At 45.5% G+C, this 72,089-nt stretch overlaps 1 long non-coding RNA gene across 1 annotated transcript; it reads right to left on the bottom strand.

Moving 5' to 3' along the window:
* Window positions 1–41,005: 41,005 nt before the first annotated feature.
* Window positions 41,006–60,620, bottom strand: LOC130272814 (uncharacterized). Its single transcript, XR_008843754.1, has 3 exons — window positions 60,532–60,620; window positions 57,170–57,227; window positions 41,006–41,154 (listed from the first exon to the last, which is right to left on the bottom strand). It is a non-coding gene; the product is annotated as an uncharacterized LOC130272814 (long non-coding RNA).
* Window positions 60,621–72,089: the final 11,469 nt, after the last annotated feature.

The raw sequence follows: 72,089 nt of genomic DNA, 5'->3' as shown, positions 1-72,089 counted from the left end.
GCGTCAGTTATGTCAGCTTTTGACAGCCAAATGTCCCTCCCTAGCTGCAGGATGACCTGTATTGCTTGGTCAATGGATGAACATTTCATCGAGAATTCATCTGAAGGAATTAGGGCATTAATGCTGGGTATGATGGAAGAGTAAGGAGCTGAGAGATCATAGATTAATTTCTTTTTATTAGAGAATTTACCAGTAGCCAGCCCCAGCGGGTGACTCTCCAGGCAGAAAAGGGGGACACATCAAATGGACCAATCATGAAACCTTTGGTCAGCTCAGACTTGATCAATCCGGAGACGACCTCGGGCCCTGCAAGGGCTGACATCAGGTTGGGGCACTCGTATGTGCATTGAGGAAGGCCGACCAAGCCCGTGTGGAAGCCGTCACAGAACCCTGCTACCAAACAACTGACCCATTTGGGATCAGAGTGACTGGCGAGGACCCTGGCGAGGACCTGGACCCAGACCATGCCTAGTCATGCCCGAGCGCCCTTCTGGGAGCAGATTGAGCTGGGGTTAGCCCTGTAGCATATGAAGCATATATGAAGCAATCTGCAACTACTGAACTGGCAGGTAGAGAGATTAAAGTTGTTGCAGATCTGGGTTTCCCCCAGATACCTCACAGGTCTGCCCAGCCTGTCCAGGACGGGGGTGCTTCTCTGAGCCGGCGATGTGTAAGGACCGGAGCCCCTGCTGGAGCCAAGTTCTCCTAGGCCACTGCTTCGGGGACACCAGTTGGACGGGTGGGTGGTGACCCCACACAAAGTGCAGGAGGGAGCTTTCATGCCTGTGAAATGTTCGCAATACAACTCTGTGTCTACGGCCCCCCAGTTGGTCACATAATTGAATTGTGCATAGGCTGCTGCTGCTTTAGCCGATAATGCCTTGTGGTATTCATAGAACGTCGTTCCCCCATATTTGTGAGCCATCTGTATTACTCTGTGGAGGTACAGGTCTAACTCCTCCCTGCGGCCAGGGTTGACGGAGCAGACGACGTCCCTGAAGAGTCCGAAAGCCAGTGTGAATTCGGTGACGTTCAATGACCTGCTGAGCCTAGCGTCCTTGCTTTTGAAGGTGACTGCCAGCTCACCACAGGCGACAGTCTTGGTATCTTTGATGTCAGTTGTGGCAATGAGCAGGGAAGCAAGGTTAATATCCTTGCCCTCAAGAATGTCTTTTTTGATGGGCGCTGGTATGAAGTGCGAGGGTGTGATGTTGGGTGGAGGTTGTGGCGTACCTGGAGGCGTAGCCTGAGAGGTAGAAGCCATGGGTGGTGCTACAACTGGGGCTGCTTCACCGCTTTTGGAAAGCTCCATGAGGTCCAGTCTGGCCTGGAAGCCTGACACTGAAGCTAGGACGTCCGCCATCATTGTGTGGAGCTGTGATAGGGAGGCGCTTGACGCCTGGGCCTGAGACGCTTCCTGACTACTCCTGGGGGCTTGATCCGCATTAAGCAGGCTAAACAACTCGCCCTTCCTGGCCGAGGCTGGAAAGGGGATGCCCCTTCTCCTCAGCTCCTCCATCAGCCTGGGGATGGTCCAAGCCCGGAATGACGGCACATTACCCCGGTTGGAAGCCCTGGCAGGGGTTTCCGGGACGGAGAGGGCATCCTCGATATTCGAGGGGTGAGACATGCCTCTAGCCGAACCTAACCGGGCCAGTGAAGGGTGCCGGTGGGGGAAAGGAACAGATGACTAATGTGGCTTTAGCAAACTGAACCACCGTGCCTAGCTACTAAGTTAACACTAACCTGCTGGATATCCTGAGCTGTTATGACCCACGGGAGCCTTGACGGGCACGGCCCGACTTTTAAGCTGTGGATATTATATGAGACAATTAGCGTAATACATGAGTGCGATAAACTAGAGGGTGTGGGTGACGAAAGAATGTAGTAATAGCTGAGACTATGTGTACGCCATTGGGCTGAAGAAGAGTCAGAACGGCATACGCAGAGGACCCCGCTGAAGACGTGTCAGATTAGGTGATCCTCTGCCTAAAGTTACGTCATGTTGCGCTGAATGAGTCAGGTACAACCTGTGCACCATGCCCCGACTGATGTGGAGTCAGACCGGAGGCTGGATGGTGAGCGTGAGAAGACGCACGTGGCACTGAAGCACGTCAGGAGCAGCGTTGTGGATGGCATCGGGATGTATACCCGTGGATGTGTGAATGTGAAATACGAAAGGCATGAGTAGTTTATGGGTTGTGTTTTTATTTATTTTTTTTGTACCTCGAGCTGAAAGCTGAGAGGAAATCACTTGAAAGGAAACTCTAAACACCAACAACCAACTAGACAACCTGAAACAAAAACATGGAATAACATTGAACTGCCGTATCGACTGACCCGACAGTTACGTTTGGAATTATTTGGAAGCATAGCGGGCAATGAGGTCTCCAGTAGTGACCTTGGAATAAGGCGGCAAATACAAGCGGTGCGGTATATATGTGCATTTTTACTCAATACCTAGAGCTGAAAGGCTGACAAGAAAAGCCACTTGTGGGGCTTCGGTAACCACGGAAACCAGCACAACCTGGAGAGGGGTGCATGCATTATAGGCCTGTTGCTGCGGAGACTGTGGAGACCAAACACCTCACGTGAGCAATAATGCCCCCCCCCCTTTGCCCACAGAACTTACTGAGGCCCTGTGCAGGTGGGCATCTGCCCAAGTGTGGCACATATGAGATGCCTGCCAGGATTTCAAGCATGGTCCCCCCTTTTTTATTTTTTTATACATAAAGAAACACACTTTTTTTTTTTCAACATATGGCTTTCAACATATGACCCATATTCTGCAAACAGGCTCCGGGGGAGACTCGGCCTAAGGCAGCGCTGGTGGCGTGTGCCCCGCCCGCCGGGGTCCCGGAGCCCCGCCCCTCCCATCACCTCGCCATGTCCAAGACATGCCGAGAGACTGGTGAGGGGGAAGAGTGCGAGGCCCGGCAGGAGGATGAACAAACCGTCGCCCGTACCCGGGCCGGCCTCCCCTCGGCAAGTGATGCGAGGCGGCGCCAGGGGATGACGTCACCCACCAGGACCGCAGAACCCCGCCCCCCACAGCCACGCCGCCGGGCGGAGGCAGCGATCGGCGTGAGGAAGCGGAGGCAGTGAGTCCGGCATGAAGACGCCCCACCCCGGAGCAGTGAAATAGGTAGGGGACGGAGCCCGACAGTTGTCCAGGGAAAACCGGACTCCCGAGGGCGGCGGCAAGGACAGCAGGAGTGCCCGGGACCCAGGGAGTGTAGGGGAAGGGCGGCCCTGCTTGGGGAGAGCAGTACCCTGCCCTACAAACGAACATAGGCGGGGAGCAATGGGGGTGGGATGAGAAACACATAGAGGCCTGGAACCGGCACTTACCTAGTACACCACGTAGAGGACGGGAGATAGGACGACGCAAACACCAACTTCTCGCTCCGGGAACGTATGACCTAACATGGCAGACTACAGAGAGCACTACCGCCAATGATACATATGCCCCTACCTGTGTGAGAGGGGTGGTTTTATACCCCACGCCACTCCCACAAATGCAGCCAATTAGGCTTTCAACATATATAGATAACTACAACCCCCAAACATGACCCAACCACTGGACACCACTGTAATGTAATTGTATTATACTCTATATATAGATAACTACAACCCCCAAACATGACCCAACCACTGGACACCACTATAATGTAATTGTATTATACTCTATATATATAGATAACTACAACCCCCAAACATGACCCACCCACTGGACACCACTATAATGTAATTGTATTATACTCTATATATATATATATATATATATATATATATATATATATATATATATATATATATATAAATAACTACAACCCCCAAACATGACCCAACCACAGGACACCACTATAATGTAATTGTATTATACTCTATATATATATATATATATATATATATATATATATATATATATAAATAACTACAACCCCCAAACATGACCCAACCACAGGACACCACTATAATGTAATTGTATTATACTCTATATATATATATATATATATATATATATATATATATATATATATAAATAACTACAACCCCCAAACATGACCCAACCACTGGACACCACTATAATGTAATTGTATTAAACTCTCTCTCTCTCTCTCTCTCTCTCTCTCTCTCTCTCTCTCTATATATATATATAAAACTAAACGTGTGTGTGTATATGTGTGTAAAAAAAGAAAGAAAGAACAAAAGGGAACCTCTAAAACTTAGCTTTTACTGTGCACATCTAAAATGTAAAAAAATATCAAAATAGAAATAGTAGAAAAATAGAAAAATATATTACATTAAATGGCCGCCATCAGTCTCAACCAAAAATAATGATATATATATGTGTTCCTATACTGCGGTCATCTCTACCAGAAGTGAGGTTAATTTACTGTAGCGCCACTATTGTGCCTCACTCTTTCATGCCCGAGATGACCCGTATCACATATATTCTAGAATCAGAGTACAAAAACTGCACACAATTCACCGCAAGCAGGCAGTCCAACCGTATGCAGTTATTAGTTACTCTCTAAAGCAGCTGTTTTCTCTTTGATCCATGTTCACACTGTATCAATATGCATAGACTACACTCGGGTGGGTCCACCCACAATATGTTACAATGTAATTAATTAATGGTGGTATTTTTTGCTGAATATGCGCCTGTTCACATTGCTGAATTCCAATATTGAAATGGTTTTCTCTCAAAAAATCCTGTTTACTGTTCATACAAATTAGAGTCCCTTGATGACCGGGGTGGATGAACTATTAGTTAGAAAAAGAAAACCAACAGAGTCCAGAGTTCACACTACGGCACATCCACGTCCAGACATACAGCCTTCTGTCAGCAAAGCAGATTATTTTCATTGACCAACAGACCAGGTCGTGGTTTTAAGCAGTCCACCAATTTCACCATATGTGGATGTGACAAAATATAGTCCTTAAATTAAATCATCCATATTGACCAGCGTTTGGAGACAGTTTCCTGTGTACATCAGCACTATATTCTATTCATCAATGCACAGAAAGAAGCCCCATCCAGTGCACTTGTAGCCAATTCACACTCTGCGGTATTAACACTTCACTTGTGTTCACACTCTGCGGTTTTGATAATTCACTTCTAATCAGCAGCTATGGCAGTTATCCATGTTAGAACTGCATTTCACTTCAAGCCAGAGATACCCCATCATATTATAGCTTGGATGTATTTTATATATAGTCGCAGTTAATATAACAGAAGTTCACGCTGTGCGGTATATTTCTCCATATTCTCTCATATTAGCTTGGATGTATCTATATGTCATCGCACTCAATATCCTAGAAGTTCACACTGTGCGGTATATTTCTCCATATTCTCTCATATTAGCTTGGATGTATCTATATGTCATCGCACTCAATATCCTAGAAGTTCACACTGTGCGGTATATTTCTCCATATTCTCTCATATTAGCTTGGATGTATCTATATGTCATCGCACTCAATATCCCAGAAGTTCACACTGTGCGGTATATTTCTCCATATTCTCTCATATTAGCTTGGATGTATCTATATGTCATCGCACTCAATATCCCAGAAGTTCACGCTGTGCGGTATATTTCTCCATATTCTCTCATATTAGCTTGGATGTATCTATATGTCATCGCACTCAATATCCTAGAAGTTCACGCTGTGCGGTATATTTCTCCATATTCTCTCATATTAGCTTGGATGTATCTATATGTCATCGCACTCAATATCCTAGAAGTTCACACTGTGCGGTATATTTCTCCATATTCTCTCATATTAGCTTGGATGTATCTATATGTCATCGCACTCAATATCCCAGAAGTTCACACTGTGCGGTATATTTCTCCATATTCTCTCATATTAGCTTGGATGTATCTATATGTCATCGCACTCAATATCCCAGAAGTTCACGCTGTGCGGTATATTTCTCCATATTCTCTCATATTAGCTTGGATGTATCTATATGTCATCGCACTCAATATCCTAGAAGTTCACACTGTGCGGTATATTTCTCCATATTCTCTCATATTAGCTTGGATGTATCTATATGTCATCGCACTCAATATCCTAGAAGTTCACACTGTGCGGTATATTTCTCCATATTCTCTCATATTAGCTTGGATGTATTTATATGTCATCGCACTCAATATCCCAGAAGTTCACACTGTGCGGTATATTTCTCCACTGCTTCTACATATAACAAATAGCCGCTCATCACATTATCCAAGTTAGTATAGTGGATGAAAGTAGCCGTATAGTGTGACATAATTTTGCCGCATCTATCGATGAGATATATAGTGTGATCAGGGCCAAATCTGCAGATTTATACTTTCAGTAATATATAGCTGTCATTTCACTGATGAAAGAAATATCTCCTGATGGTAATATACATGTGCTGGTATAGATGTGCTGTTGTGTACACTTACCGTATTTTTTGCGCCGTATAAGACGCACTTTTTCTTCCCCAAAACTGGGGGGAAAAAGTCGGTGCGTCTTATACGGCGAATACACCCCTATGGCGGCGGTCCCTGCAGCCATCAACGGCCGGGACCCGCGGCTAATACAGGACATCACCGATCGCGGTGATGCCCTGTATTAACCCTTCAGACGCGGCGATCAAAGCTGACCGCCGCGTCTGAAGGGAAAGTGACACTAACCCGGCTGTTTGGTCGGGCTGTTCGGGACCGCCGCGATTTCACCGCGGCGGTCTGGAACAGCCCGACTGAATAGCCGGGTTAGTGCTTACAGGACACCGGGGGGGACCTTACCTGCCTCCTCAGTGTCTTCTGCGTTCAGGGATCCCCTGTATGGCCGGCGCTCTCCTTCCTCGTCATCACGTCGTCGCGTACGTGCGTCGGCGTGCGTAACGACGTGATGGCGGCGACAAAGAGCGAGGATACCCGGCCGGCAGCAGAGACGTTCCGGAGCGACGGGGACACGGCGACAGCGATGGAGCGACATCCAGGGCAGCGGTGACGGGTCCGGAGCGGCGGGGACACGTGAGTATTACCTCCTCCTGCAGTGGTCTTCAATCTGCGGACCTCCAGATGTTGCAAAACTACAACTCCCAGCATGCCCGGACAGCCAACGGCTGTCCGGGCATGCTGGGAGTTGTAGTTTTGCAACATCTGGAGGTCCGCAGGTTGAAGACCACTATTGGGTTCAAAATCTTTATTTTTTTAGATTTTGTCCCTAAAAATTGGGTGCGTCTTATACGCCGGTGCGTCCTATAGGACGAAAAATACGGTATCTGTCTCCATAGATGCTTTGTGGATCAGATCCATAGTCCATTGCTGCTGATGGCTCCAAATTCCTTACGATATCCATATATTAAGGGTCCAACGCGTTTCAATAGCTCAGAATCTTCAGGGACCTTTTATAAGCTTGGTCTCCTTGTTGTGTTACAGTGCATACATAGCACCGTGCATGCGGCTCTGATGGCGGCCGTGCTAAACTAACAAACACTACTAACTAATATACCTGCATGCACCTGTTCGTATGATCCGAGGCTCCAATCAGCGGTATGCCACGTCACAGGGGAGTGACTTACTATGCACATCGCTGATACATTTGGCCGGGGGTCAGGAAGCAAGGTGCGCGATATGTCAGGAGGTAAAGTCAAACCTCATGCTGACTTATTGTGTCGGGCAAGGGGGATGTGCAACGCATCTATACATATAGACGCAAATAAATGTTATTTAAATTTTGCATACGATAGTAAGAACGTCTCAATAGATTAGAATACAGTGTTCACCAGCACATACATACAAATGCCGTTATGTTTGTAACTAGTAACCAATGTGGCTACACATTAATCTTTACTGTGACATTTTAGTTTTCTTATTAGAGCAGATAGACTAGGTAGCAAGATCTTATAATAAATCTACCTCCCACTTAATATCGCTGGGCTTTATGTTAATGAGTCTAGTCAATAAAGCTTACATAAGATATAAAGTCATTGAGGCCATAAGGTTTAACACATTCAATCCTGAATGTCCATTCTGCCTCACGCTGCAGCAGGAGCTTATCCCAGCATCCTCCTCTCTTCGGTGGTGTTATGACCTCAATGACCTATACCCTTAGGCTTTCGGTATTGCTTGAATGAGCCTCAGCGAAGTGTTTAGCTACTGGGGTGTCCCTTGAGTGTCTGATATCCCCTAGATCTTCCTGTAATCGTTTTTTCAGGGGCCTATAGGTCTTACCTACATAGTTAAGGGGGCACCCACATGTCAGGAGATATATCACACCCCTAGTTTCACAATTCGCAAAGTGTCTATTTCTAAACGTTTGCTCTGTGGTAATGCTTTTAAACATATTGCCTTTAAGAATATGAGGGCAGATGTTACATCTCCCACATGGAAAAGTTCCATGCGGTTTGTATGATCCTAGCCACCCATCTTTCGGAGCTTCTGGCTCAAAGTTACTATGGGTAAGTCTATCTTTCAAGTTTGTCCCCCTTCTGTAGGTAATTGAAGGTGTTCTCGGTATCAAGTCTCTCAATTGCTGATCTGCTCTTAGGATAGCCCAGTATGTATTTAACACGTTTTTCACTTGTGTTGCCTTCTCATCAAAAGTCCCAATAACTCTACTTATATGTTCTTCTGCATTCCTAATCTTGGGAGTCAAGAGTTGTGTCCTCTGGGAACCTAAGGCTCGTTTATATGCTCTTTTCAACACTTTATTAGGATAGCCTCTCGATCTTAATCTAATACGAAGCTCATCTGCCTTTTTTTGAAATTCCTCAATTGTAGAACAGTTTCTACGCATTCTTAGATATTGTCCTGTTGGAATACCCTGCTTCAGTGGGAGAGGATGACAGCTGTCCCACTGAAGCAGTGTATTCGTAGCTGTCTCCTTCCTATGCACCGTAGTGTGGATAGTGCCATCCACTAGGACCTGAATCCCTAAGTCCAAGAACTCCAAATGGGATTTATTGATAGTACTGGTGAATACAAGACCCAGGTCATTCTAATTAATTTGCTTGACAAATTTGTGAAAGTTATCCTCACTAGAATTCCAAATCATAAAGACGTCATCTATATAACGGAGCCATAATAAAATATGACCCGTCCAGAACGACATCTCCTCACAAAATAAGAATTGGTGTGTATGTATGTGTATATGTGTGTATGTATGTGTGTATGTATGTATGTGTGTATGTATGTGTATATATGTATGTATGTATATATATATATATATATATATATATATATATATATATATATGTATGTGTGTATGTATGTGTGTGTGTGTGTGTGTGTATATGTGTATATATGTATATATGTATGTATGTATGTGTGTATGTTCCAGCATCACGTCCAAACGGCTAAAGATATTAACATGAAACTTGGCCACATGTTACTTATATGTCAACAACAAACATAGGATAGGTGATTTAACCCTTACTCACCCCCATTTGCCAGAGGCGGGGTTTATGTTTAAAGTCCCATACAAGTCAATGGGAAATATATGTTACTGCATAACTTCCAAACGGCTGGAGATATTTCCATAACACTTGGTCACATGTTACTTATATGTCCACTTAAAATATAGGATAGTTAATTTAACCCTTAACTACCCCCATTTGTGAGGGTCGTGGTTTTTGTTTAAAGTCCCATGCAAATCAATGGGAAATGTATGTTCCCACATAACTTCCGTACGGCTGGAGATATTTCAATACCTGGTACACATATTACAGGTCGGGATAGGAGGATGGGATAGGAGGTCGGGATAGGAGGTCGGGATAGGAGGTCGCGATAGGAGGACGGGATAGGAGGATGGGATAGGAGGTCGAGATATGAGGTTGGGATAGATGGACTGGATAGGAGGACGGGATAGGAGATTGGGATGGGAGATTGGGATAGGAGGTCAGGATAGGAGGACGGGATAGGAGGTCGGGATAGGAGGTCGAGATATGAGGTTGAGATAGATGGACTGTATAGGAGGACGGGATAGGAGATTGGGATGGGAGATTGGGATAGGAGGTCAGGATAGGAGGTCGAGATAGGAGGTTGAGACAGGAGGATGGGATAGGAGGTCAAGATAGGAGATTGGGATAGATGGATTGGATAGGAGGATGGGATAGGAGGTAGGGATTGGAGGTTTGGAGAGGAGGTCTGGATAGGAGGTCTGGATAGGAGGTCAAGATAGGAGGTCGGGATAGGAGGTCGGGATAGGAGGTCGAGATAAGGATAGGAGGACGGGATAGGAGGTAGGAATAGGAGGTCGAGATAGGAGGACAGGATAGGAGGACGGGATAGGAGGTCAGAATAGGAGGTCGGCATAGGAGGTCGGGATAGGAGGTCGGGATAGGAGAACGGGATAGGAGGACGGGATAGGAGGACGGGATAGGAGGTCGGGATAGGAGGACGGGATAGGAGAACGGGATAGGAGAACGGGATAGGAGGTCAAGAGAGGAGGTCGAGATAGGAGATCAAAATAGGAGGACGGGAAAGGAGGATGGGATAGGAGATCAGAATAGGAGGTCGAGATAGGAGGATGGGATAGGAGGTCGGGATAGGAGGTCGAGATAGGAGGGCGAGATAGGAGGACGGGATAGGAGGACGGGATAGGAGGACGAGATAGGAGGACGGATAGGAGGACGGGATAGGAGGACGAGATAGGAGGACGGGATATGAGGTCAAGATATGAGGTCAGGATAGGAGGACAGGATAGTTGGTTGGGATATGACAACAATATATGAGGACGGGTTATGAAGTCAAAAGCTTCCTCCTTTGTTTATTTTCCTTCCCAACAAGGATTAGGAAGGAAAAACCGGGCAATTCCGGGTACTCAGCTAGTATATATATATATATATATATATATATATATATATATATATATATGACTACAACCCCCAAACATGACCCAACCACTGGACAACATGACTCTAACACAATTAGTTCACATTCAGTTCACAGCCCATATGGAGATCCCCCATATCTTTCTGCCCCCTCCATGTAGAACGTTACCATCTAAGTGATGCCATTCTTTAGTCATAGAAACTTTCTCGAGAACGTTCCAGCAGCTGGTGCCGGTGGAGAGGTGATAGACTCAGGGTGATGAACGCCACCGTTTATGCATGGATTTTGCCAACACAGCAGAGAGATTGGCAGCAGCTTCATTTCTCATCAGAAAACTGGAGCATTACAGAGAACCAGTAACATAAAAGCCGACAGGTGCAGCCGCTCCGATATACAACCTGCTATAAATCATGGCCGAGCATTTACTCTCAGGCCTCCCTATAAATCAAAACAGTACCCATATTCCAAACAACAATGGTGCATACTATACAGTACATGCCCCCAACAATGAAAAAAAAGGAAACCCCTAAAGCCATAAAACTCCAAAGCCACTAGCCTCCCCCCAAACCCAACCCCTATCAACACGAACCCCCCCCCCCACTCCTCCGCTGCTCATTGCTTTTAGCCCCAATATTATTAATAAACCGCTGAGGTTCCCTACTGTACATATGGGGCAAAGATTCCCCTATAGTAACAGCTTCAGATGTCTGTAACTGCAGATGCCAACCACAGTGCCTGCCATTGATGCCCCTTAGAATGTCTTCAGTCTAGGTAAAGAGGCACACAAGAGCCATCTATAGGGCCTCTAAGAAAGGTAAATGAAGAACCTAGGTGGAGGTAAGTGAACGAATGACCATCAAGGAGGCAGGTTGAAGAGTAACCATGAAGCATGTCATGGAGATGAACGATCATGTAAAGGCAGATAGATGATGAACCATAGAACTCAGCAATCATATCCAGGGTCAGCAGGGACTATAGAGCTTGGGTAAGTTGAAGAGGACATCACAAAGGTAGGTCAAGGAAGAACGATGGAGAAAGGAGGTAGAAATTTTATACTGGAGCATCGTCGGGTTGAGAAGGGATAATGGAGGAGGCAACCAGAGTAGTGACCATGGAGCATGACCACGTTGGGGAGGGACCAAGTAGAAGCCAAGTCAAGTAGAGTCCATGTGGGAAATTGGTCAAAGATGGATCTATGGAGGGGGCAGCTAGAGGAGTGACCATGGCAAAGGAAGGCACAGAAATAACTGTAAAGCATGTACATGTTGAGTAGAAACCATCAAACATGGCAAGATTGAGGACTAAACAGTGGAGGCAGGTAGATAAGTAAACGTAGAAGAGGCAAATAAATGAAGGACATAAAGGAAGCAAGTGAATGGGGAACCATTAGGTGGTTGGTGTATGTGTGATGATGGATACAGCCAGGTTAAAGAGGGTCCTTGGAGGAGGCAGGTAGATGAGGGACCATACAACATGGCCAGTTAAGAAAGGACCTTGAAGAAGGCAGTCCTTATAGAGACCATGGAAGAGCTAGGAGAGACTATGAGTCATGTACAAGTTTAGCAGGGACAACCTCCAATGGTTTGAGGAGAGATCTTTTTTTTTAACCGAGGAACGTGCTCTTGAATCACCCAAAGTGCAAGAAAAAGTGCAAACGTGTTACACTAAAAAAACGTGCACAGAGGATGCGGTCTATCGCAAGCTTTACTCCGATAGGAAAGAGGCCCCCCAACAAACCTTACCCTTTGTCTCCGGACCAAAAGGTACCTGCAAGGTTCCAGATTCGATGTCCCTTTTCGCCGAAGCTACTAAGGGACCACAAATGCTCCCGGCATCCCCCTTGGTGTTAGCCAAGGTATCTGCCCGCAGAGCTGATAATGATAGGTACCTTGCCAAAGCAGGAGTACCCGGGATGTTTGCAGGGAGGTGCGGAATCTAATGGCCACACACACCTCCCCTAGACCGCCAGGAGGGACACCCAGAAGGGCTACCGCATCCTGACAAATCAAGTGGACACACAACACGCAAAAAGTGACACAGTGAGACAAAAATAAATAAATAAGTGAAGCCAGTACACCCAGTGAGTTTCGGCACCTCGGGTCACCACTCCCCGAGGCACAAAAGTACCTCGGCTCTAGACCCTCTCAGCCTCATGGCGAGACCCAGAGGAAGCAGGTCACATTGGGGCAGCCATCGGGCTGATTCCTCAGAACCAGCCCCGGAATGCCGCGGTACACCTGTGACCTCCATTCAGCACCCATCCCCACCAACTCCACACCGGTGTGGACTGCCACCGGCATGAAACTGATAAGAACTTGATCTTAGCCAAAAGATCATGAAGGAGTCAGGTAGATAAGGGACTCTGGAGGAGATAGGTAAAATATCCTAGGTTAAGGAGGGACCTTTAAGGAGGCAGGTACATAAAAGACCATAAGGTATGGTATTTGGTGTGGACTCCGAAGCCTCCAAAGCCTCAAGACACAAAATGATGGCCCTTGTTAGTCCGTCTACAATGCAGACTGAATAATCTACCCCTCCCATCATCCTCTGGTCTCCAGTAGAAGATTGGTACAATCACTTGTTGCTTTGATTGATATTATCTCCTATATATGATCCTACTACACCTGGAGGACTGTAGAATGTCGCCTTGCTACCGGAAAGTCTCGCCCCCCCTCACCACCACCACCACTGACCTAGTTCTTGGTGTAGATGAATTGTAGAGCGTGAAGGATTATTTTTATCTTTATGGAACAATTAACTCACCTGAATTCAGGGGACGCCATCTGAGGAGCGCAGAGCTGAATCAGCGCGCCCGCTCTCTATTGTCAGCCATAACTTAATGGCTCAGTAAGTATTTATAAAGCATCTATAATACAGCACATCTTATTATACAGGCACCACGCGATCTCAGCTGCCAAACTAATTCCAGGGGAGTCACAAACTTCTCAAGTGGAAGAGAAAAGTCCATTTAGGTTGTTGGGATTTGATGGATTTTCCACAATACACAGAGAGACTCTAAATCTATGAAATTAAAATCCCATAAATCCCTGGGCCTCATACTAATGTTTTCGTGTCATCTCTGTTATATGACCGGGCGGTGTGATGTGACTGGACAACACCAAACAACACTCTTGTAGAAGGGATGAGGAACGCCTGGGGTTTATCCTATTCTTCTTCTCTATTTCTTTCTTTCGTTCTCTTCTGTTTTTGTTCTGTCTCTTTTTATTATCTGCTTCCTTTTGTTTTTCTTTCTCTTCATCCTCTTTCTTCTTCTTCTTCTCCTTCTTTTTCATCTTTTTTTAATTCTACTTCATCTCCTTTTTACTATACTTCTTCCTCCTTCTTTCTCTTCTCCTATTCGATCCTCCTTTTCTTCTTCTCTAAGCTTTATTGATCTTTGTTATTTTCCTCCCTACCTTTTCTTTGGATTTTTCTTGCTTTTTTTTTCACATGCGAATTTTTATGCAAATTTTAATGCACATTTTTCATGCACATTTTCGCATGAAAAAAAAGTGAATGAACATAGCGAATATGCGAATTTCGTGAATATAGGATGAATAATCATCAATATATTAATGAAATATCGTGAATTCGAATATGTCCCCTGCTGCTCATTACTACCATTACCCCCTTTAAGATAAGACGATTGTTGATTGATCGATTTTGCATTGTTCATGCAAATGTGTTATCTAGTATATGCCTGCCATATTATCAGCTGCCACTAGATGTCAGAGGAGTACCAGGGATGTGTAATATATAGAGCTGCTGGGCAGGAAGTGGAGCAGTGTGAGCCTGGTGCTCATGTAAGGCAGGAAGATCTGGGAAGTGTAGGGCCTCCAAGCTCCTGAGCCTGGATAATAGCTGCAGTTTGAGGTCATCCATATTGTAGAAAGCCTAAAATAGCTGAAAGAGGGACTGATCTGTTGTGCCACAAGTATGATAGGGCACCCTGATGTCTGCAGAGACTGACCGGCACAAGTTTTGCAGCTGCGGCAGGGTGCCTTGAAAAAGAGGGTCTGTCTGAAAGTGTGAAAGACTAAGAGTCTCCCCGACATATAGAGATAGAATTAAAGACACGTTCACTGTCAGGAGGACATTGTATGGTTCACAGAATCACATGGCGCCATCCATTAACTTGTTTTACATCCTTTTTCTGGAAACTTTTTAAAGCCAAGAATTTTGTTTGTGACCATCAGGCATTAGGGCCTTCTGAGTGGAGTTATATTATAAATAACCCATGAGAGTTCGGTTAGGTTCCCACTGCATCCGACATATACATCCGACATATGGCTACAATGGATGGCACTTTATTGTCATCCGTCATACATAAGTCCTCATTTTATAATATCATATAAAGTATGTGGTATACAATTAATTTACAGGATCCACCTGGATGGAATAGCATGGAGGTCTGTGTTATTCCATTCAGCAAACTGAGACAAGTACATACTGAACGGAGGCCAAAAATGACACACAAGGCTTAATCCAGTGTGAACTTACTGCACAAGGTCTCAAGTTCAACCAGGCTCCTAACCACCTAAACACACTGACATGGCACAGACATGGCAGCAGTTCCCATATACTTGTCCTCCTCCAGTGTCGGTATGGCAGCAATTCCCATATACATGTCCTCCTCCAGTACCGGTATGGCACAAGTTCCCATATACTTGTCCTCCTCCAGTATCGGTATGGCACAAGTTCCCATATACTTGTCCTCCTCCAGTATCGGTATGACACAAGTTTCCATATACTTGTCCTCCTCCAGTGTTGGTATAGCAGCAGTTTCCATATACATGTCCTCCTCCAGTATCGGTATGGCACAAGTTCCCATATACTTGTCCTCCTCCAGTATCGGTATGACACAAGTTCCCATATACTTGTCCTCCTCCAGTGTTGGTATAGCAGCAGTTTCCATATACATGTCCTCCTCCCGTTTCGGCATAGCCGCAGTTTCCGTACACCAATTCTCCTTTGGCACCAACATGGCGGTAGTTCATGGCATCACATGTTCATCTTTATTTCCAACTTTACAACAAAGAGATAGTAGAAACTTCTGTGCTGAGTCTCTATATGTAAATGAGGAGACGGTAATAAGTGTTCCGGACTAAAATATTAATTATCCCTGTGCTTTGTTCTTTCCTCTGATAAGAAGAGACTCGGAATCATTTCTTAAATGAATCTGAATGTTTCATTCATGAGGATTCCCATCCGCCATGTACAGGGCCGTGCAGCGTGAACATCGCTTTGTCATAGAAGCGGCCGGACATGGGGAGAAGTCACATCCAGACACGATCATACAATAATGGGGTCAGGTCTGCGGAGGGGTGCGGGTCACCATGGGTCTCGTCTTAGCTGTCAGTAATGAACAGGGTTTACTAAGGTTATTCAGTGTCCAACTAACTGCACTGTGTCTAGAAGTGACACTGTCAGTCAATTAGGGCTGGGCCCCCAGGAGCCGCCATAGATCTCATACTGACATATTGTGCAGACGAAACCCAGAAATAACTTCTGGCCTCAGATCTCTTCCTGGGGTGAGAAAACAATATAACAAAAAACATACTTACCTAGCCCAGGTCCCCCACAGCTCCCACTTGCATCTGCCCAGTCCCCTGATCTTCTCTCCTCTTTCTGCTTCTGAGAGGAGCACTGGGTGCAGGACCTCAGCCAATCACTGGTAGAGACAGGACACCATTGTTACGCCGAGCGCTCCGGGTCCCCGCTCCTCCCCGGAGCGCTCGCTACACTCTCGCTCCCGCAGCGCCCCGGTCAGATCCACTGACCGGGTGCGCTGCGATACCGCCTCCAGCCGGGATGCGATTCGCGATGCGGGTGGCGCCCGCTCGCGATGCGCACCCCGGCTCCCGTACCTGACTCGCTCTCCGTCGGTCCTGTCCCGGCGCGCGCGGCCCCGCTCCCTAGGGCGCGCGCGCGCCGGGTCTCTGCGATTTAAAGGGCCACTGCGCCGCTGATTGGCGCAGTGGTTCTAATCAGTGTGTTCACCTGTGCACTCCCTATGTATACCTCACTTCCCCTGCACTCCCTCGCCGGATCTTGTTGCCATTGTGCCAGTGAAAGCGTTTCCTTGTGTGTTCCTAGCCTGTGTTCCAGACCTCCTGCCGTTGCCCCTGACTACGATCCTTGCTGCCTGCCCCGACCTTCTGCTACGTCCGACCTTGCTTCTGTCTACTCCCTTGTACCGCGCCTATCTTCAGCAGTCAGAGAGGTTGAGCCGTTGCTAGTGGATACGACCTGGTCACTACCGCCGCAGCAAGACCATCCCGCTTTGCGGCGGGCTCTGGTGAATACCAGTAGTGACTTAGAACCGGTCCACTAGCACGGTCCACGCCAATCCCTCTCTGGCACAGAGGATCCACCTCCTGCCAGCCGGCATCGTGACAGTAGATCCGGCCATGGATCCCGCTGAAGTTCCTCTGCCAGTTGTCGCCGACCTCACCACGGTGGTCGCCCAGCAGTCACAACAGATAGCGCAACAAGGCCACCAGCTGTCTCAACTGACCGTGATGCTACAGCAGCTACTACCACAGCTTCAGCAATCATCTCCTCCGCCAGCTCCTGCACCTCCTCCGCAGCGAGTGGCCGCCTTAGGCCTACGACTATCCTTGCTGGATAAATTTGATGGGGACTCTAAGTTTTGCCGTGGCTTTCTTTCACAATGTTCCCTGCACTTGGAGATGATGTCGGACCAGTTTCCTACTGAAAGGTCTAAGGTGGCTTTCGTAGTCAGCCTTCTGTCTGGAAAAGCTCTGTCATGGGCCACACCGCTCTGGGACCGCAATGACCCCGTCACTGCCTCTGTACACTCCTTCTTCTCGGAAATTCGAAGTGTCTTTGAGGAACCTGCCCGAGCCTCTTCTGCTGAGACTGCCCTGCTGAACCTGGTCCAGGGTAATTCTTCCGTTGGCGAGTACGCCGTGCAATTCCGTACTCTTGCTTCAGAACTTTCCTGGAATAATGAGGCCCTCTGCGCGACCTTTAAAAAAGGCCTATCCAGCAACATTAAAGATGTTCTGGCCGCACGAGAAATTCCTGCTAACCTACATGAACTCATTCATCTAGCCACTCGCATTGACATGCGTTTTTCCGAAAGGCGTCAGGAGCTCCGCCAGGATATGGACTTTGTTCGCACGAGGCGTTTTTTCTCCCCGGCTCCTCTCTCCTCTGGTCCTCTGCAATCCGTTCCTGTGCCTCCCGCCGTGGAGGCTATGCAAGTTGACCGGTCTCGCCTGACACCTCAAGAGAGGACACGACGCCGCATGGAGAATCTCTGCCTGTACTGTGCCGGTACCGAACACTTCCTGAAGGATTGTCCTATCCGTCCTCCCCGCCTGGAAAGACGTACGCTGACTCCGCACAAAGGTGAAACAGTCCTTGATGTCAACTCTGCTTCTCCACGTCTTACTGTGCCTGTGCGGATATCTGCCTCTACCTTCTCCTTCTCCACTAAGGCCTTCTTGGACTCCGGATCTGCAGGAAACTTTATTTTGGCCTCTCTCATCAACAGGTTCAACATCCCAGTGACCAGTCTCGCCAGACCTCTCTACATCAATTGCGTTAACAATGAAAGATTGGACTGTGCCGTGCGTTACCGCACGGAACCCCTCCTAATGTGCATCGGACCTCATCACGAAAAAATTGAGTTTTTGGTCCTCTCCAATTGCACTTCCGAAATTCTCCTTGGACTACCCTGGCTTCAACACCATTCCCCAACCCTGGATTGGTCCACAGGGGAGATCAAGAGTTGGGGTCCCTCTTGTTTCAAGGACTGCCTTAAACCGGTTACCAGTACTCCTTGCCGTGACCCTGTGGTTCCCCCTGTAACCGGTCTCCCTAAGGCCTATATGGACTTTGCGGATGTTTTTTGCAAAAAACAAGCTGAGACTCTACCTCCTCACAGGCCTTATGACTGTCCTATTGACCTCCTCCCGGGCACTACTCCACCCCGGGGCAGAATTTATCCTCTCTCTGCCCCAGAGACTCTTGCTATGTCTGAGTACATCCAGGAAAATTTAAAAAAGGGCTTTATCCGCAAATCCTCCTCTCCTGCCGGAGCCGGATTTTTCTTTGTGTCCAAAAAAGATGGCTCCCTACGTCCTTGCATTGACTACCGCGGTCTTAATAAAATCACGGTAAAGAACCGCTACCCCCTACCTCTCATCTCTGAACTCTTTGATCGCCTCCAAGGTGCCCACATCTTTACCAAACTGGACTTAAGAGGTGCTTATAATCTCATCCGCATCAGAGAGGGGGATGAATGGAAAACGGCATTTAACACTAGAGATGGACACTTTGAGTATCTGGTCATGCCCTTTGGCCTGTGCAACGCCCCTGCCGTCTTCCAAGACTTTGTTAATGAAATTTTTCGTGATCTCTTATATTCCTGTGTTGTTGTGTATCTGGACGATATCCTGATTTTTTCTGCCAACCTAGAAGAACACCGCCAGCATGTCCGCATGGTTCTTCAGAGACTTCGTGACAATCAACTTTATGCCAAAATGGAGAAATGTCTGTTTGAATGTCAATCTCTTCCTTTCCTAGGATACTTGGTCTCTGGCCAGGGACTACAAATGGATCCAGACAAACTCTCTGCCGTCTTAGATTGGCCACGCCCTTCCGGACTCCGTGCTATCCAACGTTTTTTGGGGTTCGCCAATTATTACAGACAATTTATTCCACATTTTTCCACCATTGTGGCTCCTATCGTGGCTTTAACCAAAAAGAATGCCAATCCTAAGTCATGGCCTCCTCAAGCGGAAAACGCCTTTAAACAGCTCAAGTCTGCCTTTTCTTCAGCTCCCGTGCTCTCCAGACCTGACCCATCTAAACCCTTCCTATTGGAGGTTGATGCCTCCTCAGTAGGAGCTGGAGCGGTCCTTCTACAAAAAAATTCTCCCGGGCATGCTGTTACTTGTGGTTTTTTTTCTAAGACCTTCTCTCCGGCGGAGAGGAACTACTCCATCGGGGATCGAGAGCTACTAGCCATTAAATTAGCACTTGAGGAATGGAGGCATCTGCTGGAGGGATCAAGATTTCCAGTTATTATTTACACCGATCACAAGAACCTCTCCTATCTCCAGTCTGCCCAACGGCTGAATCCTCGCCAGGCCAGGTGGTCTCTGTTCTTTGCCCGATTTAGTTTTGAAATTCACTTTCGGCCTGCCGATAAGAACATTAGGGCCGATGCTCTCTCTCGTTCCTCGGATGCCTCGGAAGTAGAGCTCTCTCCGCAACACATCATTCCTCCTGACTGCCTGATCTCCACTTCTCCAGCCTCCATCAGGCAAACTCCTCCAGGGAAGACCTTCGTCTCTCCACGCCAACGCCTCGGAATCCTCAAATGGGGTCACTCCTCCCATCTCGCAGGTCATGCGGGCATCAAGAAATCCGTGCAACTCATCTCTCGTTTCTATTGGTGGCCGACTCTGGAGACGGATGTTGTGGATTTTGTGTGAGCCTGCACTGTCTGTGCCCGGGATAAGACTCCTCGCCAGAAGCCCGCTGGTCTTCTTCATCCTCTGCCTGTTCCCGAACAGCCTTGGTCTCTGATTGGTATGGACTTTATTACAGACTTACCCTCATCCCGTGGCAACACTGTTGTTTGGGTGGTCGTTGATCGATTCTCCAAGATGGCACATTTCATCCCTCTTCCTGGTCTTCCTTCTGCGCCTCAGTTGGCAAAACAATTTTTGTACACATTTTTCGTCTTCACGGGTTGCCCACGCAGATCGTCTCGGATAGAGGCGTCCAATTCGTGTCTAAATTCTGGAGGGCTCTCTGTAAACAACTCAAGATTAAATTAAACTTTTCTTCTGCTTATCATCCTCAATCCAATGGGCAAGTAGAAAGAATTAACCAGGTCCTGGGTGATTATTTACGGCATTTTGTTTCCTCCCGCCAGGATGACTGGGCAGATCTTCTACCATGGGCCGAATTCTCGTATAACTTCAGAGTTTCTGAATCTTCTTCCAAATCCCCATTTTTCGTGGTGTACGGCCGTCACCCTCTTCCCCCCCTCCCTACTCCCTTGCCCTCTGGTTTGCCCGCTGTGGATGAAATAACTCGTGATCTTTCCACCATATGGAAAGAGACCCAAAATTCTCTCTTACAGGCTTCATCACGCATGAAGAAGTTTGCTGATAAGAAAAGAAGAGCTCCCCCCATTTTTTCTCCCGGAGACAAGGTATGGCTCTCCGCTAAATATGTCCGCTTCCGTGTTCCCAGCTACAAATTGGGACCACGCTATCTTGGTCCTTTCAAAATTTTGTGCCAGATTAATCCTGTCTCTAATAAACTTCTTCTCCCTCCTTCTCTTCGTATTCCTAATGCCTTTCACGTTTCTCTTCTTAAACCACTCATCATCAACCGTTTCTCTCCTAAACTTATCTCTCCCACTCCTGTCTCCGGTTCTTCAGACATCTTTCCTGTAAAGGAGATACTGGCCTCCAAAAAGGTCAGAGGAAAAACCTTCTTTTTGGTTGACTGGGAGGGCTGTGGTCCTGAAGAGAGATCCTGGGAACCTGAGGACAATATCCTAGATAAAAATCTGGTCCTCAGGTTCTCAGGCTCCAAGAAGAGGGGGAGACCCAAGGGGGGGGGGGTACTGTTACGCCGAGCGCTCCGGGTCCCCGCTCCTCCCCGGAGCGCTCGCTACACTCTCGCTCCCGCAGCGCCCCGGTCAGATCCACTGACCGGGTGCGCTGCGATACCGCCTCCAGCCGGGATGCGATTCGCGATGCGGGTGGCGCCCGCTCGCGATGCGCACCCCGGCTCCCGTACCTGACTCGCTCTCCGTCGGTCCTGTCCCGGCGCGCGTGGCCCCGCTCCCTAGGGCGCGCGCGTGCCGGGTCTCTGCGATTTAAAGGGCCACTGCGCCGCTGATTGGCGCAGTGGTTCTAATCAGTGTGTTCACCTGTGCACTCCCTATGTATACCTCACTTCCCCTGCACTCCCTCGCCGGATCTTGTTGCCATTGTGCCAGTGAAAGCGTTCCCTTGTGTGTTCCTAGCCTGTGTTCCAGACCTCCTGCCGTTGCCCCTGACTACGATCCTTGCTGCCTGCCCCGACCTTCTGCTATGTCCGACCTTGCTTCTGTCTACTGCCTTGTACCGCGCCTATCTTCAGCAGTCAGAGAGGTTGAGCCGTTGCTAGTGGATACGACCTGGTCACTACCGCCGCAGCAAGACCATCCCGCTTTGCGGCGGGCTCTGGTGAATACCAGTAGTGACTTAGAACCGGTCCACTAGCACGGTCCACGCCAATCCCTCTCTGGCACAGAGGATCCACCTCCTGCCAGCCGGCATCGTGACAACCATCTGTGTAGACCCCAGTGCATCAGGGATCAGTGCAGACCCCAGACCAAAACTCAGATCAGTGCAGACCCTAGATCAGACCTCATATCAGTGCAGACCCCAGATCAGACCTCAGATCAGTGCAGACCCCCAGATCAGACCTCAGATCAGTGCAGACCCCAGATCAGACCTCAGACCAGTGCAGACCCCCCAGATCAGACCTCAGATCAGTGGAGACCACAGATCACACCCCAGATCACACCCTGAGTCAGACCTCAGATCAGTGCAGACCCCAAGTCAGACCCCAGATCAGTGCGGACCCCAGATCACACTCCAGATCAGTGCAGACCCAGATCAGACCTCAGATCAGTGCAGACCCCAGATTAGACCTCAGAACAGTGTGGACCCCAGATCAAACCTCAGATCAGTGCAGACCCCAGATCACACCCCAGCCAGATCAGTGCAGACCCCAGATCAGACCTCAGATCAGTGCAGACCCCAGATCAGGCCTCAGATCAGTGCAGACCCCCGATCAGACCTCAGATCAGTGTGGACCCCAGATCACACTCCAGATCAGTGCAGACCCAAATCAGACCTCAGATCAGTGCAGACCCCATATTAGACCTCAGATCAGACCTCAGATCAGTCCAGACCCCAGATCCCACCCCAGATCATTGCAGAACCCAGATCAGACCTCAGATCAGTGCAGACCTCAGATCAGACCTCAGATCAGTGCAGACCCCAGACCAGACCTCAGATCAGTGCAGACCCCAGATCAGACCTCAGATCAGTGCAGACCCCAGATCAGACCCCAGATCAGTGTGGACTCCAGATCAGTGCAGATCCCAGATAAGACCCCAGATCAGTGCAAACCCCAGATCAGACCTCATATCAGTGTGGATTAGGGATCGACCAATATTGATTTTTTAGGGCCGATAACAATAGGCTGTGAACATTGAGGCCGATAGCCGATAACTTATACCGATATTCCGGTATAAGTTATCGGCTATTTCTCCCTCCCCCCCCCCCCCCCCGGCCCCCGCAGAAGCCGCTGCAGATCAATGATTTAAAGCAGGCCCTTTAACCCCTTAACGACCAAGGACCTTAACCCTTGGCCGGCTCCCGCGATATAACATATCGGGTCAGTCGAGGCTAATAGCGCGCACTATTAACCCTTTAGACGAAAGTGAAAGCTGCCTGGCTGCTCAGTGGGACTGATCGGGACCACCGCAGTGAAAATGCGGTGTCCCGATCAGCTGGGATACGAGCGGAGGTCCTCTTACCTTCCTCCGGCGTGTCCCTTTGGCGATTGATTGCTCCAAGCCTGAGATGCAGGCTTGAGCAATCGACCGCTGATAACACTGATCACTGTACAGGGTATAAGATCAGTGTGTGCAGTGTTATAGCCCCCTATGGGATAAAAATGATCAGTATAAAAGATCAGTGTGTGCAGTGTTATAGGTCCCTATGGGATAACAATGATCAGTATAAGAGATCAGTGTGTGCAGTGTTATAGGTCCCTATGGGATAACAATGATCAGTATAAGAGATCAGTGTGTGCAGTGTTATAGGTCCCTATGGGATAACAATGATCAGTATAAGAGATCAGCGTGTGCAGTGTTATAGTCTCCTATGGGATAACAATGATCAGTATAAGAGATCAGTGTGTGCAGTGTTATAGGTCCCTATGGGATAACAATGATCAGTATAAGAGATCAGTGTGTGCAGTGTTATAGGTCCCTATGGGAGCTATAACACTGCAAAAAAAAGTGTAAAAAAAATTTAATAAATGTCATTTAACCCTTTCCCTAATAAAAGTTTGAATCACCCCCCTTTTCCCATAAAAAAACATGTAAATAAAAATAAATATAAACATATGTGATATCGCCACGTGCATAAATGTCTGAACTATAAAAATATATCATTAGGCGTGTCTAGACATGGTGGTGTGAGGACGTGTCTGCCAGTAGCTCCGGCCTGCCGCTCGCTTTTACCTGCTGCTGGTGCTGCATTTATGGGGAAATCTGACAAGAAGAGGAAGGTGAAGCCTCCCGCTGCCTCCCAGACCACACTGCTGGATTTGGAGTCCTATTTTACAAGGTCCCAGATGCCCTGCTCCAGGACCCCGAAGCCCGCGCTGGAGGCCGGCGCCATCTTGGAGCCGCAGCCACTTGAGCACTCCGCTTCTGCACAGCGCTCCGGACAGCCTGCGCAAGTGGTCCCTGCAGTCTCCCCGGCCTCCCTGCTCCCGGATCCTACCTACCCTCCGGACAGGGTCCTGTGCTCCTGGGGCTGCTTCTCCTGCAGAGCCGCTCGCTCCCCTGCAAGGACCGGACTGAGTCTCCTCCTCTACGAGCTCCGGCGCAGCGTGTCAAGTTCTGGCTGCTGACGCCCCGGCCTCATCTTCAGTGCCTGCTCCGGACCTCCCAGGCTCTTCAGGACCGGTGAGTGGCAATACCCGGATTTCGCCAGCCCCTCACTCCCCTAAGGGCCCTTCTCCACCGGACCTCTTAACTGGGGACTCTCTATTAACCCCTCAAGTGCTACTGCTGCCACCCCCTCTGGGCCCTACTCCCTCACCCAGGCAGCTCCCAGCTGGATCACAGCCCCCTGCTGACACTCTCCTGAGACTCCCTGGGATCAATTCGCCACCCTCTCCTGGCATGCTGTCAGCTCTTTGCCCACCAGCCTCTCCGCCAGTGCCCCCTGTCGTGGAAGTGCCACCCTCCCCTCAGTGGTCTGTGGGATCCTCTTGGGACACGGCTTTGGCTCAGGTGGCTGTGTCCCCTCCTATGCAAGCCCTGGGGGCCTCTTCCTGGGCTTCAACATCTCCGGGTCGCTGCCACCACTCTCTGTCACCCCTGCACCCAGCTCCTACTCCTACGTCTCCTGCTCCTGCTTGCAGCTTGGAAAATACCCCTTCAGTTTTCAGACCTAGCCTGCCTCCTCCTGGATCAGTATCTATGGAGACAGACTTTTATCATCCTCCTATGAGTTGTGAAGTGGGTCCCTGCCAGGCCCAGGTGGCCACTACACCATTTACCTTGGCCGATTTACAATCTCTTGTTTGCTCTCTGCCTACTAAGACCGACATCTCTAATCTCACTAGACAAGTGGTGGATGAATGTAAGCGAGAATTTGCTCAGTTACGTAATGAACTTTCTATGGTCTCTGCCAGAGTAGATGCAATGGAGGTGTCTCAGGAGTCCACTCAAACCTCACTTCAAGCCTTACAGTCGGTGGTGAGCAGTCACACAAATCAATTGTTCTGCCTCCAACAACATTTGGATGACGTTGAAAACCGCAGCCGCAGGAACAATATCAGAATTCGGGGGTTCCCGGAGGCTGTGTCCCCTAATGAGCTGTGGGAGGCTTTGACTGCCATCTTTAATGACCTCTTAGACCGTCCTCCTGATGTACATATAGAAATGGACAGAGCACATAGGGCTTTGCGCCCCCCTAGCACTGTTGACCAGAACCCAAGAGATGTCATTTGCAGGATTCACTTCTACACGCTCAAGGAGGACATTTTGCAATGTGCGAGACGCCGCAGACATATTACCTACAAGGACGCTTCTATTCAACTTTATCCGGATCCCCCCGTCATACCTTGGTGCAGCGTGCTGCGCTAAAGCCGCTCCTGCAGGTCCTCCGAGACCGTGACATCCCGTACCGCTGGGGGTTACCGTTCTCCCTCATGGTGCAGCAGAAAGGACGTGTGTTCACCCTACGCTCGCTTGATGACCTCCCGGGCTTTCTGAGGGATTGGACTTCCCAGAGGTTATGCTCCCGGAGTGGCCTATGCTACACACTCCCTCTTCCAGAAGGCCGCAGCGCCCATCCACTTCCTCCTCCTCACTGGCTCCTCATTCCAACCTACCTCCAAGGGGTCCCCGAGCCCGGGGAGCCCTTGTTGCTGTTGAGCCTAATCCTGCACAATGCTCCCCTCCTGGGCATGCTGAGAGAGGGGCTGACCTGATGCCGGCTTGATTTAAATTCAGTGCATAAATTGTTTCTAATTATGTAATGTACCCATCCTTGTATTGCCGCAATCTGATACTTTGGGGTGTCCTTTCTTTGCATATTTTCTGCCCTCATGTCTTCCTCCCTGGTCCCTGTCTTGTTTTCCCATCTTCCCCAATTTTTCCAGAGCTCCCCATTTGAGGTTACTTCAGTATATTTTTGGTTGCACCTGGTCCCTTGTTCCCCATCCACATTACATTTTTTTTACCCCTCATTATTGGCAGTGCCGGAGCCCCGGCCTTTCGCTGCCTGGCTAGTTCTACCCCCCCCCCCCCCAATAGGTGCAGGGTACCCTGGACCTTTGTGGTGCCGGGTATTTTTTCTTACACATAGTTGTTAGTTAACGCAGAAGTAGCTCCCACCTTCCCCCTTCCCTTCCCCTTTTCTATTGCTTTTTTTGTTGATTGTCCCTCCCTCCCCTCGCTTCTAGTTTTTCCTTCTTCTTCCTTTTGGTTTTTCCCTACTTCCCCCTTCTTGCTCTTTTCTCTTTTTCTTTTGCCTTCTTTCCCTCCAGCTTCTCCCCGTTTTCCCCTTCCCCCGTCTTCCTTCCTTTCTTTCTTCCTCTTCGTTTCTCTTTTCTATAGCCACTGGGTTCTTTTCTTTTTTCCTGTTTCTTTACTCCCCCTCTACCATTTCTTTTCTCTCAGTACTAATTTTGCTTTTTGTTTTCTCCTCTCCTTGGTCTTGGTTATGGCGGATCTAAAAGTTGTCCCCTTCAACGCGAAGGGGCTCAATACTCCGGAAAAGCGAGCTCAAGTATTACACCACTTCCACAAACTGAGAGCTCACCTGGTGTGCTTGCAAGAAGCCCACTTCAAGGTAGGCCATGCACCCTCTCTTAAACACCCTCACTACACCACTTGGTATTGTGCGGACAATCGGCACTCCAGGTCTTGTGGGGTGGCAATTGCCATTCACAAATCCTCACAGGGTTCTGGATTGCATAATTGATCCGGACGCCCCTTACATTGTACTTACCCTGTCAGTCGGTGGCCACGTGTTCACGATTCTAAACGTATATGCCCCTAACCATAACCAAATCTCTTTCTTGCTGCATTGGGTGGACACTGTCCTCCAGTTAGTCAAGGGCACTGTTCTCCTGTTTGGCGACATCAACCTCACTCTAGATCCCACGCTAGACAATTCAACGGGCCGTTCTAATGTGTCTTACTCAGCCATAAAGCGCCTTAAGCGGCCCTTTTTCTTATTGCAGCTTTGCGATGCCTGGCGGCTTCTTCATCCTGCGGATAGGGATTATAGCTTTTATTCGGCCCCTCACGGTTCTTATAGCAGGATAGATTATATCCTTTTACAACATAATGCCTTCCCGTGGTTGACATCCTCAACTATTGGGAATATTCTATGGTCTGACCACGCCCCTGTGATCTGCACTCTGCACTTGCCCTTTCTTTCAAAGGGGGAGTGGACCTGGCATTTAAACAAATCCCTTCTGTTGGACTCTGTATGTGTTGCAGATGTTGAACAATTGGACGGATGCTTTCCCTCAGGCTGGTCTCCCTTGTGTTCCTGAGGAGGCTATGGAGCTCCTGGAGGCTCTCTTCTCTTTGAGTCAAGTTCTTGGAGTCATTGACTCCATCCCTGGGGGCAAGAATCCGGACCCGGATGGCTTTACTGCCGCATTCTATAAGAGGTTTGCTGAGCGCCTTGCCCCCTTATTGCTGGCAGCTTTCAACGAGGTGTCCCCATTGTCTCTCTTTCCCCCACAGACTACTTTAGATCATATCGCGGTCCTCCCTAAGCCGGGCAAGGACCCCCAGGTCTGTCCTAGCTACAGGCCTATTTCTCTACTGAATGTAGATGTGAAAATCTTTGCTAAATTGATCGCCTCACGATTGGGTCCGGTCCTTCCGGACTTGATCCATCCTGATCAGGCGGGCTTTGTATGGGGCAGGGAGGCCCGTGACAATACGCTTAAAACCCTGGACATCATTCACTATGCTAAATCCCTTTGATGGTTCTCTCCTTGGACGCAGAGAAGGCCTTCTCTGCGTCAAACCTTGTCCTCTATAGGTCTTGGCCCCGTTCTCACTTCGAAGATTTTGTCTCTTTACCAAACCCCCTCAGCACGCTTAAAATTAATGGTTCCCTATCCCAATCCTTTAGCATACATAATGGGACGCGTCAGGGTTGCCCCTTATCCCCTTTACTATACGTATTGGTCATAGAGCATCTCCTGACTGCTATCCGTCGGAATCCTGATATCTCGGGTGTCAACATTGGAGGTCATGAGTACAAGTGTTCAGCATTCGCTGATGATCTCTTGGTATATATCACTAATCCCCATGTCTCACTTCAAGTGTTGATGTCGAAGCTGTCGGGATTCGGGGTATGGTCCAACTTTAAAATTAATGTGGCTAAATCGGAGGCACTTAATGTCTCCCTCCCTCAATCCTCAGTCGATCTCATTAAGTTGAATTTCCCTTTAAATGGCCTTCAGGAGGCCTATACTATTTGGGAACGAAGATCCCTTCAGTTTTGTCCCATCTTTTCCATTGCAACTTCACTCCTCTTCTAACACAATTTGACACTCTCCTGCAGTCATGGCGCCGCAAGAACTTTTCCTGGTTTGGCAGGATTAGTATCTTAAAAATTACCCTCCTACCAAAATTTTTGTACTTAGTCCAAACATTACTGATTAAACTTTCAGCTACGTTCTGGAGGGACTTGCAAAGCAAGTTTGGCTCTTTTGTCTGGGCTTCGGGTCGGTGGCGCAATCGAAGGGAGACACTTTATCGCCCTAAGGAGGCTGGGGGTGTGAGCCTGCTTGATTGCCGCCTCTATTATATGGCGGTGATGCATGCTCGCCTATTAGACATTTTGCACAATTCTGAGTCTAAGCTCTGGGTGTGTATCGCGCACACGGTTTCTCCACGCGCTTACACAGACCACTGACACAGTTTGATCAGCTCTGTCTTCAGCCTCCCCTACCACCTCACACCATAGACTTTCTCTATAGGATGCTACTATCCCGCTACTCCACTTCACTGCCTGCTTTTTGTGCTGCCTGGGAGTCGGAACTTAATACACAATTCACCCCTGAGCAACGGCGGAAATGCTTCTACCTGTCCCAAAAGTTGGTTATTGCTAATAGAACACGAGAAACTAACTACAAGATCCTCTCCCGGTGGTACCATACTCCGGAGCAGCTACACCAATGGTTCCCCTCTGTTTCTGAGAATTGCTGGCGATGTGACCTCTCAGTTGGCACCATGTTGCACATTTGGTGGGACTGTCCTTCTCTGCGTCCCTTTTGGACTACGGTCCACCAGGTGGTGGGTAGGATCACCGGTGTGGCTGTCCCGGACTGTCCTGAGGCCACTTTCTTATTTATGTTTGATATGTCCTCCTCTGGATATAAGAAATCTCTTTAGAAATATTTACTGCAGGCGGCGAAGTTGGTTATTCCTCGTAAGTGGAGATCTACTGTCTCCCCCACGATGGTGAATGGATAGCGGAGGTAAACTACTTCCAACGTATGGAGGAACTAATTGCCTTGACCCCTGCAGAGAATGATCGCTATACTAAAACTTGGTTTGACTGGCTGTCTTTCCAGTCTACTCCTGAATATCGTACTCTGCTTCCCCCCTCAGAACCCAGTGGCTCCTGTTCCTGGCCCCTCCACCTCTACCTAACTTCTTATCTCTTTTGTTCTCTCCCAACTGTCCCCTTTCCCTTGTCTTGTCTTGTCCCCTTGTGTTTGTACCCTTCTGCCCTTCTTGTGAACATCTTGTTACCTGGAATTTGTTATCAGTTTCCGTACTCATGTTGTGTACGTGTCTGGCTGGACACGGTTTGGTTAATGTAATTTGAATTTTCCACTATGGCATACTTCTCTTTCTCAGTTTGAGGTTTACTGAGATGCTTTATTGTTCCATGATCGGGAGTTTGGCGTTATGTAAAACCTGAACGTAGACTTGTTCTGCACCAATATACTTGTACAGTGATTGTACTTTGTTTGTTTATTTGTTTTTATTTGAAACTGAATAAAAGTTTAATTGGAAAAAAAATATCATTAATTAAACTGCACGGTCAATGACGTACGCGCAAAAAAATTCCAAAGTCCAAAATAACGTACTTTTGGTCACTTTTTATATCATGAAAAAATGAATAAAAAGCGATCAAAAAGTCCGATCAATACAAAAATGGTACCGCTAAAAACTTCAGATCACGGCGCAAAGAATGAGCTCTCATACTGCCCCATAAGCGGTAAAACAAAAAAGGTTATAGGGGTCAGAAGACGAAAATTTTAAACATATAAATTTTCCTGCATGTAGTTATGATTTTTTCCAGAAGTATGACAAAATCAAACCTATATTAGAAGGGTATCATTTCAATTGTATGGACCTACAGAATAAAGATAAGGTGTAATTTTTACCGAAAAATGTACTGTGTGGAAACGGAAGCCCCAAAAGTTACAAAATTGTGTTTTTTCTTCAATTTCGTTGCACAATGATTTGTTTTCCGTTTTGCCGTAGATTTTTGGGTAAAATGACTGATGTCACTGCAAATTAGAATGTGTAGCGCAAAAAATAAGCCATTGTATGGATTTTTAGGTCCAAAATTTAAAGGGTTATGATTTTTAAAAGGTAAGGAGGAAAAAACGAAAGTGCAAAAACGGAAAAACCCGTGGTCCTTAAGGGGTTGAATCAATGAACTGCAGCGGCTTTGGCGGGGCCAGAGACCGCTGCCGCCACCCGCTTCTCTCCCCCTGCCTGTCCTGGGGTCCTCCTAAGTCCAACCACCACCGCCACATTATCGGCATATCGGCAAGGTAATTGCCGATACTGATAATGTCAAAAATCGTGAATATCGGCCAATAATATCGGCCAAACCGATAATCGGTCGATCCCTAGTGTGGACCCCAGATCAGTGCAGATCCCAGATCAGACCTCAGAACAGTGCAGACCCCAGATCAGACCTCAGAACAGTGCAGACCCCAGATCAGACCTCAGAACAGTGCAGACCCCAGACCACAAAATAGGTCCAAAAAGTAGACTACTGTTTACTCCATCTACCAGTGGCGTACCTACCCCTAAAGCAACCAAAGCAGCTACTACAGAACCAGATCGACGTGGGGCCTGCCATTGGCCATTATCTATTGGGTTTGGCTGAACGGATAGTAATCACCCACTGCAGGACATTCTTCACTAATCTTAGCCAATGTCATTGGTAGCACCAAAATAATAGGACGACCCCGGGGTGAGGAGCAGTAGGTGACTTCTTGTTGTCTGTTCAGCCAAATCCATCAGCTGGGATCTCTACAGTCTAGCTACTGCAACTATCAAGATGAAATTCCGGATTTCTGGATTACTTGTTAATTAACAAATTTTCTATATATCCGTCAGAAGTGTTGTGCTAAATATATCATACGTGCTCAGTGCTGTGGAGATCTCCCCCGATCACTGGGAGGCGGCTGAGGTCCCCCCATATATCACCCAACATTCCCCATCAGTCCTCGTCATATGAATCAGTGGTCGATGTTAATAACATTTACATTCCTAATGATCCGCTAAATAATACCGCTACATCCGCACAGTCTGCCGGGGAGCGCTACATTACTTCTCTATAATCACAGATCAGTGATACAATGTAACAGGCGACCAGATTCTATATTTAGCTCCATTAGATTCACTGAAGTTTTGAGAGACGTTTCCTCGTTCAGCCCTGAAGGAAATGTTCAATTATGTGAAGATGAAGACGGCGACAAAAAACACAAGAAACACGAGCGAAGCCACCTGTCATAATGATATCCGGACGACTGCAAATATTCCCCACACCAGGAGACGTGAGAGCTTCATTGTATCTGCTCCTGGGGGGCCAGGTGTCCTGGTGAGCCTGGTGTCCTGGAAAGCCGGGTGTCCTGGTGAGCTGGGGGTATCGGGGAGCTGGGTATCCTGGGAGGCGGGTGTCCTGGGGACCTGGGGGTATCAGAGGGCTGGGTGTCCTGGGGAGCTGGAGATATCGGGGGGCTGGGTGTACCAGGGAGCTGGGTGTCCTAGGGAGCTGGGTGTCCTGGGGAGCTTAGTATCCTAAAGAGCTGGGTGTCCTGTGGAGCTGGGTGTCCTGGGGAGCTTAGTATCCTAAAGAGCTGGGTGTCCTGTGGAGCTGGGTGTCCTGGGGAGCAGGGTGTCCTGGAGAGCTGGGTGACCTGGGGAACTGGCTGTCCTGGAGAGCTGGGTGTCCTGGAGAGGTGGGTGTCCTGGGGAGCCGGGTGTCCTGGAGAACTGGGTGTACCAGGGAGCTGGGTGTCCTGCACAGCTGGGTGTCCTGGGGAGCCGGGTGTACTGGGAACCTCAACTTTCTGCCGTCCAGGGAAAGCAGCTGGATTTGTCAGGAAAGCTGTGGGCAGCCAGGAGGGTTATATGGCAGATAGTCATCCATCTAATAGAAGGACAGTTCCAGTCTGCCAGAACACAACCCCCTCTCATAAAGTCTACAGTAAAAGGACCTACCTGTAATGGCTGGTTCTGTCCACACCCATAGGGTTAATGCTGTTTAGACTTATTTTTATTTTAGCTATCTGGGCTGGTCAGCTGACCATGCTTGGATTGCACCTGTGTAGCTGGCTATTTAACCCTGCAGTGTGCTTCTGTGCCTGCCCAGTGAAAGAACTTGTCATTGAGTAACTAGCTTTATTTGTCTCTGTAATCTTGATATTGATCTCAGCTCGGCTTTGACCTTTCTTCTGCTTTTATGTATCAGTACCTCGCTATGTCCAGTTGCTGACTCAGCTAGTTTGACTCTAATTTGACTGTGTGTTTGTTTAGTTTTACTTTTGTTTTGTGTGCCTCCAGCTGTTCTCTGACTCTGTCTGTATTGTATTTTATTGTTTTGACTCTGTCTGTCTTTGCACGTATATAGGAAGGGACCATACTCAGGGTTGTGGACCGTTGTTTAGGATGGGTATGCAAGTTAGCACGGACAGAGGGTGTGGACTAGATTAGTGCTGCACTCTATCCCTGCCCAACGTGACACTACACAACTATGGTCATGTGATCACAGGTCCTTCTATAGTAACAGCTCCTGTACACATATAGTCATGTGACCACAGGTCCTTCTATAGTAATAGCTCCTGTACACATATAGTCATGTGACCACAGGTCCTTCTATATTAACAGCTCCTGTACACATATAGTCATGTGATCACAGGTCCTTCTATATCAACAGCTCCTGTCCACATATAGTCATGTGATCACAGGTCCTTCTATATTAACAGCTCTTGTACACATATAGTCATGTGAGCATAGGTCCTTCTATAGTAATAGCTCCTGTACACATATAGTCATGTGAGCATAGGTCCTTCTATAGTAATAACTCCTGTACACATATAGTCATGTGACCACAGGTCCTTCTATAGTAACAGCTTCTGCACAAATATAGTGTATATGAGGACAAATAGATCTAAAAATTCTATGATGTAGAAGAGCTGAGTTGTATTGAATATAGCAGAGCTGAGTTGTATTGAATATATATCAGAGCTGAGTTGTATTGAATATATAGGAGAGCTGAGTTGAAGTGAATATAGCAGAGCTGAGTTGTATTGAATATATAACAGAGCTGAGTTGTATTGAATATATAGCAGAGCTGAGTTGTATTGAAAATAGCAGAGCTGAGTTGTATTGAATGCATAGCAAAGCTGAGTTGCACTGAATATAGCAGATCTGAGTTGTACTGAATATAGCAGAGCTGAGTTGTATTGAATATATAGCATAGCTGAGTTGTATTGAATATAGCAGTGCTGAGTTGTGTTGAAGATATAGCAGAGCTGAGTTGTATTGAATATATAGCAGAGCTGAGTTGTATTGAATATATAGCAGAGCTGAGTTGTATTGAATATATAGCAGAGCTGAGTTGTATTGAATATAGCAGAGCTGAGTTGTATTGAATATATAGCAGAGCTGAGTTGTATTGAATATAGCAGAGCTGAGTTGTATTGAATATAGCAGAGCTGAGTTGTACTGAATATAGCAGAGCTGAGTTGTACTGAATATAGCTGAGCTGAGTAGTATTGAATATATAGCATAGCTGAGTTGTATTGAATATAGCAGTGCTGAGTTGTGTTGAAGATATAGCAGAGCTGAGTTGTATTGAATATATAGCAGAGCTGAGTTGTATTGAATATATAGCAGAGCTGAGTTGTATTGAATATATAGCAGAGCTGAGTTTTATTGAATATAGCAGAGCTGAGTTGTATTGAATATATAGCAGAGCTGAGTTGTATTGAATATAGCAGAGCTGAGTTGTATTGAATATAGCAGAGCTGAGTTGTACTGAATATAGCAGAGCTGAGTTGTACTGAATATAGCTGAGCTGAGTTGTACTGAATATAGCAGAGCTGAGTTGTACTGAATGTAGCAGAGCTGAGTTGAAGTGAATATAGCAGAGCTGAGTTGTATTAAATGTAGCTGAGCTGAATTTTATGTTGTGAAAGAACCTTGTGATGCCAAGAGACCAGACACCAAGAAGATTTAAGTGATGTAAGGAAACTAGAGCGGAGATCAATATTAGCGCTGAGATCTGGGTGATGGATGAGATTTTCGGCTTTCAGAGAATTAGGGCGAGTATTTGGGGCGTCCTTGAGCTCCGCACCTGTGCGCACATCTGTATGTGTAGAACATTAGCGCCACGTACATTGAAGCATCAATCACTGAGAACGTTGCGGCAGGTGTGGCGGTATTGTGGCAGTATTACTCCTCTGGATCTCCCAGGGGCCCCGTCCCCTCCTTCCAGCTCACAGTCATTGATTTTTTTATATCATGTATTAACTCTTCTGGATCCGGCCGCTCAGTATCGCTCGTCCATCATGATCGTTAATCACTAGAGCTAAGAAAAAAGTTCCAGGTTTCAAACTTTTCGGCAAATAAAAAAGTTCTGATTCCTTGAAAAAAAAGTGAAACTGACCAATCAGGGGTGTGATTCAATATCACATGACACAGCACATACTGGGGGCCCCCGATCAGCTCAGGAGGAACTAAAGCTCAGTGTGAACAGTCGGTCTAATGATTTGGTCCAGGCTACTAGTGAGGAAGCACAACAAGCACCAGCAGTCCCACATTCCCAGCCATATATATTTTCCTGCTCTATAATAGATAGAAAGGATTTATTTTTAAGACAGGAAAGTTCAGCCAATTTTACAACTATGTGTATATATTTTGGCAAAGTACTGTAGATAAAGAATGGATGTTCTGCCCAATACATCGCCAAATAGAAACAGCACAGCGATAAATAGGTCCATACTGTAAATTGTGTGGATACAGAAAGGTTGGTACACTGCCCAGTGTTATATAGTGGCCACATAAAGCCACACAGCGCCCACACTGCTCACTGTCATACTGTACCACAATGAGTGTACATAGTGCCGAACAGTGTCCAGAGAGTGTCATACAGTGCCCACCTAATACCATACAGTGCCACAATGAGTGCACATAGTGCCAAACAGTGTCCAGAGAGTGTCATATAGTGCCCACACTGGTTACTGTCATACTGTACCACAATGAGTGCACATAGTGCCAAACAGTGTCCAGAGAGTGTCATATAGTGCCCACACTGGTTACTGTCATACTGTACCACAATGAGTGCACATAGTGCCAAACAGTGTCCAGAGAGTGTCATATAGTGCCCACACTGGTTACTGTCATACTGTACCACAATGAGTGTACATAGTGCCGAACGGTGTCCAGAGAGTGTCATACAGTGCCCACACTGGTTACTGTCATACTGTGCCACAATGAGTGCACATAGTGCCAAACAGTGTCCAGAGAGTGTCATATAGTGCCCACACTGGGTACTGTCATACTGTACCACAATGAGTGTACATAGTGCCGAACAGTGTCCAGAGAGTGTCATATAGTGCCCACACTGGTTACTGTCATACTGTACCACAATGAGTGTACATAGTGCCGAACAGTGTCCAGAGAGTGTCATACAGTGCCCACACTGGTTACTGTCATACTGTGCCACAATGAGTGCACATAGTGCCAAACAGTGTCCAAAGAGTGTCATACATTGCCCACACCACTCACTGTCCTATTGTGCCACAATAAGTGCACATAGTGCCAAACAGTGTTCAGAGAGTGCCATATAGTGCCCACATAAAGCCACACAGCGCCTACACTGGTTACTGTCATATAGTGTTGCTCGCGAATATTCGCAATACGAATTTTATTCGCGAATATGCGATATTCGCAAATAAAATTTGTATTGCGAATATTCGCGAGCAACACTATATGACATATACGAATACTATATGACATATACGAATATTCGCGAATATAGCGCTATATATTCGTAATTACGAATATTCGTTTATTTTTTTATCACAGTACACATCACAGTGATCACCCCTCTCTGCTTCCAGCTTGTGTGGTGTAAAGAAGGCTCTAATACTACTGTGTGAGACTGGGGTGAGAATTTTCGCATATGCGAATTGTTGCTTATGCTAATTTAGTATTTGCTAATTTTCGCACATGTTATTTTCGCATACGCAAATTTTTGCATATTTTCGCATATGCGAAAATAAAACGAGAATTTTACGAATGTGCGAATATTGGCGAATATATGACGAATATTCGTCTATATATTCGCAAATATTCGCGAATTCGAATATGGCCTATGCCGCTCAACACTACTGTCATACTGTGCAGCAATGAGTGCACATAGTGCCAAACAGTGTCCAGAGAGTGTTATATAGAGATGATCTAATGCCATACAGTGCCCACACTGCTCACTGTCATACTGTGCCACAATGAGTGCACATAGTGCCAACCAGAGAGTTTCATATAGTGCCCACCTAATGCCATACAGTGCCCACACTGGTTACTGTCATACTGTGCCCCAATGACTTCACATAGTGCCAACCAGAGAGTTTCATATAGTGCCCACCTAATGCCATGCTGTGCCCACACTGCTCACTGTCATACTGTGCCACAATGAGTGCACATAGTGCCAACCAGAGAGTTTCATATAGTGCCCACCTAATGCCATACAGTGCCCACACTGGTTACTGTCATACTGTGCCACAATGAGTGCACATAGTGCCAACCAGAGAGTTTCATATAGTGCCCACCTAATGCCATACAGTGCCCACACTGCTCACTGTCATACTGTGCCACAATTAGTGCGCATAGTGCCAGTGTCCAAAGAGTGTCATATAGTGCCCACCTTATGCCATACTGTGCCCACACTGGTTACTGTTATACTGTGCCAAACAGTGTCCAGAGAGTGTTATATAGAGATGATCTAATGCCATACAGTGCCCACACTGCTCACTGTCATACTGTGCCACAATGAGTGCACATAGTGCCAACCAGAGAGTTTCATATAGTGCCCACCTAATGCCATACAGTGCCCACACTGGTTACTGTCATACTGTGCCCCAATGACTTCACATAGTGCCAACCAGAGAGTTTCATATAGTGCCCACCTAATGCCATGCTGTGCCCACACTGCTCACTGTCATACTGTGCCACAATGAGTGCACATAGTGCCAACCAGAGAGTTTCATATAGTGCCCACCTAATGCCATACAGTGCCCACACTGGTTACTGTCATACTGTGCCACAATGAGTGCACATAGTGCCAACCAGAGAGTTTCATATAGTGCCCACCTAATGCCATACAGTGCCCACACTGCTCACTGTCATACTGTGCCACAATGAGTGCACATAGTGCCAACCAGAGAGTTTCATATAGTGCCCACCTAATGCCATACTGTGCCACAATGAGTGCACATAGTGCCAAACAGTGTCCAGAGTTTCATATAGTGCCCACCTAATGCCATACTGTGCCCACACTGCTCACTGTCATACTGTACCACAACAAGTGCACATAGTGCCAACCAGAGAGTTTCATATAGTGCCCACCTAATGCCATACTGTGCCCACACTGCTCACTGTCATACTGTGCCACAATGAGTGCGCATAGTGCCAAACAGTGTCCAGAGAGTTTCATATAGTGCCCACCTTATGCCACACTGTGCCCACACTGCTCACTGTCATACTGTGCCACAATGAGTGCACATAGTGCCAAACAGTGTTCAGAGAGTGTCATACAGTGCCCACACCACTCTGTTATATTGTGCAGCAATGAGTGCACATAGTGCCAAACAGTGTCCAGAGAGTTTCATATAGTGCCCACCTAATGCCACACAGCGCCCACACTGCTCACTGTCATACTGTACCACAACGAGTGCACATAGTGCCAACCAGAGAGTTTCATATAGTGCCCACCTAATGTCATACAGTGCCCACACTGCTCACTGTCATACTGTGCCACAATTAGTGCGCATAGTGCCAGTGTCCAAAGAGTGTCATATAGTGCCCACCTTATGCCATACTGTGCCCACACTGGTTACTGTTATACTGTGCCAAACAGTGTCCAGAGAGTGTTATATAGAGCTCATCTAATGCCATGTAGTGCCCACACTGCTCACTGTCATACTGTGCCAAACAGTGTCCAGAGAGTTTCATATAGTGCCCATCTAATGCCATACAGTGCCCACACTGCTCACTGTCATACTGTGCCACAATTAGTGCGCATAGTGCCAAACAGTGTCCAAAGAGTGTCATATAGTGCCCACCTTATGCCATACTGTGCCCACACTGGTTACTGTTATACTGTGCCAAACAGTGTCCAGAGAGTGTTATATAGAGCTCATCTAATGCCATGTAGTGCCCACACTGCTCACTGTCACACTGTGCCCCAATGAGTTCACACAGTGTCAAACAGCCCCCAGAGAGTGTCATCTAGTGGCCACCTAATGCCATCCAGTGCCCATATACTGGTATGCTCTACCTACAGTTTATAAAGCCAAACAGTGCTCACAGTGCTTACTGCTACACTGTGCCCCAACAGAATGAACATGTAGTTCCTTTCAGTGCCCAGAGGGGGCCTATAGTCTGCCAATGCATAACAGCTACCATGCCAGTCCTCCGTAGTACATTAAGGGGGTATTCCGTCCTTTTCCAGGGAACCAGGCTACAAAAAGGGACACAAACCTATAATTTCAGAGAGTTTCCTGATTACTCAGGGGTGGCCCCGGGGAGGAGCTTAAATGTCTCAATTTAGGCAGGTGAGTTATGCTGCCCTCTGGTGGCTGCAATCAGTAAAGCTAATAGTGTCTCATTGACATTACCAGTTCTATAGTACAAATGGTTCACCAAGGGAAGGGATATGAAGAACAGAGATTGTCCTGTTGCATGTACAGCATCTGTGGTATTGTTGTTGGCCTTAAAGGGGTACTCCGCCCCTGGACATCTTATCCCCTATCCCAGTGGCCGGACCCCCATGATCTTCGGGGGGCACCCCAGTATTCCGAACATTTTTGTTCAAAACTCTGGGTTTGGGCGGCCGTGGTCATAACACCCCCTCCATTCATGTCTATGGGAGGCGGTGTGGTGGCTGAGGTCGCTTGTCACGCCCCCTCCCATAGACATGAATGGAGGGGGCGTGGCCTGATAAGTGATCATGGCCACCAAAACCTAGGATTCTCAACAAAAATGGAGATGGCGGGGGAAAAGGTGGGTCCCAGCGGCTGATCAGACATTTTATCCCCTATCCTTTGGATAGGGGATAAGATGTCCAGGGGTGGAGTACCCCTTTAAAAAATATATATTGAGCACCCATAGCCTATTGAGAATCCAGTGGGGTCCATCAATGCTGACATTTCAGAAGTTGAATCTAGTCGGTGTTTTCCAAACGGTGTGTCTCCAGCTGTTGCAAAACTACAACTCCCAGCATATCCGGACAGCCAAAGGCTGTCTGGGCATGCTGGGGGTTGTAGTTTTGCAACAGCTGGAGACACACCGTTTGGAAAACACTGATCTAGATGGAGTTCCTTTTCAAGTAAAGGCCTCCTCCAACCAACGTCTCATTGTAACTTTATAACATTTGGACTTTGTTCATTTTACTATTGCGCCATTCTCTCCCCCGTGTGGCGCCGTCTCGTAGGATAACCCCGCCGCTGTTTTCGCTCTTCATTCGGAGCAGCAATTCACCAGTGTTTAATGATCTGCTACAAGTCATAATGAAAAGCTAAATATCCTCCAATTTCTCTGGCGGCGTCTGCGCCTAATTTTCTCTGCCGCTCCGGTCTACGCTTTGATTACGGACTTGATTATGATGATAATAATGGCGGCGTCCGGGATTCTGGAGAATTAAATGATTGTCGCAATTTTTTTAAAGATTGACAGCGAAACGGGGGGTGAAGAGAAGCGTCTCCTGTGGATAGGGGAACCTGCTGGGAAAGTCCATCATCCACTTAGATGTATGTGACATTAAAGGGGTATTCCAAGAAAAAAACTTTTTTATATATATCAACTGGCTCCAGAAAGTTAAACAGATTTGTAAATTACTTCTATTAAAAAATCTTAATCCTTTCAGTACTTATGAGCTTCTGAAGTTAAGGTTGTTCTTTTCTGTCTAAATTCTCTCTGACGACACCTGTCTCGGGAAACGCCCAGTTTAGAAGAGGTTTGCTATGGGGATTTGCTTCTAAACTGGGCGTTTCCCGAGACAGGTGTCACCAGAGAGGATTTAGACAGAAAAGAACAACTCAACTTCAGAAGCCCATAAGTACTGAAAGGATTAAGATTTTTTCATAGAAGTAATTTACAAATCTGTTTGACTTTCTGGAGCCAGTTGATATAAAAAAAAATAGTTTTTTCCTGGATAACCCCTTTAAAGGGTTATCCAGGAAAAAACTTTTTACATATATATCAACTGGCTCCAGAAAGTCAAACAGATTTGTAAATTATGTATAAGCAAGAGTGGGCTGCACTCTCAATTCAATCATTTCCAGCACTCACGGTTAGATGATTCATTTTTTCTTTTATTCCTTATTTCGGATCTTTTCTGTAGTACAAAACAGAAGTAGAAGATAGGATGTCGGCACACATCCAGTATAGCAGAGGTCTATGTTCACTACCTGGGAGCCATCAGGGTCATGACGTGACGTTTCGGGGGACCTCCCCCTTACTCATGCGTCCTAGATCCTGGATATCGGAAGGAAGATATAGGCGTCTCACACCAGTATTGAATTCAATCAGTACGATCAAGGTAAAACTAGTATTTTTTTCTCTATGTGTATAGTATCCAAAGGGACTGATATTTACTACTAATCTATACCGCCGACATTAGAAGTAAATATTTTACAAAAATCTTTAGAACTACAGACTTCAGTTAAGAGGTAGCTCCCACCATCCTATTTTTTTTTCTGTCTCTGCCTATTGCCCATCTATCCCTAACCCCCTCCCTGCTTTTAATTTTTATTTTTACTATATTAAAAATGCTTTTTGTCTGCCTGGCAGTGTGCTCACTACCAGGCAGACTTCCCCAGCAGGCACCACGTCACTGATGCCTTCTGGGGGGGGGGGGACTTCCGCCCTTAGTTCATCTAGACAGGCTGCCTCCAGCTGTTTCATCACTACAACTCCCAGCTTGCCCTGACCTCTTTTGGCTGTCAGGGCATGCTGGGAGTTGTAGTATTGAAACAGCTGAAGGCACCCTGTGTAGATAAACAATTAGTTACATGCGGCGCTAGCCCGTCCCCTCCGTCTCCCTCCCTCCCCCCCCCCCCCCGCATACCCCGTTCCCTCCATCACAAACCCCCCTCCCGCATACCCCGTTCCCTCATTACACTTACTGCAGAGTCCGGCAGCGGGCGTGCAGGGACAGCGGCGGCGACGAGGTGGCGGCGGCGATGTGCGGGAGGAGTGGCCTCCCAGCCAGTGGCCGGGGAGCCAATGCGCTCGCTCCCTGCCCGTCTGATTGACAGGCAGGGAGCGAGTGCAGCCTAACTGAAAAAGGACTGATTGCCAGGCCAAAATCAGTCCTTTTTCAGGCGTGACATCACGCCAGGCTGAAGCCGGCCACTAGGAGGGAGACCCCTAGTGGCCTGTTTTCAAATGTAAATTAAACAATTTTAATAAAAAAAAAATAATAATAAAAGTATATTAGAGATATGTTGTAGTACATAAGTACTACAACATATCAAAAAATAAAGATGGTGACAGTGCCCATTTAAGCCTGATGGGGAAGTCGTTTCCATAAGGGTAATCCAATAGGCTTCCCTTTGCAAGAGACGCTTGCAGTTCTGTGCTTCATTCACCTCTATGTGAATTTGCTCCAATATTTACCATCGGAGCTCGTTCACATTATGATTATTTTCTAAAAAAATTCTCGCTACTGTAGTCTCGCTATATTTAGTAGATTCTCCTACCTTTTTAGTTGTTAATGTTTTCCTGATATTATTTTTATGTTCTACCAATGTACATTACTCTCTCAATCTTCTTTTTATTTTTCTCTCGTTTCTTAAGTAAATCTGTTCATTTTCTATCTTTTTTAATTCTTTTCTAAAATAACCTCTATTTTCAATTTTTTTTCTAATGATGTTTCTATTTCTTTCATATTCTTCTTTTTATTCATTATTCTTTTTGCCGTGATATATTGACTTTTAGGTAGACCTCGAAAAATACTAGGATTATGAAAGCAATTTTTATGTAACATATTATTTTTATCCGTATTTTTAACATATAAAGTGGCATCAAATGTTTTTCCATTTTTTTGTGACTTCTACATCTAGGAATTTAATTTTATTAAAATTATATGTAATAGTAAATTTAATCGTAGGATGTACCGTATTCAAATTATGTACGCCGACGCAAGTGCGCGACGACATGATGATGAGGAAGGAGAGCGCCGGCCATACAGGCGATCCCGGCACGGAGCAGACACTGAGGAGGCAGGTAAGGTCCCTCCCGGTGTCCTGTAAGCACTAACCCGGCTATTCAGTCGGGCTGTTCGGGACCGCCGCGGTGAAATCGCGGCGGTCCCGAACAGCCCGACTGAACAGCCGGGTTAGTGTCACTTTCCCTTCAGACGCGGCGGTCAGCTTTGATCGCCGCGTCTGAAGGGTTAATACAGCGCATCACCGCGATCGGTGATGTCCTGTATTAGCCGCGGGTCCCGACCGTTGATGGCTGTTGAGGGACCGCCACAATAGGGTTGTATTCGCCGTATAAGATGCACCAACTTTTTCCCCCCAGTTTTGGGGAAGAAAAAGTGCGTCTTATACGGCGAAAAATACGGTAATTGAGAAGTAAGTGAAAAATTTAATAATGTAGGAAAATTTCGTTCCAATGTTTCAAAAGAAGAAAAAATTGCATTAAAAAATTTACAAGACAACCCCTCCCTTGTCATCAAACGTGCTGACAAGGGAGGAGCCATCGTACTGATGCGAAGGGAAGATTATATACTCGAGGCTAACAAACAGTTAGACGATACAAGTGTTTATCAATGAGACTATATCTTCCTTCCAATATCCAGGATCTAGGACGCATGAGTAAGGGGGAGGTCCCCCGAAACGTCACGTCATGACCCTGATGGCTTCCAGGTAGTGAACATAGACCTCTGCTATACTGGATGTGTGCCGACATCCTATCTTCTACTACTGTTTTGTACTACAGAAAAGATCCGAAATTAGGAATAAAAGAAAAAATGAATCATCTAATCGTGAGTGCTGGAATTTATTGAATTGAGAGTGTAGCCCACTCTTGCTTATACATATGTTTGTGGTGGAGACGGTGAATCTCCACAGTTGGGCATTTCACACAGTCTACACAGAGACTCTTTCTTTGAGATTTGTACATTACTTCTATTAAAAAAATCTTAATGCTTTCAGTACTTATGAGCTGCTGAAGTTGAGTTTTTTCTTTTTTGTCTAAGTGCTCTCTGATGACACCTGTTTTGGGAACTGTCCATAGTAGAAGCAAATCCTCATAGCAAACCTCTTCTACTCTATGCAGTTCCTGAGACAACCAGAGATGTCAGCGGAGAGCACTGTTGCCAGACAGAAAAAACAACTCAACTTCAGCAGCTGATAATTATTGGAAGGATTAATATTTTATAATAGAAGTAATTTACATCTGTTTAATTTTCTGGAGCCAGTTGTACTACTTCTTGAGGTTGGAGGTATGTTCTTCTAACAGAGGTTGGAGGTATGTTCTTCTACTAGAGGTTGGAGGTATGTCATTCTACTTGAGGTTGGAGGTATGTTCCTCTACTAGACGTTGGAGGTATGTTCTTCTACTATAAGTTGGAGGTATGTTCTTATAGTAGAGGTTGGAGGTATGTTCTTCTACTAGAGGTTGGAGGTATGATCTTCTACTAGAGGTTGGAGGTATGTTCTTCTACTAGAGGTTGGAGGTATGTTCTTCTACTAGAGGTTGGAGGTATGTTCTTCTACTAGAGGTTGGAGGTATGTTCTTCTACTAGAGGTTGGAGGTATGTTCCTCTACTAGAGGTTGGAGGTATGTTCTTCTGCTAGAGGTTGGAGGTACGTTCTTCTACTAGAGGTTGGAGGTATGTTCCTCTACTAGACATTGGAGGTATGTTCTTCTACTAAGTTTGGAGGTATGTTCCTCTAATAGAGGTTGGAGGTATGTTCTTCTACTAGAGGTTGGAGGCATGTTCCTTGACTAGACGTTGGAGGTATGTTCCTCTACTAGACGTTGGAGGTATGTTCTTCTACTATAGGTTGGAGGTATGTTCTTTTACTAGAGGTTGGAGGTATGTTCTTCTACTAGAGGTTGGAGGTATGTTCTTCTACTAGAGGTTGGAGGTATGCTCTTCTACTAGAGGTTGGAGGTATGTTCCTCTACTAGAGGTTGGAGGTATGTTCCTCTACTAGAGGTTGGAGGTATGTTCTTCTACTATAGGTTGGAGGTAGGTTCTTATAGTAGAGGTTGGAGGTATGTTCTTCTACTAGAGGTTGGAGGTATGTTCTTCTACTAGAGGTTGGAGGTATGTTCTTCTACTAGAGGTTGGAGGTATGTTCTTCTACTAGAGGTTGGATGTATGTTCTTCTACCAGAGGTTGGAGGTATGTTCTTCTACTAGAGGTTGGAGGTATGTTCCTCTACTAGAGGTTGGAGGTATGTTCTTCTACTAGAGGTTGGAGGTATGTTCTTCTGCTAGTGGTTGGAGGTATGTTCTTCTACTAGAGGTTGGAGGTATGTTCTTCTACTAGCAGTTGGAGGTATATTCTTGTACTAGAGGTTGGAGGTATATTCTTTTACTAGAGGTTGGAGGTATGTTCTTCTGCTAGAGGTTGGAGGTATGTTCTTCTACTAGAGGTTGGAGGTATGTTCTTCTACTAGAGGTTGGAGGTATGTTCTTCTACTAGAGGTTGGATGTATGTTCTTCTACTAGAGGTTGGAGGTATATTCTTCTACTAGAGGTTGGAGGTATATTCTTCTACCAGAGGTTGGAGGTATGTTCTTCTACTAGAGGTTGGAGGTATGTTCTTCTACTAGAGGTTGGATGTATATTCTTCTACTAGAGGTTGGAGGTATGTTCTTCTACTAGAGGTTGGATGTATGTTCTTCTACTAGAGGTTGGAGGTATGTTCTTCTACTAGAGGTTGGATGTATGTTCTTCTACTAGAGGTTGGAGGTATATTCTTCTACTAGAGGTTGGAGGTATATTCTTCTACCAGAGGTTGGAGGTATGTTCTTCTACTACAGGTTGGAGGTATGTTCTTCTACTAGCGGTTGGAGGTATGTTCTTCTACTAGAGGTTGGAGGTATGTTCTTCTACTAGAGGTTGGAGGTATGTTCCTCTACTAGAGGTTGGAGGTATGTTCCTCTACTAGAGGTTGGAGGTATGTTCTTCTACTAGAGGTTGGAGGTATGTTCCTCTACTAGAGGTTGGAGGTGTGTTCTTCTACTAGAGGTTGGATGTATGTTCTTCTACTAGAGGTTGGAGGTATGTTCTTCTACTAGAGGTTGGAGGTATGTTCTTCTACTAGAGGTTGGAGGTATGTTCTTCTACTAGAGGTTGGAGGTATGTTCCTCTACTAGAGGTTGGAGGTATGTTCTTCTACCAGAGGTTGGAGGTATGTTCTTCTACTAGAGGTTGGAGGTATGTTCCTCTACTAAAGGTTGGAGGTAAGTTCCACTATTAAATTATTACCCTATAGAGTATTGTTGACCTAGTACATGACACAGATGGACCTGACTATCACTAAATTTGCTTAAACATCTCATCTTGATGACTAATGTAAATATAAGATTCTTTTAGCCCAAAGTGGGAAATTCCTGGAACTTGTTCCTCGATATCATTAGGATCCAGTGAGATTATTATTTGGGCAGGAAACGAAAACACTCGACATCAATTTAATGAATAAAATATAAAAAATCAGATGAAAAGTGATGAAATAAGAAAGAGGAGAGGCGGAGCATCAATGGTGATCAGTCTCCTCTCCTGTGGTCCTCCCAGACATCTGATCCACCGGTCAAAGGACCCTGCACTCTGGATCAGTGGAGAATGATCTCCCAGAGATCAGACAATTCAATACCTAATTGTTTCGTCCTTGGAGACAATGGAGATTTATCACAAGCTGAGGAAATGTTGCTGACTTTCTCATTGTAACCAATCAGATCGCTGCTTTAATTTTTCAGAAATGAAGGAAGCGATCTGATTGGTTGCTATGAGCAACTCAGTAACTTTTCCTCTGGACAGATTATAATAAATCTCCCCCAATGAGCGGAAGATAATACAAATGCACAAAGTTCCTGGATGACATCTTGGAGGATCCTGAGGTGAAGAGAAGGACCTGCAGAGGGTTATGTTCTCGGGTCCTCATTGTGGTCCTCATTGTGGTCTTCATTGTGGTCTTCATTGTGGTCCTCATTGTGGTCCTCATTGTGGTCCTCATTGTGGTCCTCATTGTGGTCTTCATTGTGGTCCTCATTGTGGTCCTCATTGTGGTCCTCACTGTGGTCCTCATTGTGGTCTTCATTGTGGTCCTCATTGTGGTCCTCATTGTGGTCCCCATTGTACGATCCATCCCAGGATTTTGTTATGATCTTCATCGTGGGGCCCCATCCTGTAGGACGCGTGGGCCACCCTGTACTTTGTGCTGAACTCCCAGAATTCCCAGGACTGTGCTGTCATGTTCAGCACCTTGGACAGTGTCCACACTATCGTCTCCATCTCTTTATACAGTTTTTATGTCTTTGATTAAAATACTCAAAAAAAATGGACTCTTTCCCCTCCTTCTCTTTCATTGTTCATATCCATAATGTAATTCCTTCCCCATTAATCACTATATCCTACATAACCCCTCCTCTGCTCTAGACCACCAGGGATACTAATAATAACCCCTCCTCTGCCCTAGACCACCAGGGATACTGATAATAACCCCTCATCTGCCCTAGACCACCAGGGATACTAATAATAACCCCTCCTCTGCCCTAGACCACCAGGGATACTGATAATAACCCCTCCTCTGCCCTAGACCACCAGAGATACTGATAATAACCCCTCCTCTGCCCTAGACCACCAGAGATACTGATAATAACCCCTCCTCTGCCCTAGACCACCAGAGATACTGATAATAACCCCTCCTCTGCCCTAGACAACCAGAGATACTGATAATAACCCCTACTGTGCCCTAGACCACCAGGGATACTGATAATAACCCCTACTCTGCCCTAGACCACCAGGGATACTGATAATAGGCCCTCCTCCGCCGAAGACCACTAGGATACAGATAATATGCCCTCCTCTGCCCTAGACCACCAGGGATACTGATAATCACCCCTCCTCTACCCTGTCTCTGTATGTAGTGGATCTGTCCCTGTGTATGGTGGATCTGTCTCTGTATATGGTGGATCTGTCTCTTTATATGGTCGATCTGTCTCTGTGTATAGTGGATCTGTCTCTGTATATGGTGGATCTGTCTCTATGTATAGTTGATCTGTCTCTGTATATGATGGATATGTCTCTGTATATGGTGGATCTGTCTCTGTATATGGTGGATCTGTCTCTGTATATGGTGGATCTGTCTCTGTATATGATGGATATGTCTCTGTATATGGTGGATCTGTCTCTGTATATGATGGATATGTCTCTGTATATGGTGGATCTGTCTCTGTATATGGTGGATCTGTCTCTGTATATGATGGATCTGTCTCTGTATATAGTTGATCTTTCTCTGTATATGATGGATCTGTCTCTGTATACGGTCAATCTTTTTCTGTATCTGGTGGATCTGTCTCTGTGTATAGTGGATCTGTCTCTGTATATGGTCGATCTTTCTCTGTATATGGTGGATCTGTCTCTGTATATGATGGATCTGTCTCTGTGTATAGTGGATCTGTCTCTGTGTATAGTGGATCTGTCTCTGTGTATAGTGGATCTGTCTCTGTGTATAGTGGATCTTTCTCTGTATATGGTCGATCTTTCTCTGTATATGGTCGATCTGTCTCTGTATATGGTGGATCTGTCTCTGTGTATAGTGGATCTGTCTCTGTGTATAGTGGATCTGTCTCTGTATATAGTGGATCTGTCTCTGTATATAGTGGATCTGTCTCTGTGTATAGTGGATCTGTCTCTGTGTATAGTGGATCTGTCTCTGTATAAGATGCATCTGTCTCTGTATATGGTCGATCTTTCTCTGTATATGATGGATCTGTATCTGTATATGATGGATCTGTCTCTGTATATGATGGATCTGTCTCTGTATATGATGGATCTGTCTCTGTATATGGTCGATCTTTCTCTGTATATGGTTGATCTGTCTCTGTATATGGTGGATCTGTCTCTGTATATGGTGGATCTGTCTCTGTATATGATGGATCTGTCTCTGTATATGATGGATCTGTCTTTGTATATGGTCGATCTTTCTCTGTATATGGTGGATCTGTCTCTGTGTATAGTGGATCTGTCTCTGTGTATAGTGGATCTGTCTCTGTGTATAGTGGATCTGTCTCTGTGTATAGTGGATCTGTCTCTGTGTATAGTGGATCTTTCTCTGTATATGGTCGATCTTTCTCTGTATATGGTCGATCTTTCTCTGTATATGGTGGATCTGTCTCTGTGTATAGTGGATCTGTCTCTGTGTATAGTGGATCTGTCTCTGTGTATAGTGGATCTGTCTCTGTGTATTGTGGATCTGTCTCTGTGTATAGTGGATCTGTCTCTGTGTATAGTGGATCTGTCTCTGTGTATAGTGGATCTGTCTCTGTGTATAGTGGATCTGTCTCTGTGTATAGTGGATCTGTCTCTATATATGGTGGATCTGTCTCTGTGTATAGTGGATCTGTCTCTATATATGGTGGATCTGTCTCTGTGTATAGTGGATCTGTCTCTATATATGGTGGATCTGTCTCTGTGTATAGTGGATCTGTCTCTATATATGGTGGATCTGTCTCTGTGTATAGTGGATCTGTCTCTGTGTATAGTGGATCTGTCTCTGTGTATAGTGGATCTGTCTCTGTGTATAGTGGATCTGTCTCTGTGTATAGTGGATCTGTCTCTGTGTATAGTGGATCTGTCTCTGTGTATAGTGGATCTGTCTCTGTATATGGTGGATCTGTCTCTGTGTATAGTGGATCTGTCTCTATATATGGTGGATCTGTCTCTGTGTATAGTGGATCTGTCTCTGTGTATAGTGGATCTGTCTCTGTGTATAGTGGATCTGTCTCTGTGTATAGTGGATCTGTCTCTGTGTATAGTGGATCTGTCTCTGTGTATAGTGGATCTGTCTCTGTGTATAGTGGATCTGTCTCTATATATGGTGGATCTGTCTCTGTGTATAGTGGATCTGTCTCTGTGTATAGTGGATCTGTCTCTGTGTATAGTGGATCTGTCTCTGTATATAGTTGATCTGTCTCTGTGTATAGTGGATTTGTCTCTGTGTATAGTGAATCTGTCTCTGTGTATAGTGAATCTGTCTCTGTGTATAGTGGATCTGTCTCTGTGTATAGTGGATCTGTCTCTGTATATAGTTGATCTGTCTCTGTGTATAGTGGATCTGTCTCTGTGTATAGTGGATCTGTCTCTGTGTATAGTGGATCTGTCTCTGTGTATAGTGGATCTGTCTCTGTGTATAGTGGATCTGTCTCTGTGTATAGTGGATCTGTCTCTGTGTATAGTGGATCTGTCTCTGTGTATAGTGGATCTGTCTCTGTAATATAAATATAGGGAAGCGGAGCTCACAAACACACAACACGAGGTTCACTGTGGCTCTCTCACCCAAGAGGGAAAAAGTATTTGTAGAAATGTATGGGGAAAGAATTCACAGTCCTCAGTGTTAAATGATGGATATGAAAGTAAGAGTATGGTATAAAAAAGGAAAATATTTATATACTCTCCTATAAAATTCAATCACCTAGATAAGCATATAATATAGTTTACGCAGGGCCCTAGCATAATAAAGAAAAATGTAACAATATAGCCATAAACATAAAATATAAAAAATGTACATTCAAGGTGTCCACACGGAATATGTGGGTATAATGTGTCCACCTAAAAGGGACAGCTGGAGTGGTCCGCCTAAGAGGAAATGTATCAAGTCTAAATTTTCTGAAAAAAAGTTTCTCAATGGAAAATAGCAGGTTGTATGAAACAGAGTTTTCCAATTGCAATAACAGGTTGTGTCCGTAGCAAGTTACAGATTAGCAGGAGTTAATATAATATCAAGTTGTCAGGAGTTGTTGCAGTATTCAGTCCTGTATTAATAACATTAAATTGAAGGAACCACTCCAGTGACCATTATTCCACTCGCTGTATAGATGGAGAGAGAACCACAAGTCTATAGACAAGAACGATACAGTCTTGGCACTATGTGCCACTCACCGCTCAACGTCGGAGTTGCAGATCTTGTAACGGAGCTCTAACCGGCAGTAGTTGGTTTGCAAACAGCCGCGCGGCTCCCGGCGTCTCCGATGTACCTCGCGGCTGTGCGCTGGAGAGCTTCCGGAAGCTGCAGTCAGCTGATTGCAGGTCAGCTGACCGGGACGTGCCGTCCGATGGGGGAGTAATCGTTCTGTCAGATGGAAGCGGCTTGTGGTAAGCGGTGGCGGTCTCCAATAGCAACGGTCCTCAATAGTGGAGTGCTGGGACTGGTGGGAAGGTGTAACTTTCTTTCTGGCGGATATTCTAATAGAGTCGCCAGCAAGAATAGTAATAAACTCTAGGCGTTCCAATTAAGGCGACCAGCATGAAAGTGCACACTGTGAACAATGTTCAAATCAGTAGCTGCGGCAAATAAGTATCACCAAAAGCGTTTTGGGGTATTAGAGATAAAGTCAGAACCCCTTCCTCAGTGGTGCATAAATGAAGGTCTAACATGGCATACATTTTATATCCTCCTTAATTGATCAGATTTACATTTGCATAGGTAATTCCCAAAAAATGGTAGGGATTCGGGAGAGAAGTAAAAGGAGGAAAAAAAGGATTATCCATGGGTCATTCCTATTTGATAGTAAGAGGTGTGAACATCACCCTAAAACGTACAATATATTAGTCGTTTTTACCATATCTCATCAATATGTTAATAAAAAAAATAGAATTAGATAAATGAATAAAGAAGGAAAACAATTGAAAAATAGATTTAAAAAAAATTATTATTCATTATTCATCTTTATTTTTATCTTTTTCAATTGTTTCACTGTATATGGTGGATCTGACTCTGTATATGGTGGATCTGTCTATGTATATGGTGGATCTGTCTCTGTATATGGTGGATCTGTCTCTGTATATGATGGATTTGTATCTGTATATAGTGGATTTGTCTCTATAGAGTGTTGATCTGTCTCTCTATATGGTGGATCTGTCTCTGTATATGGTGGATCTGTCTCTCTATATGGTGGATCTGTCTCTCTATATGGTGGATCTGTCTCTCTATATGGTGGATCTGTCTCTCTATATGGTGGATCTGTCTCTGTATATGGTTGATCTGTCTCTGTAGATGGTGGATCTGTCTCTGTAGATGGTGGATCTGTCTCTGTATATGATGGATCTGTATATGGTGGATCTGTCTCTGTATATGATGGATCTGTCTCTGTATATGATGGATCTGTCTCTGTATATGGTTGATCTGTCTCTGTATATGGTGGATCTGTCTCTGTATATGGCCAATCTGTCTCTGTGTATAGTGGATCTGTCTCTGTATATGGTGGATCTGTCTCTGTATATGGTGGATCTGTCTCTGTATATGGTGGATCTGTCTCTGTATATGATGGATCTGTCTCTGTATATGGTGGATCTGTCTCTGTATATGGCCGATCTGTCTCTGTGTATAGTTGATCTGTCTCTGTATATGATGGATTTGTATCTGTATATAGTGGATCTGTCTCTGTAGAGTGTTGATCTGTCTCTGTATATGGTGGATCTGTCTCTGTATATGGTGGATCTGTCTCTGTATATGGTGGATCTGTCTCTGTATATGATGGATATGTCTCTGTATATGGTCGATCTGTCTCTGTATATGGTCAATCTGTATATGGTGGATCTGTCTCTGTATATGATGGATCTGTCTCTGTATATGGTGGATCTGTCTCTGTATATGATGGATCTGTCTCTGTATATGGTTGATCTGTCTCTGTATATGATGGATCTGTCTCTGTGTATAGTGGATCTGTCTCTGTATATGATGGATTTGTATCTGTATATAGTGGATCTGTCTCTGTATATGGTGGATCTGTCTCTGTATATGGTGGATCTGTCTCTGTATATGGTGGATCTGTCTCTGTATATGGTGGATCTGTCTCTGTATATGATGGATTTGTATCTGTATATAGTGGATCTGTCTCTATAGAGTGTTGATCTGTCTCTCTATATGGTGGATCTGTCTCTGTATATGGTGGATCTGTCTCTCTATATGGTGGATCTGTCTCTCTATATGGTGGATCTGTCTCTGTAGATGGTGGATCTGTCTCTGTAGATGGTGGATCTGTCTCTGTATATGGTGGATCTGTATATGGTGGATCTGTCTCTGTATATGATGGATCTGTCTCTGTATATGATGGATCTGTCTCTGTATATGGTTGATCTGTCTCTGTATATGGTGGATCTGTCTCTGTATATGGCCAATCTGTCTCTGTGTATAGTGGATCTGTCTCTGTATATGGTGGATCTGTCTCTGTATATGGTGGATCTGTCTCTGTATATGGTGGATCTGTCTCTGTATATGATGGATCTGTCTCTGTATATGGTGGATCTGTCTCTGTATATGATGGATTTGTATCTGTATATAGTGGATCTGTCTCTGTAGAGTGTTGATCTGTCTCTGTATATGGTGGATCTGTCTCTGTATATGGTGGATCTGTCTCTGTATATGATGGATATGTCTCTGTATATGGTCGATCTGTCTCTGTATATGGTCAATCTGTATATGGTGGATCTGTCTCTGTATATGATGGATCTGTCTCTGTATATGGTGGATCTGTCTCTGTATATGATGGATCTGTCTCTGTATATGGTTGATCTGTCTCTGTATATGATGGATCTGTCTCTGTGTATAGTGGATCTGTCTCTGTATATGATGGATTTGTATCTGTATATAGTGGATCTGTCTCTGTATATGGTGGATCTGTCTCTGTATATGGTGGATCTGTCTCTGTATATGGTCAATTTGTCTCTGTATATGATGGATCTGTCTCTGTATATGGTGGATCTGTCTCTGTATATGGTGGATCTGTCTCTGTATATGGTCGATCTGTCTCTGTATATGATGGATCTGTCTCTGTATATGGTCGATCTGTCTCTGTATATGGTGGATCTGTCTCTGTATATGATGGATTTGTATCTGTATATAGTGGATCTGTCTCTGTATATGATGGATTTGTATCTGTATATAGTGGATCTGTCTCTGTAGAGTGTTGATCTGTCTCTGTATATGATGGATCTGTCTCTGTATATGGTGGATCTGTCTCTGTATATGGTGGATCTGTCTCTGTATATGATGGATCTGTCTCTGTATATGGTGGATCTGTCTCTGTATATGGTCGATCTGTCTCTGTATATGATGGATCTGTCTCTGTATATGGTCGATCTGTCTCTGTATATGATGGATCTGTCTCTGTATATGGTGGATCTGTCTCTGTACAGTATATGGTGAATCTGTCTCTGTATATGATGGATCTGTCTCTGTATATGGTCGATCTGTATATGGTCGATCTGTCTCTGTATATGGTGGATCTGTCTCTGTATATGATGGATCTGTCTCTGTTTATGATGGATCTGTCTCTGTATATGGTTGATCTGTCTCTGTATATGATGGATCTGTCTCTGTTTATGGTCGATCTGTCTCTGTATATGATGGATCTGTCTCTGTATATGGTCGATCTGTCTCTGTACAGTATATGGTGGATCTGTCTCTGTATATGGTGAATCTGTCTCTGTATATGATGGATCTGTCTCTGTATATGGTCGATCTGTCTCTGTATATGGTTGATCTGTCTCTGTATATGATGTATCTGTCTCTGTATATGATGGATCTGTCTCTGTATATGGTCGATCTGTCTCTGTATATGATGGATCTGTCTCTGTGTATAGTGGATCTTTCTCTGTATATGATGGATCTGTCTCTGTATATGGTCGATCTGTCTCTGTATATGGTCGATCTGTCTCTGTATATGATGGATCTGTCTCTGTATATGGTCGATCTGTCTCTGTATATGGTCGATCTGTCTCTGTATATGATGTATCTGTCTCTGTATATGATGGATCTGTCTCTGTATATGGTCGATCTGTCTCTGTATATGGTCGATCTGTCTCTGTATATGGTCGATCTGTCTCTGTATATGATGTATCTGTCTCTGTATATGATGGATCTGTCTCTGTATATGGTCGATCTGTCTCTGTATATGATGGATCTGTCTCTGTGTATAGTGGATCTTTCTCTGTATATGATGGATCTGTCTCTGTATATGGTCGATCTGTCTCTGTATATGATGGATCTGTCTCTGTATATGGTCGATCTGTCTCTGTATATGGTCGATCTGTCTCTGTATATGATGGATCTGTCTCTGTATATGGTCGATCTGTCTCTGTATATTGTCGATCTGTCTCTGTGCAACTGAGATACACAAGGACCCAACAATGCAAAGAAAAGATAAGGAGGAATGAGCGTTAGGCGTAAAAAAATCGCCATTGTGTGAATTTCCTTGACATCCCGCTATCTAAATGTATTAGGTAAATCCATTAACACTGATCCTTTTGATATCATAATACGCACATATCGTCCTTGTCATCAATCCTTAAAACTTACATGACTACAGTTCCTTCATCTCCGATCAATGACATCTAGAGTGTCGTCTTCCTGACAAATGCATTATACACATACATATATATATATATATATATATATATATATATATACAGTATATATTACCACAATGTAGTGTCCCTGCACCAATGGTCCTTCTGCTCTCCTAAGAATGATTCCGGTGGGAACCTGTCACCTGCTGCCCAAACCACAGACAGCGTGATACGGGCGCAGGGAGCGCGATCCCAGAACACTATGATTTATAGTCAGGCCAAAGGGTTAACAATTCAGTGTTTACTGTATCCAAATGAATGAGGCTTTGGTCACATGAATCCCCCAACCAATGGATGCAGATGAAATTGCTCGTCCAACCTCTTTATCCCAGGAGAAGGGGAACCCCAAACCTGTGAGAAGTAGCCTGCGTCTGAGCCTAACCGGAGCCACGTGTGTATCTTTAAATGGGAACTCCGCCCCTAGACATCTTATCCCCTATCCTAAGGTCCTGCCCAGACATCCGCTGCAGGGAGTGAACTTTGCTCCGTACCGGATGACTGTTGGTGTCAGGCAGAGGCTTGTGACGTCATGGCCGTGCCCCACTTGTGACTTCATGACCACGCCCCCTTAATGCAAGTCTATGGGAGGGGGCGTGACGGCTGTCACGCCCCCCTCTCATAGACTTGCATTGAGGAGGCGTGGCTGTGACTCCACAAGCGGGGCACGGCCATGACGTCACAAGCCTCTGCCTCGCATCGACAGTCATCCGGTACGGAGAAAAGTTCACCCCTCCCATAGACTTGCATTGAGGCGGCGTGGCCATGACGGCAAGGGAGAAGGTGAACCTCTTGGGAGAAACATTGCATCTTTGCGACGTTTCTCCTAAGAGGTTCACCTTCTCCCTTGCCAACTCCAACATGAACCAGACTGTGGCTAACGCTATACGCCGCACTTGGTTCATTTTGGAGTCTGACCCTGACCTCCATGAAATGGTCAAAAATCCTCTCCTTATTACCTTCCGAAAAAATTGGACCATCGGAGATAAACTCAAGATGTTAAAAAAAAAAAAATATATATATATATATATATATGTATATATATATATATATATATATATATATATATATATATATATATATATATTTGTACTTTTTATTTTATTTCAAGATTACATACATTCAAAACAAATAGCACATTCCCTTAATAATAGGGAAACACATTACCTAGTTAAAATAACTAGAAGGAAAGGGAAAAAAAACAAAAAACAAAAAAACAAAGGGAAGAGGGAGGAAGAAGAGAGTTGTGGTTACTTATTAATTTCAAAAATAATCATTTACTGGCATCCTATCTTATCCTTGTTAGTCAAAAATGTTAATTAGGCTATCGGTCTAAATTCAAGCCATTTAGACCATAATTGAGTAAACATCGGCAGCTTATCTACTACCGATGACATCGACCTTTCCAGGCAGCAATTATGATGTGTCACATCCCTACCCCTTAATTCCCTGGTTGAACTTGATGGACATATGTCTTTTTTCGACCGTACTAACTATGTAACTATGTAACCTCTATTATGGTATTAAGCTCCGGAATCTTCCTATGCTTCCATTTGGTTGCAATTTGGCTTCTGGTTACTGTAAGGAGATGGCCAATAACTGTGATATCCAGTAGGGGTAAATCCTCTAGGCCTATATTCAATAGTGCCACCTCCGGTCCCCAAGGTATTTTGTACCCTATTATTTTACATAGTAATTTATAAACCTGGTCCCATAGGTTTTGAATAAGGCTGCATTCCCACCAAATATGGAGCAGCTTACCCACATCTCGTTCGCATCGCCAACAAGTGTTTGACATCTCAAGGTACATCTTTGCCAGTCTATATGGAGTGTAGTACCATCTATAAAGTAATTTCCTATTAATCGCAAGATGTGATGTACATCGTGAAATTTTTGTGCTTACCGTAAATGCTGCCAACCACTGAGTGTCAGGAAACTTACTGGCAAAGTCCTTTTCCCACCTAGAACAAAAGGGGAGATGGGCATCACTATAATTCATTGCTCGGTAGATTTTTGCAATCCCCTTAATAAGGGTTATAGGACTAAAATAAGCATTCCTAACTACCGAGTTTTTAGTTTCCAAGGGAAGGTTCAATCTGCCCACCAGGTGCCTCAGCTGAAGATATTTATAAAAATCTACAGTGGGGAGTTTATATTTCTGCTGAAGTTGTTCAAAACTAAATAAATATTCCCCATCAGAAATATCAGCCAGTCTAATTATACTCTGTTTTCCCCAATTCTCATAATTAGAGTCTTGTATCTGTGATTGAATTACAGTTAAAGGGTAGCTCCCACCATCCTATTTTTTTTTTTTTGCTAGCCCGTTACCCCCTCCCCCCTCCCCCCGCGCGCTACGGCACTAGCCTGTTCCCTCCTCCCCCCGCCCCGCATACCCCGCTCCCTCATTGCCTCATTGCACTTGCAGTTACTGCAGAGTCCGGCAGCGGGCGTGCAGGGACAGCGGCGGCAACGAGGCGGCGGCGGTGATGTGCGGGAGGAGTGGCCTCCCAGCCAGTGGCCGGGGAGCCAATGCGCTCGCTCCTGCCTGTCTGATTGACAGGCAGGGAGCGAGTGCAGCCTAACTGAAAAAGGACTGATTGCCACTCCAAAATCAGTCCTTTTTCAGTAGCCGGTTTTTAAATGTAAATTAAACCTTTTTAATGGAAAAAAAAAAAATTATAAAAGTATATTAGAGATATCAAACATTTGAGAGAGCATAGAAAATAAGCGGCACTCACCACTGACAGCTAGCGACAACTTCTTTATTTCTTAGGCGTGCAGTAAAACATGCAGGTGCAGGGAGACAAGGACGCCGGGGAATCCGGTTGACTGGTCACAGCCGTATCGTGCTTCGGCACTTCGTCAGACCAAGTGGTCTGATGAAGTGCGGAAGCACAATACGGCTGTGACCAGTCAGCCGGATTCACCGGCGTCCTTGTCTCCCTGCACCTGCATGTTTTACTGCACGCCTAAGAAATAAAGAAGTTGTCGCTAGCTGTCTGTGGTGAGTGCCGCTTATTTTCTATGCTCTCTCAAATGTTTGATTCATGACTCTGTCCTGGCTGAGCACCCCACTCGCTGCGACACACATACACACCTGTTCCACCAAGAGCGAATATCAGGCTGCACGGTTGGCTGTTTCTCACTACAAGCATATGTTAGAGATATGTTGTAGTACATAAGTACTACAACATATCAAAAAATAAAGTTGGTGACAGTGCCCATTTAAGGGAAGTTCGCCTCTAGGCAAGGGTAGTAGAATTTCTCTAACATCTGGCCGCATCCATACTTGTAAAGCAGCTTGGAGTGTGGGAGGAGCCTCTATGTGATGTCCAGGAGTGACCCTTGCCTATCCATAGAGCCTCCTTAAAGGAATAGTTAGGAATCAGCTGACTTTCAATATCTACCCAATGCTTTGTGGTATCATTAATCCAGCAACTTTGCAATTGCTGCAATATAATGGCATAGTATGTTAGATGTTAAAAAATAGATGTTAAAAAATGTTGATCACCCACCACTAGGAACACAATGGCTGACTGGCCAAACTCCCAGAGGTCATTAACCTTGCAGATCCTGTCCGCGTTGCAGACATATACACACAGGTAATACTATCAGACTAGGAGGCATATCCCACACGTCACCGAGCTCATTACATGTAGGTCCACATATGTCGTCTATGCTCTCATTTACCCTTGTGGCAGGTTCTATGTGGCCAAGACCAGATCCACTTCCAAGAACTTATACATTCCATCCGGACCGGGATCGGAGCTCCCAGGTTTATCGCCCACATGAACCAGGCACACGGTGGAGTCCACACTGACCTCAAATGTTTCCCCTTAGTAATGGAGGTGACAGAAATAGAGTCCTCCTCCAGAGGGAAGCCTAATGGATGCGACAGGCAACATAGGGTTAAATGACCGCACTGAATACAGAGCTTTCCTCTATTGTTCTTGTATTGCTTTATACATGTACAAGTTTTAGTTTTTCTGTTTGTGTTATGTACTTACATTGCTGGATGTTTTGTTATGTCCTGTAGATGGTCACATGACCGACCGCACTGTCACATGATCTTGTTGTTTACCAGGATGCTATGCGCCCGTAGCGCACCACCCCTATTAATAGGGACGTGATGCGCTCAGACGCTGTTCCGGCTAGAGGAAGTGCGTGAGGCGCACAAAACAATTTGTTCCGGTCCCCCCACCCCCGCCTGCATCCTGTCACTGAATGAATAATGATTACCTGCTTGGTGAGTTTCGCCTGTTTTGCCTTTCTCGCTAACCTTATTACTAGTGTGGGGCGTGAATATTCGCATTTCAAACTTTTATCGTGAATATCGCAAATTAGTGAATTTGCAAATATTGCGAATATATTTGATATATATATTCAAAATTACGAATATTCACTGTTTTCCGCATATTCCTTCTTTTCACTTGTGGCCAATTAGAATGATGCAAATACACTTGTCAGAGGTTATCAACAACATCCCTACAACCAATGGGAAAGTAACCCCCCCCCCCCCCCCTCACTGTTTCCTTCCTGGAATATGCGAATATAACGATTACGCAAAATTCACGAATATAGGATGAATATTCGTGTATATATTCGCAAAATATTGCAAATTCGAATATGGCCCCTGCCGCTCATCACTACTTATTACCCTGTGTGCACCTACTTGCAGATGCTGCAGTCCCCTGCTCAGAGTACCACCGTTCAGTGTGCACTTGGGCGGCACCAACTGCGCGAGGACGCTGCTGCCGGGAACACTGGACTCATCTCCACTGAGCCGGACGCTGCTCCGTGCCATCCAGAAATCAGACCACGTCTTACCCAACAGGTGAGGACTTCCAAAGGGCGGTAGGGGGTATCGGCGCCGGCCAGGATCGGACACATCCGGTGAGTAAAAGATTTTTTATTCAAATGCAACGCGTTTCACCGCACTAGCCTGATGAAGCCGCCTAAGTGCGGTGAAACACGTTGCATTTGAATAAAAAATCTTTTACTCACCGGACTTGTCCGATCTTGGCCGGCGCCGATACCCCCTACCGCCCTTTGGAAGTCCTCACCTATTGAATATTGCCTGGGTCGGGGAGGCTGCAGACCAGATGTACGGTCATTCACGCAGACCATTGTTGGGTGTGAGTTCACACAACCGCCTTCGGTAAGGGTTTTGTACCACTTTAAAGGAAAATTGTCACATATTTTCTCCCGCACTATCCACCGGTATTGGTGGATAGTGCGGAAGACGCTGATTAAAACAAGCCCTACCTTGGTCTGATCCGCGCCGCCGTTCGCCCACAATTGTAGTTTTAATCTCTGTGTATATCTTGCTGTAACTGGTAAAGGCGGGGCTTCTGTGGGCTAACTGACACTGACGTCAGCGCCGCTCATGAATATTCATGAGCGGCCCGCAGAAGCCCCGCCTTTGCCAGTTACAGCAGGATATACACAGAGATTAAAACTACAATTGCGGGCGAACGGCGGCGCGGATCAGACCAAGGTGGGGCTCGTTTTAATCAGCGTCTCCCGCACTATCCACCAGTACATGTGGATAGTGCGGGAGAAAATATGTGACAGTTTTCCTTTAAATTGGACCCTTGACGCTATGGAGCGCTCTTCTTTCTTGTTTTCACTTCTTACCCGGCAGACAGGCACATTCCATCCCCACCTACCGCATTAACTTGCGCACCGCTCCGGGATCGCAGGTACTTTCCATCCAGCAGGCCGGGCGCGTACCCGTGTAACTTTCTGTATTGATTGCAAATATCAATTCCCCTGCATTTTCTGCAATACTAGGATCTGACATTTTAGACACATCATAATTAGAGATGAGCGAACTTACAGTAAATTCGATTCGTCACGAACTTCTCGGCTCGGCAGTTGATGACTTATCCTGCATAAATTAGTTCAGCTTTCAGGTGCTCCCGTGGGCTGGAAAAGGTGGATACAGTTCTAGGAGACTCTTTCCTAGGACTGTATCCACCTTTTCCAGCCCACCGGAGCACCGGAAAGCTGAACTAATTTTTGCAGGAAAAGTCATCAACTGCCGAGCCGAGAAGTTCGTGACAAATCGAATTAACTGTAAGTTTGCTCATCTCTAATCATAACCCTGCAGCACCGCTAAAAGACATTATCGACCCGAGTGGCCGAATCCTCCTGCATCTTATCAAAACGTATATATTTATAAGATAATTTAATCTATTTCAGTCTCTGAGCCTGTAGCAGGGGCCGCGCTCAGGGTAAAGCGCTTTATTGTATTGTTGTATGGATTCAATTATATTGTATAACCAGCGGCATCTCCAATCTTATAATATACAGTGCTCCCTCAAGTTACAATATTAATTGGTTCCAGGACGACCATTGTATGTTGAAACCATTGTATGTTGAGACCAGAACTCTGTGGAAACCTGGTAACTGGTTCTAAAGGCACCAAAATGTCATCCAAAAATAGGAAAAAGTGAGGATTAAAGAAAAATAAATAGATAACTAATATAGATAAAGCAAATCCTTACATATAAAAGTAAGAAAGATCTACTGGGAGCTGTAAATCACTGTCTATGTCAGTGTTTAACAAGCAGGGAGCATCCGGCTGTTGCAAAACTACAACTCCCAGCAACCAGACACCAGTCACTGCATACACTTCAGTAATACAGGTAAAGAGTACAGAACATGTAATACCTCCCTGTACTGTAGGGGGCACTACCAGACACCAGTCAGTGCATACACTTCAGTAATACAGGTAAAAAGTACAGAACATGTAATACCTTCCTGTACTGTAGGGGGCGCTACCAGACACCAGTCACTGCATACACTTCAGTAATACAGGTAAAGAGTAGTACAGAACACGTAATACCTCCCTGTACTGTAGGGGGCGCTACCAGACACCAGTCAGTGTATGCACTTCAGTAATACAGGTAAAGAGTACAGAACATGTAATACCACTCTGTACTGTAGGGGGCGCTACCAGACACCAGTCAGTGCATACACTTCAGTAATACAGGTAAAGAGTAGTACAGAACATGTAATACCTCCCTGAACTGTAGGGGGTGCTACCAGACACCAGTCAGTGCATACACTTCAGTAATACAGGTAAAGAGTACAGAACATGTAATACCTTCTTGTACTGTAGGGGGCGCTACCAGACACCAGTCACTGCATACACTTCAGTAATACAGGTAAAGAGTAGTACAGAACATGTAATACCTCCCTGTACTGTAGGGGGCGCTACCAGACACCAGTCAGTGTATGCACTTCAGTAATACAGGTAAAGAGTACAGAACATGTAATACCACTCTGTACTGTAGGGGGCGCTACCAGACACCAGTCACTGCATACACTTCAGTAATACAGGTAAAGAGTACAGAACATGTAATATCTCCCTGTACTGTAGGGGGTGCTACCAGACACCAGTCAGTGCATACACTTCAGTAATACAGGTAAAGAGTACAGAACATGTAATACCTTCTTGTACTGTAGGGGGCGCTACCAGACACCAGTCAGTGCATACACTTCAGTAATACAGGTAAAGAGTACAGAACATGTAATACCTTCTTGTACTGTAGGGGGCGCTACCAGACACCAGTCACTGCATACACTTCAGTAATACAGGTAAAGAGTAGTACAGAACATGTAATACCTCCCTGAACTGTAGGGGGCGCTACCAGATACCAGTCAGTGCATACACTTCAGTAATACAGGTAAAGAGTAGTACAGAACATGTAATACCTCCCTGTACTGTAGGGGGCGCTACCAGACACCAGTCACTGCATACACTTCAGTAATACAGGTAAAGAGTACAGAACATGTAATACTTCCCTGTACTGTAGGGGGCGCTACCAGACACCAGTCAGTGCATACACTTCAGTAATACAGGGGTTTTACCAGTGAATGTCCATTCTGATTGGTCAGCTCTTCCGGCCATTGACAGGTATCACAGATCTGGACTGTTTGTAGCATTGTATGTTGAGTCTGGTTTCAACTTACAATGGTCCAGAAAAGTCCATTGTATGTTGAAACTATTGTATGTTGAGGCCATTATAAGTTGAAGGATCACTGTATACATCATATCCCATTTTATCGCAAATTACCCCAAATTCTTACCACCATCTCACTAACTGTTCCTTGAGGTCTGAATACCCATTTTTATTCTGTTTACATATTATTGGCACTACGGGTGCGGTGCATTCAGAACCGCGGTTCAGTTGGGACATTTATTATCTTAGTGTGCAGCCACCTACCTTTTCTCTTCTCTATATCTACATCTAGGCCACATGTCTTCTACCTTTTTACCCTCTGTCTACAGTCCCTGTCCCTGCTCCTGTCCACATTGTGAGGATTCTATAAGTTTCTATATCTTAAAAAAGGAAAAAATTGTCTACACCAGAAAGGAGAAGGCTGAAAAAGGGCCTCTCTATAACAGGGCTTCTCAACCAGGGGTACGCCAAGGGTTATGTGGGGGTACGGTAATTCGCTGACAAATAACGGCCACGCAGTCGCCGCGGCAGTTCACTATACAGTGGTCCCTCAATATACAATGGTAATCCGTTCCAAATGGACCATCGTTTGTTGAAACCATCGCATGTTGAGGGATCCGTGCAATGTAAAGTAAAGGAAAGTGGTCTACAGCCTGCGGACCTCCAGATGTTGCAAAACTACAAAACCCAGCATGCCCGGACAGCCAACGGCGATATATATATATATATATATATATATATATATATATATATGAATCTGGAGGAGGAGGACAGAATGGTGTGGAGGAGGACAGAGGAGTCTGGAGGAAGAGGCAGAGGAGTCTGGAGGAGGAGGACAGGGGAGTCTGGAGGAGGAGGACAGAGGAGTCTGGAGGAAGAGGACAGAGGAGTCTGGAGGAGGAGCGCAGAGGAGTGTGGAGGAGGAGGACAGAGGAGTCTGGAGGAAGAGGACAGAGGAGTCTGGAGGAGGAGCGCAGAGGAGTGTGGAGGAGGAGGACAGAGGAGTCTCGAGGAGGAGGATAGAGGAGTCTGGAGGAGGAGGACAGAGGGGTCTGGAGGAGGAGGACAGAGGAGTGTGGAGGAGGAGGACAGAGGAGTCTCGAGGAGGAGGATAGAGGAGTCTGGAGGAGGACAGAGGGGTCTGGAGGAGGAGGACAGAGGAGTGTGGAGGAGGAGGACAGAGGAGTGTGGAGGAGGAGGACAGAGGAGTGTGGAGGAGGAGGGCAGAGGAGTGTGGAGGGCACTGTGAAGAGCAGGTTAGTGGACACACTCTAGTCCATGATATGGTAAAGAATAACTTGTTGTCTTTATTCAGCTATAGGCGCAGGAACATTTCAATCCTTCAATAGATACAAATAATTTAAGAAAGCGAATGTTTCTCTCTCCAGACGTAATTATGAGGATGGCCAATGCAGATGGTTATGTTCCCTATTATTCTCATTCTACTATGTAAATAATGGAGGAGCCAATAACACAGAATTACGGGATGATGGATCCTCGGTGGCCCATAAAGCTGTGGACCTTGGCGACCTGTTTAGTTATAGATGAATTTCTAAGACTCTACAGAACAATTGAATCTACTCGGAAAGGTCCGAACCACAGACGACTCGCGGGAGAAAAAGCTGGCGTCCTACTCTCCTGGTGCTAAATAATATTCTGTGTCAGACGAGGGACGTCTTATCTGTCTACGTTTATGGACATGGAGGATATAAGAGTCGGCCATATCTGTCAGACAACTGAATATAAAACGCTCCAAATACTAACAGATAAACCAAGATCGATTCATCATCTCTGAGCTCGGTTGCCACCGGTGACCTGTTTCACTTGGGTTTAACCTTTGTGAATTCCCCATGTATCATCCCTAAATCTATTCAAATGACCTGAACCTAGTACTGGATAAGACGCCCATTGCTTAGGGATATGCCACAACCATTGGGGGAAGCACTTGGCTTGGACCACTTTTAATATCGGGATCCACCAACCAACAATTAGAATTTTACATGAAGCTTCAAGATTTAAATTAGTGGATACCTGGTCCATACTGTGTCCATACTGTGTCCATTGCTTTGTCCATACTGTGTCCATACTGTGTCCATACTGTGTCCATACTGTGTCCATTGCTTTGTCCATACTGTGTCCATTATTTTGTTTATACTGTGTCCATACTGTGTCCATTGCTTTGTCCATACTGTGTCCATTATTTTATTTATACTGTGTCCATTATTTTATTTATACTGTGTACATTATTTTGTTTATACTGTGTCCATTGCTTTGTCCATACTGTGTCCATTATTTTGTTTATACTGTGTCCATTATTTTGCTTATACTGTGTCCATACTGTTTCCATACTGTGTCCATACTGTGTCCATTATTTTGTTTATACTGTGTCCATACTGTGTTCATTATTTTATTTATACTGTGTCCATTATTTTGTTTATACTGTGTCCATTGCTTTGTCCATACTGTGTCCATTATTTTGTTTATACTGTGTCCATTATTTTGTTTATACTGTGTCCATACTGTGTCCATACTGTGTCCATACTGTGTCCATTATTTTATTTATACTGTGTCCATTATTTTGTTTATACTGTGTCCATACTGTTTCCATACTGTGTCCATACTGTGTCCATTATTTGTTTATACTGTGTCCATACTGTGTCCATTATTTGTTTATACTGTGTCCATACTGTGTCCATTATTTGTTTATACTGTGTCCATACTGTGTCCATTGCTTTGACCATACTGTGTCCATAGCTTTGTCCATACTGTGTCCATTATTTTATTTATACTGTGTCCGTTATTTTGTTTATACTGTGTCCATTATTTTGTTTATACTGTGTCCATACTGTGTCCATTATTTTGTTTATACTGTGTCCATACTGTGTCCATACTGTGTCCATTGCTTTGACCATACTGTGTCCATAGCTTTGTCCATACTGTGTCCATTATTTTATTTATACTGTGTCCATTATTTTGTTTATACTGTGTCCATTATTTTGTTTATACTGTGTCCATACTGTGTCCATTATTTTATTTATACTGTGTCCATACTGTGTCCATTATTTTATTTATACTGTGTCCATTATTTTGTTTATACTGTGTCCATTGCTTTGTCCATACTGTGTCCATTATTTTATTTATACTGTGTTCATTATTTTGTTTATACTGTGTCCATTGCTTTGTCCATACTGTGTCCATTATTTTGTTTATACTGTGTCCATTATTTTGTTTATACTGTGTCCATACTGTTTCCATACTGTGTCCATACTGTGTCCATTATTTTGTTTATACTGTGTCCATACTGTGTCCATTGCTTTGACCATACTGTGTCCATAGCTTTGTCAATATTGTGTCCATTATTTTATTTATACTGTGTCCATTATTTTGTTTATACTGTGTCCATTATTTTGTTTATACTGTGTCCATACTGTGTCCATTATTTTGTTTATACTGTGTCCATACTGTGTCCATACTGTGTCTATTGCTTTGACCATACTGTGTCCATAGCTTTGTCAATACTGTGTCCATTATTTTATTTATACTGTGTCCATTATTTTGTTTATACTGTGTCCATTATTTTGTTTATACTGTGTCCATACTGTGTCCATTATTTTATTTATACTGTGTCCATTATTTTGTTTATACTGTGTCCATTGCTTTGTCCATACTGTGTCCATTATTTTATTTATACTGTGTTCATTATTTTGTTTATACTGTGTCCATTGCTTTGTCCATACTGTGTCCATTATTTTGTTTATACTGTGTCCATTATTTTGTTTATACTGTGTCCATACTGTTTCCATACTGTGTCCATACTGTGTCCATTATTTTGTTTATACTGTGTCCATACTGTGTCCATACTGTGTGCATTGCTTTGACCATACTGTGTCCATAGCTTTGTCAATACTGTGTCCATTATTTTATTTATACTGTGTCCATTATTTTGTTTATACTGTGTCCATTATTTTGTTTATACTGTGTCCATACTGTGTCCATTATTTTGTTTATACTGTGTCCATACTGTGTCCATACTGTGTCTATTGCTTTGACCATACTGTGTCCATAGCTTTGTCCATACTGTGTCCATTATTTTATTTATACTGTGTCCATTATTTTGTTTATACTGTGTCCATTATTTTGTTTATACTGTGTCCATACTGTGTCCATTATTTTGTTTATACTGTGTCCATTACTTTGTCCATACTGTGGGCAAAGTATACCAACAAATACAGCAGAATTCTGCAAGGATGACTGACAGGTTCAAAGAGACCGGATCATTACGTTCCCAGAGAGGAGTAGCCCAGGCCAGGGCTTTATCTGACAGTTTACTGACCACAAACGCCTCTTTAGCGCGCTCTGTCGGGAACTGATTCGCCATGAATTCTAGATGCATAGAACACTGAATCTCCATCAAACTTTGAAGGCAAGGATAAGATAAGCTTGGACCCAGAAGAAACAGCTGACACAGGTGGAGGCTCAGGAACAGGCTGCTGCTGCTGCTGCTATTGTTCCTGCTGAGCGGCAAGAAGCTGTTGCGGGATCAATGGCCAGATCTTACTGTAGGGGTAACAGCAGGTGGTGGATCCTCTGGGCCTGTGGGGCAGATGACATGAGCCGTGCCAGGGAGCGGAGTCTAAGGTGCTGCTGGTTTTCACCAGAGCCTGCTGCAAATTGGGATGGTCTTGCTGCAGGAGGCGGCACTCAGGTCACTACCCCTGGGATGTAGCTGGGATGAAGCATGGTACAGATATAAGGACAACACGAGGTCAGGATAGCTGAAAGTCAGGACAGGCGGCACAGCAGCAGGGTCAGGTCACGGAATAAGGATCAGGTACACGGATAGACAGGATAACAGTAACACAGTAGCTTTCTCTCAAAGATACGGCCCAGGGCAGAGGAAGGTGCACACACCTCTAAGGAAGGAACAGGTGAAGACACTAATTGGGGTGTACTGGCACTTTAAATCACAGAGCTGTGGTGCGCGAGCTCCCTAGGAAGTGGGGGCACGTGCGCCGGGACTGAGGACACGGAAGACCAGGAAGGTGAGCCCGCATGCAAATCCCAGCCCCGCCAGCTGGGGAGGAGAGTGGGGAGGAGAGTGCTCACAGCCAGCGTGTCTGGCCGGGGTGCTGACGTTACAACATGAACCTGTTCATTCTTTCGGTGGAGTTTGGATTTTGGAATTTTTGTGGTGGAAATGTGAACAGAGCAGCAGAAAAACATTGAAAACAAAGGGCGGTTGTTGCACCAGAATTTCTCTGCTTTGAAATTCTGTAGCGTAAATGGGCCTTTACCCCGGTGCTATGGGGGCCAGTGAGTGGTCATTTTGTTACTTCGACTCCTATCTTCTCCCTTTTCCAGCAAAACGCTTCTGCGCAAGCAGTAACTGCACCTGGGTAAAAAAAAGGCCAATGCTGTGCCGCGACTCTGGAAGAAAAACTTCTCACAGGATAAAAAGACAAAAGTTCTGAACTGAAGCATAGGAAAAATTAAGGGATGTCCCAACCAGTTTCTCCCTTCTGATTTACACAGGGGATCCCCTACATGGAATATCCAAATTCCACATAAAAAAAAACTAAAATCCCTCCTTCCAAACAGGTTAAGGGGAGTCCAAGAGGAATCCGTTATGTTACACAAATCAGTTAAAAAATAAATTAATTAAAAGATAAATAAGTAAATAAATAAATACAGCTAATAAACAACATAAAATGTTGTTTATAATCATTAGCCCCCAATTATCACAATCCCATTCATGTTTTGTCAGCTCTTTACTAATCTGTTTTTGAACTTTTTTTTTTATAAATTATTTTTTTCTTGATCTTTTTTTCATGTTAAGAACACTTTTTAGAAGGTTTGCGTCATCTATGTATCGCCACCAGGTTATAATTTTTTTTTTTTTTTAAGTGAGTAGATACCCCCTTTCACATCATATCATTTTTTCGCATAGCTGGGTTGAATTGTACCCCCATGGCTGTTCCATTTATCTGCTGCTTCTGTCCCACCACAATGAATACACCAGTACTTGGTATAAAATAGTGTCTCAGGAATATTCCCATCCCCTTTTTTAGGACTTCAAACTCCAACTCCACTCTGGGGGAGTAGTAACAAGTGATGACACCTACATTAAAGAAAGTTAAAGGGGTTCTCCGGTGCTTACACATCTTATCCCCTATCCAATTAATTCACTCTCACAAGTAACACATCTACAGAGTAAACTAGAAATGACTGTGTGGTGTCCTGGTACTGGACTCGGTCCCGTACCTTTGGTTGTAGGTCCCCATAGTCAGAGTTCCTCATGCTGATAGGGTTCTCCTGGTGGGATAACCCCTGGTCGCCTCCTAATATTCCTTAAAATGTATATATTTAATATGTTTTAATGTTGTGTAAGTAATGTACAGGACCTTAGGTCACGTGATCAATGATCTTTGTGTTATATTTGAGGTTAAGGACCTTCGGGTCATGTGACTAGGTCATGTGTTATATCCATAATCCTTTGTACTAGGACTGACAGGTTTGGGGAACCAATAAGCTTTGGACCTGCCCCTTCAGATATAAGGTAATGTATCCAATGATCGCTTTCTTTCCTCCAGGATATGACAACGAGCACTGAGCCTGAAGCCGACCAATTACAGCTGCATACTAAACCATGAGTTTATCCAACTCCATCCTAAAATCCTACGTGACTACTGAACCTAAAATATACCCCTAAATTCAGTGGAACAGCGTAAAGCAAGGATTCAAAGCTTATTCTCTACAAGGTCCCAACCAACCTGTGAGGAGCCTAAATCCTGGTCCTATTGTAAAGACATTTGTTAATTGCATCCTGCATAAAAGCTGCAGTAAAGTTATTTCAAGTTCAATACCATTCCGGCTGTGGACAATCCTTTATTCCTCCCTATTGCTCTTGGGGTGGGTGGCGGAAGGACATATAGATACAAAGGAAGCCCCCACCCTGGGGTCACAATAATTAAGAGTTAAATCTATACCCAGAAACACCATCCTGCGACACCCCTGTTCACCCCTCATCCCAAGTCACCACAGGACTTTTTGGTGTCTTACGAACATGATTTGGGTGTGTGCCTACACCTGTTGCCACCATTTAAAGAGTACTCCCCCATTGAGAACTGTGATTAATGTACTGTGAGAAAATTCTGCACGCTCCGAGTAGGTGTGCGTACACAAGTGAACGGGACTGTACTTATGTTACTGTGTGTAAGAAGTGCGCAGGAAAAGTAAGGGGGAGGCAAAAATGTATTTGCTGCAAAAATGTGTAAAGTACGTAGCGAAGCAATGCTTCGATCCTCTGGGCCATTCAGTACTGCAGGGGTTAATCTTTTACCAGAAAAGTGCGCGAAGAAAGCCCGCACTGCTCTATGACCCGCCCCTGGGCGTGGCTATCAAGTACACGTGTCGCAGCCAAAAGGGAACTTAAAGCCAATGCCATTGTTTGCCGGGAGACCGGAAGTCGGGGCTGCACCGATGACGTCCTTCCGGTCGGCAGCCATTTTGGAGAAGCCCAAGATAAAAGGAGCACTGCAGAGTGACCTCTTCAGTCTGCACGAGGAAGAGGAGAGTACAGACATGGCGGAGAGCAGCGTTCCACGTGGAGGGAGTCCAAAGATGGTGCCGGAGCAGCAGAAAGTTGTTGCTGCCGCAGCACAACTATTCCAAGATTTGGCCGACCGTCTGCAGCGGTTGTCACTCAGCAATGAGGGGACCTGCAATCTACCTCCATTGCCCGATGGCGACTGGCCGGCCACCCCGATAGGGGAATCTCCAGGGACATCCTGAGCGGCATCACCTGTGAGACTGTCCCCTCACCACCGGACATGGGGATCCTGGGCTGAGATCCCGTCGGAGGAGTCGTCCGTGAGTACCCCGGCAGAAGCCGCATTTTCCTCCTCCTCCAGCCCAGAGCCAAAAGTACCCTTGTCCCAGCTAACCTTGCCGAGTGCACAACCGCGCTCACCCCCTCTGCCTAAGTGGGTGTTTGGGGATGAACCACAGCTGATTCAGTTTATGCATGAGACTCTTCTCACTGACCTCGGGAAGCCACTCCCACCGATCCCCACAGCACAGAGAGAAAGGGCCCGCAGGGAGACCGAAATGGCTCAACTCATGGAAAAGTTAAAGGCCCAACATAGGAAAATCCACCTCTCTTATGAGTAGAGGGTCCATCAGCAACAAGACACGAAGCAGCTGGAGGCCCTCTACATCCGGATGTGGGACTATTCCTGAGAAGGGGAGGCACAGTTGGAGGGGCCAAGTTTGATAAGTCGAGGGGATATGATACCCTCATAGATTGCAGGCATGGGGGTACCATCCTGGTGAACCTGAGGGCCATCCAGAGGGACTATTTGCACAAGAAGTACCACTCCCTGGAAGTGGGAGAAATTGTAGAGTATACACCGGTGCAAAGTCCAAGGGGTGAGTAGGCTGCAGTTGTCACAAGACCCAACAACTGCACACAGCTTCCATTCAAATATTTTCCCTTGGATGACTGGGAGGCGGATCCGTTTGGACTGAGGTCGAAGTTGTCTGCCCCTACTGCCTCCACCATCAAGTCCTGCGACAAAGAGTTCCATCAGCGTCAACCAGATGTCTTCCTGCCCTCCAATGTGCCCAGGCCTACTCCTACCGCTGAGGTGAGGCCTAAACTGCGGGCACCAACCACTGTGCCGCAGCCCACTCCTACCGAATCAACCGGCATCAACAAGTGTACCACTGGCCTCTTCAGCAGCGGCCATTAACTTTATGGTCAACGTAAATCCCTTCGTATCTCAGTCTAGGCTTACCAACGTTGCCTGGGATACCACCATCAATCCTGTCAGGGGGTCCTCCTCTCGCCCTGAG

Source organism: Hyla sarda, chromosome 5, assembly GCF_029499605.1.
Source record: "Hyla sarda isolate aHylSar1 chromosome 5, aHylSar1.hap1, whole genome shotgun sequence".
NCBI lineage: Eukaryota > Metazoa > Chordata > Amphibia > Anura > Hylidae > Hyla > Hyla sarda.
This window is presented reverse-complemented; position numbering and strand designations above follow the sequence as displayed.